The sequence below is a fragment of the Lithobates pipiens genome, unplaced genomic scaffold (assembly GCF_037356315.1).
Source record: "Lithobates pipiens isolate NorthernLeopardFrog02 unplaced genomic scaffold, aLitPip1_a1.2 Scaffold_30, whole genome shotgun sequence".
Classification (NCBI taxonomy): Eukaryota; Metazoa; Chordata; class Amphibia; order Anura; family Ranidae; genus Lithobates; species Lithobates pipiens.
In genome coordinates, this window is record NW_027507791.1 from 49,710,319 (window position 1) to 49,782,407 (window position 72,089).

The window sequence follows — 72,089 nt, forward strand, 5'->3', positions numbered from 1 at the left end:
TTGAAGAACTTATAAGTATATCTCAGGAAAAAATTACTAAATTCTTTGCTACCTGGCATGAATGGATAGAATATAAAAGCACTCAGGAATATAAATCAATTGTAAACCATTAGAAAATTACTTCTATATGAGATAAACTCAGACAGAACTGAAATACATTTTGTAACTACAAGTACTTTTCTTACTGTACTGTTCCCCCCCCCCCCCATTTTTTTTTTCCATTCTCTCCCTACACCCCTCATCCTTCTCCCCCCCCACCCCTATACCTCCCCCCCTACTCTGGGTACAGTTAGCCAAATTACCATTTGTCTTTCAGTATTACGATGGAATATTATACTGATTTGTTCATATATATGTATTGTACTATCTACATGAATATATATTTTTTTTTTTTCTAATTTCCTTTATAACTGTACTCTACTATCATCACATGTACAATATGCGACAGTTTATGTTTGTTTACTATGTTGTATTTTATGCTCTGGTTTACTCAATAAAATTTGTGAAACAAAAAAAAAAAAAAAACCGCAGAGGTGATCACATACCACCAAAAGGAAACCCCTATTTATGGCAAAAAAAAGGATGTCAATTTTGTTTGGGTGCAACTTCGCACGACTGCGCAATTGTCAGGTAAATTGACGCAGTGCCGTATCACAAAACGTGCTTTGGTCAGGAAGGGGGTAAATCCTTTCCGGGGCTGAAGTGGTTAATTAAACTTTCATTTTTAAACTTTCTTTTTCTTTTTCTTTTTTTAACTTAACCAAATTTCTATTACAAGGAGGTGGACAATCCCCCTATGTGTTAGCACACTGCAAATAGACATTATTAAGGAGGCATCAGTTATCTATTAGACCAGTGATTCTCAACCAGGATTCCTCCAGAGGTTGCTAGGGGTTCCTTCGGCATTGGTCCATTTCTGCCTCTTAGAGAAGTTCCCACCAACACCATTGATCTTTTTAGCTATCTGTAAGGAGGTAATTCTTCCCAATGAACACAAGTGTAAGGACCATTCTTCCCACTGACCATCACACTAAGGTATCATGAGTTTTCAAATTTTTAGCAGGGGTTCCCCGAGACTGGAGAACTATTTCAAGGGTTCCTCTGTGTTGAAAAGGTTGGGAAAGGCTTTATTAGACCCATAAAGTTACCCCTGCATTCTTTTAAAGCTTTAGGTCTCACAAAGGACAGAGAATGAGAGCTCTAAACCCATCAGTGATCAGTGCTCACCATGTCTGGGTTCATTCTAGCTAGGGAAAATCAGCAAATGAAAGTGGACATGGTCCGGGGTCCTTGGACATCCCGGACACCCAAGATAGTCTGGCATAGATGGAAGGGTTATGGAAAACATCTTGACAAGAAAGTTGACTGTCGGCTGGGAAAATATAGACAAACTCTCTGCTGGTAAAGCAGCCCAAAATGTATGTACATGCCAGCATTGCTGCCAACATATGGCCAATGGTGGTGAAAAGGGTAAAGGCATATCTGACACTACCAAAAAACAAACAAACATTGCAGCAGGCAGCAAACTCAAACCTCACCCCTAGTCAATATCAAGATAATATTAATTTTAAGATATTCTCTGTCATATAATAAATGTCCAGGTCAACTTTAATGATATGGTGTCAGAAGGAGCCATGTTATGCTTGTACAGTCAAATTATCATCGGAGGTGCTGGAACCAGTCACACCAATAGCAAGTAGTGAGGACACTTTCATTATAGTGCTTTTTCTTAAAATGTTTTTGTTTGCCTCACGGCAGCTGAAAAAAATGCATACCTACACTGGAAAATGACAGATAGTGAGTGAACACTTGAAAAAGATTGGTTGCTTGTTGTCTTTTTCGGTTGTCCCAAAGCAACTAGCATATATAATACAGTTTAAAAAGAGTATAATCAGCTATATCACCCAATGTTTTTTTTTTTTTTTTCAGTTCTATCAGTGATATCTCCTTAGTAGAGTTTTTAGCTCAGCTTCTACTTTGATGTCTCACTCCTCATGCAAAGAGAACATGGGATCCCAATAGTAAAGGCAGTAAAAGTTGGGTAGATCTGGAAATCCACATTATATATATTACAGACAAAGTGACCAAGGCTGGCTACTTCAAGCAAAACTTTCTACATTTTGCAGCTCTGTTGAAAAAAGTTACTAGATACTTGTTCATTGAATAAAGAAACTAGAATAAGCAACAACATTTAAGACATGGAAATAGATGGGTAAATACTTAGATGATAAATTAAATTAAATGTTGGCAAGAAACAAAGCAAATACTTACAGATGAAGACTATCAGAGCCGTGGACTGCACCAACATTGCAGTTGTGTGGTTCAGTATAAGTGAGTGTAGAAAGAGCAAAAACTTTAAGAAGTTTTTGGTTTTCCGGAATGTCTGGGGGCTCATATTAATTTAACCCACAAAAAAGATCAAAGAAAATGATAACATAGCTAAAAATAAAACACAGGAAATAACCACATGAGATGTTCACTCAATGAAGCTAAATTCTGGTAAAAGTTGACACTTACAGTTGGTTTCCTCCAAACTACAAAAGTTTAATGTGAGTTTTTATGTAGGGGGGTGAGAAAAAACTGTTATACTTTCCTTATTCCTTGCTCCTGCAGGCTTCCTCCCAACTACACAATAGAGACCACGAATCAGCGTCTGTTCATTTGCAGACACGTTGATGTCATCATAGAAAATGCAAGACCAGCAGTCCTAGGGACACAGGGAGTCCACCCCCAATCTGGAGTGTCACAGAGAGAAGAATAGGGTCAGCATCTAGAGGAACAAGGAATACGGTAAGTATAATCCTGACAGTGCAAGATCCCCTGCAAAGGTAATTTTTTGTGGTATCTGAAATGTAACTTTAAAGCTGAACTCTGGAGAAAATCCAAAACTTCCCATGCAGTGGGGCTCCTTCAATATTGCAAAGGATAAATGTTTGCATTGTCTAGGGTAGGGGTCTCCAAACTTTCTAAACAAAGGGCCAGTTTACTGTCCTTCATACGTTACGGGGCCAGACTGTGCCCAGTGGGAGAAGAAAATGTCCTGGCATCAGCGGGCGTAAACAATGCCCTATCACTGATATTCAGGGGTAGGTATAGTGCCCTATCCTTGGTGTCAGTGGGAGGAATAGTGCCCCATCATTGGTGTCGGTGGGAGAAGTAGTGCCACATCATTGGTGTCGGTGGGAGGAATAATGCCCCATCATTGGTGTCGGTGGGAGGAGTAGTGCCCCATCATTGGTGTCAGTGGGAGGAATAGTGCCCATCATTGGTATCAATAAGAGGAATATTGTCTCATCATTGGTGTGAGTGGGAGGGATAATGCCCCATCATTGGGAGGAATAGTGCCCATCATTGGTATCAATAAGAGGAATATTGTCTCATCATTGGTGTGAGTGGGAGGAATAGTGTCCCATCACGGGTGTCAGTGGGGGGAATAGTGTCCCATCACTTTTGTCAATGGGAGGAATAGCGCTCCATCACTGATATCAATGGTATCAATTGGTATCAATAAGAGGAATATTGTCTCATCATTGGTGTGAGTGGGAGGAATAGTGTCCCATCACTGGTGTCAATGGGGGGAATAGTGCCTCAAGGGCTAGATAGAAGCAGACAAAGTGCCACATCTGGCCCCCTGGCTGCAATTTGGAGACCACTGGTCTAGGGTATCATTCAAAAGCACCTTTACTTACCTTATATCTCACTACTGCAGGCTTCCACCTCTCCATGCAACTGGTCCTTGACCAAACTTCTGTTGGGCGTCCCATTGGTTGCAAGCTCTCAGAAACCATCGCTTGAAGGACCAGCAGTCATGTATTGTATGTGAGTATGCCGAGGGCCTCGCCCACATCCCTGAGCACCAGACAGTAGAGGAAAGTGACAGTTGCTGGAAAACTAGATTAAAAAGCATTTAACCCTTGCAGCAAGTAGGGTTTCTCCTACCAACTTGTCTTGTAGTGATGTATGTCTTCTACGACGAAACGCATCGGGACTCCACTGCAGCCGTGTTTTATCTTGATAAGCGCTCAATCTATTGTACACATGTGAGTTTGTTACTTTTATCTTTTAATTTTCTATAAAAAACGGAATTACACTATTTTTGGTCCCTGTTTTTCTTTATATGTACTTAACTATTCCTACGGATTTGTCTGGCTGGAGTTAAAATACCTCTCAGCACACGAAAGGACTAGCTATACTCGAGATCCCCCTGGAAAACTGACTGTTGAAAGAATCTGCATATATTTGCATAAGTTTGTGTGATCCTCCAAATGTATATATGTGAGGATCCAATAATTCCGGTAAGCGTTCAATTCGCTTGGTGACGGGAACACCACGTGGTTAATGCATGAGTTTTTATGAAGGAGGTGTAACATATTTCCTGCACACTTGTGGATCATACAGGGATATTATACACAAGAGACTTTGTACTGTCTTACTGGGACTCTCTTTTCTCCTTTTTTTGGATTTTTTCTTTTTTGATTTTTGAAATCTTTCTTTTAGTATCACTTTATAGTCACAACCATATGCCTATATAACAATTAATGTTTATATGAGATTTTATATGTTATGTGCACTACTTCACAGTGTAATCTTTCACTGAATGTATTAGCATAAGTTTACACACATTATGCTTATGTAAGGATGACATAATTATTTCTGGTTCTTGAAGCGCTACACTTTTATATAGCATTGATAACTTTACACTTGATACCCTAGTGATGTGTTAGCAGCTCTTCTGTGTGTTTTATTTTATTTATTTTTTGGTAAGAATAGCGCAGTGTTTGGTTGATAATTAGTGATGTATGAGATAGTGGGAGAAAACAAGTAGGGGTGACAATTATACAATACTCTCATCAGCATCTCAGCAAAATAAGTATAAAATATAGGAATAGAAAAAGTTTTTTTTTATTACATATATTCCTATTTATCCCCTTGGAAACCCTTAGTTAACCCTACTCTGTCCTAATGAATTCTTCCCTTAGCAATTATTGTTTTGCATTTTTTTTTACTTCAATATTTTAAACTGTTGATATGTAAACTTTTTCATTTTTATTTTAATGGTGCATTAAATATATGCAAAATTGGACCTTTTGAATACAGTTTATCTGATTCTCATGAAAGGATGTTTTTTTTCCCACCTACCTTCAACAGAGACTCTAAAATTCTATAAATTCTATAAGACAAAAAAGCTGGCCATACACTAGCATAGTTTAATTAAACATTTTTCATTCAGGGATGTTTTGATTTCTTACAGTGAAAGATATTTTTGTTTAGGAAAGTCCATTCATTACAAAACCGAATGTTAAATGCAAACCTTTTTTTGAAGTGTTTTTCATCGTGTCATCAAATGTACTGTGAGAATTTTCGTACAAATGTTCTTTCCAAAATCTACTATTGTATGGCCAGCAAATCCAAAGAACTTGTTGACTGTAAACTGGGAAGCATGGATTACACTCATCCCTTACCTTTTTTTCCTATTTCCACTTATTTTTTCCATGACTATCTCTACTTAATGCCTTTTCATTTCCCTCACAAATCCTAAACTAATATGGGTATACTTGTTAAGGTGTTCTCTTCATACCCTCAACCCTCAACCTAAACCCATGTTTATTTTTTTCTACCTTTTTCAATCTTTAATATTCTGTAATATGTGTATGTTAGATATTTTATTTCAATAATTTTATTAAACTTTAGAAGCAAAAGAGAAAACAGAAAGACATATGTTAGATATTTTAAATTGAACGCCAAATGACAATTACTCAGTTGTAGAGATGTGTTAATTTCCTTACCAATTGTCATCTTATATTTACTATTTCTTCATTATTTAAATGTAACCCTGTTAAAATTGTAATACAAACTGTATGAAACTATGTGCAAAATTGAAAAATAAAACATAATTTCATTTATAAATGACTGCAATGTTGTGTGCCAGAAAGTAATTTTAATGGTATTATAATAAGACAAATTATACAGTTTAACATTTAACATTTTATCTACAGTAAAATGTTTTTTTTGTTTGTTTTGTTTTTATTTTAAACTATTACTTGTAATAGTAGAAAAATTGCATTTGTTCAGTAATTTTTTGTACTTTAACACCATGAGTGATAAGCCTCTCCAAGCACCGCTCTATCTCCCCCTCCCACTTTCCTTCGGTACCGGTTACTAGAACAGACTAGGGGCGTGTTAGTGGTGAGGGTGTGGCTGGACGCAGTGCATCAGCATGGCACGGCACGCCGCTCGGGTCTATAATTTTCCTTGAACCCGAAAAAAACTGTCGGCACATGAGCACAAGTCAAGAGAACAGCTGGATAGTGACATACACTCACCGGAAGTGACGAGGTTGTGGATTGTTTTAGAACACCGGCTACAGCATCCCTGACAGCTAAATATCACTCCACCACCTGCTATCAGGGATGCTGTAGCCGGTGTTCTATCGGATAGTGCCCGCTATCGAGATGTGCCTGGGACGAAAGGCGCTTGCACTTTAGGGAGAAGCACAGCGCCTGTATACAATAGCCGGCGGAAGAAATTTTTGTGACAGATTGTGCCTGGCGCTGGCGAGGCATGTTCATGACGGTGAGGGGCGGATTTGTACATGTTGGGGGCGGATTTTTAAATGATGGGCAGTGCTGCAAAACAAATTTTATTCTGCTATTTTCCCTGGACGCTTGCGGGGCATGCCCATCTTTTAAAAATACACCCCTCATCGACATGAGGCATCATTTAATAATCCGCCCCCATCTTTGCAGCACTGACCATCATTTTACAATCCACCCCCAACATGTACAAATCCACCCCTCGCCAACATGAACATGCATTGGCAGCCCGGGGCACAATCTGACAGACAAATGTCTTCCGTCTGCTATTGTGAGCAGGCGCCGTCTCGCCGTCACAACAGTTGAATGTAAAATCAGCTGTTGTGCTGTGCATTCGTCTTACATCCCGGGCACTTCTCGATAGCGGGCACTATCCGACAGAACACCGGGACTACAGAGGCAGCATTGGATAATTCCTGACTGCTTACTCCACAGCTAGTGGCTGCAGTACTGACGAGAGTTAATGGTTACCAGAGCCCACCATCCTATGCTTCCTGTTGCCACAAAAACAGCTGACAACCGAAGACTGTCTCTTTCCTCAATATTGGTTTCTCTGGCTGAGTCGGAGCTTTCACAGCTCCAGTACAGCTGGGCAGAGCAGGAAGAGATCATCACATACCCATAGCTCCCAATTGTCCCTGATTTGGAGCAATGTCCCTCAGTCCCTCATTCCTCCTCATTTGTCCCTCATTTTGGTCTGATCTATTTAGTTGTATATAAAATGCACTTTTTATCTATCAAAAAGTGTTTTCCAGTGCTAAACCTTTCATCTGATTTCTAAATTGCTGCATTTGTAAATTCCAAAAGCCAATATAAATGAATAGTAGTGGTATAAAAAGCACTTGTGGTTTAACCAATCTTGTTTTTTGTACAATTCTCCTATAAGGGGGCATGGGAAGGGGTGTGTCCTATGCCTGCATACTTTTGCTGATAGGTGTCCCTCATTCCCATCTCAAAATGTTGGGAGGTGTGCAGTGCACCCCCTGATCCCCACTTCCTGCCCAGCACACAGCACAGCTCTCCCTGAGGCAGACTGAAGATCTGAGTGGAATTATGGCAGTCTGCTTCTTCTGTACTGACCTTCTCTGTCTTTTACACTATGCTGAGCTGTGCTGTAAACCTGTCCTGCACCCTGCAGGGAAGATTTACTGAAAGAAAAGTGACATTCTTGAACAGGTTAGGAATTACTGGGTCTTCTACATAGATGTATTCAACATACACAATATATCCTATTAAAATCATTATTTTTTTAATAAAATATAATGTGTATGTTAAATACATCTATGTAGCACCTCCGAAGTCCCAGTAATTTTCAACCTAGCAAAAAATCTGAGCAATCTCCGGCTCTAAGTCCCGGTATATCTACGCCAGGTGTCCGGGGCTTAGAAATCCTCTTGAGCTGAATATCCAAAACGATGTTTTGGAGGATTCTAATTAATCAGCACCATCACATGGGCAGCGCCGACCAATGAGCAGCTGCATAGCCCGTCCTGTCAGCTATGCAGAAGCCGCAAGAATGGAGAGAGGTGTGAGAGACCTATCCGGGACAGAGGCTGTTGGAGGGGACTGAATTCTGGCCGATTATGGGCATTTGGGGGTATGGTGCTCTTTGTGAGCTGTATGCCTGGGGACCCTTGAGGTGGTATTACTTTGGATTCAGATCCATATCCCCCAAGACACACAGACTCCGAGAACCCTGTATATGCCATATTATAAATAGTGACTTATTCATACTGCTGGGACACATACTGTTAGATGCTAATCTCATCAGCTCCAGTCACCTGTCTGTTGTTTTCTATAATGTAAATGAGTCTAGTGTGGCTTCCCTTTCAACCATTGTTGTCTGGGCTAATTAACCCTGTAACTGAGGAGTCCTGTGTTTAAACTTATGATAATGTATCATCTACTGTGTGAAGCTCGGTGACAAGTCTGACCTGTAGTGAAATCCTGATTTATCATAACAATGACCAGGCCACTTAAATTAGTTAATGAGCTCATGTTAATTAGGTTTCAATAAAAGTTCATTACTATTTGAACCTGTCAGAGAACCATTGGTAAATAACGTTCGTTCCCGCATGCCAGCCGTCAATCTTCGTTCCTCCAATACGTACGTTCGTATGTCATGTAGTAGGCAAGAACAAACGAGTCATGGACCAAGCATGCGCAATGGTGCACCCACAAGAACAGGTGTGCGTGAGCACGCATGCACGCCAACGAATCAGGGCGCGGCGCCCTATTTAATGGAAGAGCTTACTGAGTGTCACTGCTAGATTGTCTTTAGCTCGTTCCTGTGCACCCGTTGCTGTTTTGCCTTGATTGATCTTGATCCTGAACCCCCGGCTTCATTTGACCACTCTCTCGGATTATCCCTGCATCCTTGTCTGCCTCTGCTACCTGCATCGACCCCGCTTGAACTTCTGACTACTGTTCTGTCTCCCGATCTTGTACCCCGCCTGCCAGTCTGTTGACAACCTCTGCCTGTCCCCGACTACGAGCCTGACTTCTGATTGTGTACTTCACTGCCAGCCTGTTGCCAACTCCTGCCTGTTCCTGACTCTGCAAGTGACCCTGTTAGACTTTTCCTGGACTAATCCGGTGATCAGTGTCTCACCACCTCTATGAAGGCTCCGGTGTTCCTGATCTTCATCCAGCTGTCTGCAGGCATCTGCACCCTTCCGTTGCCCTAGCAGTTCCTGGCTCACAGTACAAGAGGCCGCCCTCGTCATTTCGAACTCCGCTGTAAGGTACGTAACAGAACCTCAATACAGAGCCTCGTCTCGTACTTGGGGAGAATTATTCGCATGGGTTTATTGTTCGGCTGATTGGAGTGTTCGGTAGCTGCCTTTGTGTTCGGGTATGGAATGTCCTAAACGGCTTTAACCCCTTTCATATTCGGGGTGTCGTTACAAGAGGATTTCAAAACCTCTGGCTCCTGGCGCGGATATACCAGTGCTTAGAACCGGAGATTGGATTGCAGCGGTCCAGGCCAGTGGGACGGGGGGGGGGGCGAGGAGGGGTACCTGTGCAAGTTCACCTTACAGATTTTTCTCTAAAGAAATAACAGGGGAAGTGAAGTTCATTTTTAACTTTGAACATGTTAAGAAAAAGGACAATATCTATCCCTCCCGTTTATACCACTGGAACACTACCTGTGGGGAATTTCCATATTCTCCCCATGCTTGTTGCCATTTTCCTCTACCAAACCAAAAAACATACTACTAGGTTATTATGGTGATAAAAATCTTCCCAGTGTGATGGGGACAGAAAGCTCTGGTGTGTCCAAGAGCTGATGCTAATTATTTTACATACAGTGCAAAGAACCATGGGATATATCAGCATTACAATATAATTAATATACACATAGCATTGGATTCAATATGAACTCATGTAGTGTCTTCTGGGATCCATGCATTGATTCCCATTGCCAATGGTGCAGTATCCTGGAGAACAAGATGCCCTCCCCCGGTTGGAATGTAACCAGTTAAACCTCTATTGTGACTTTAGATTAGAGGCTCCCATCTATCTATGAGAGCTACTCTGCATGACAATGCTGACTCAATTCTGTCTGTGGGAATCAAAGACAAGCCTAACAGACAGAGGCGGGGCACCGGAGATCGAAACCCAAGATTTGACCCCAGTCGAAGTAGTTGCAATTCATGGACAGACACTGCCCCCCAGAGGCCAATTATGGAAGAACGGTCAGAGATATTTAGCCTGGGGGAGGAGACGCCCCAGAGACACTGATTCGTCCACAAGCAAAGGGGGGGCAGGCAATGGGATGCGGTGAGGGTGAGGTGTGTTTGTAAAAAGGGAATGTTTGAAACAGAGCTTCCTCTCACTCCATCACGAGGCTCAGCTACGAGGACCTGCTAAGTATATTACTTGCATTGTATTATGATTGCATGCTATGTACTCTTGTATTTTCTAATAATACCTATAAGCTTTCTTATTTCCTTGGGAAATAAATGAGATTTGATTGATCTTAAACCGTGTGTTTGGTTTCATAGCTAACTTTGTATTATTGTGATATTAACAGTAACATGCGCTCAGAGTTTTAATAGACTAACTAATCTATAGGGACTAGACGATTAATACATAGATGATAAATAATAGTTTTATTTATCAGTTATTTCACATAGTAACACCATAGAAAGTAAATTTATTTCTCAAACAAGGGTTAGTCTTTAAAAAATGATAATGGGGTGATGTTATGTGGTCATAATAGACAGAGGTCAACGGAGGTCTTCTTTAATATGGCACTTTTCTGCATTTCACAGCTGCGTAGGTAACTTCCTGTTAAAGTACAAGAATTATAGACATTGGTCATTATGTTATACATACTTTATGTATTTTCTGTAGACTTTATTTTGAAACTTTCAATACACGCCCAGGTTAATACTGGTAACTATAGGAAGCGTAAAACGTTAAAAAGTGTCAGTGCCCTGTTACCTTGCCACCGCAAGGATCCTGTCAAGCCCCAAATCTGAAAAATATATTACTTTTCCTTGTAGTTATTTTTGAATGAGTACCTCACCCTATGAGTGCACTGATTTATGCTTACTGCCCTTAGATACCTTGCCGCCCCAAGGCTAGCTCCAGGCACAAAATCTGAAGAATATAATTACTATTCCTAATACAATTTTTTTTTTTTATGAGAGGCTCACCCTGCTTGTACACCAACCTGTGCCTACTGATCTAAGTCTGCCACCCCAAGGCTCTTGCCAGGCCCAAAATCTGGAAAACATATTATTCCTTTTACAAATTTTGAAATGACTTCTGGTTCCTGTTTGTTGCCTTTTGGAAATCTAAACCACTAAAATCTGGCAATCCAAATCTACGGAATTTGTTTTGGCTTTTTGTCTAAATCAGTGGTTCCGAAAGAGGATTTTGTGGAACCCTATGGTGCCTTCAGAGGTCCTGCCACCTGCCAAGGCCAAATTCTGATTTATATCTTAGTATCTATTTTTCAGTTTTGAAGTGGCTTACACAACTTATTATGCTTACACCAATTCCAGACATATTCCTACTGCTGCTGTTTCAGTTAATCAAAGCTGTCACAGCCTCCCCCAAAAGCAATGGAAATAAATATTTTTATTTTTCCAGAGAGGTTAACATATGAGGACTTTCAGGGCTGCTAGGAACTGTTTCTGGTTCTTCTAATTTGCCACCTTTATCTCATCAGGAGAGCTGCCAAGAGCATACCAAACCAATCTTCTCAAATTTTGCATCAATTTGCTCTGTGATACACATTTTCTTTGAGCCTAATACAGATTCTCATTGACTTCAATTGGAGTTTTGGGTTGTAAAATGCGAACGTGGTAAGTTTTCTAATTTTTTTACTTTAGTACTTTAAAGTACTAACTTTACTTTAAGTACTTTAAAACCACAACTGGTTTAACTTCTGAAAAAGTTGCTAATCTCCAGTTGTAAGCAGTACATAGGCATACAGCACAAATTTAATGTATGCAGGCTTTAGGTGCCCTTAACATTAGGGATTGACATTTGGAACGTCTTGGGCAACCATTCTCAAACCAGGGTTCTGTGAAACCTTGGGTTTCCTTCAGAAGTTACTAGGGGTTCCTTGAGCTGTGGGTGATGCACCTCCTATTTGATGGTGTAAGTATATTTCTGGGGCCAGTGCCACTTGGCAGAGTTATTTACAGGACACAATGATCTTTTTAGCTTTATCCAAGGATGACATTCAGGACACCATTGTAAAGGGTTCCTTAAACCTTCAAATTAGTTCAAGGGATCCTCTGGGGTAAAAGATTGAGAAAGGCTGATCTAGGGAATGGATTTTAGGCATTAGATTCACTTGCTTTTAGGCATGCGCATCAACAACTGATGGTTCAGTCCGCTGATATGGCACTGTAGTCTTTATAGTTTTTCAGTAGACATGTGCAATTAGTTTGCGTCCGAATACAAATTCGGACAAATGTTTGGTTGTTTGGACATTTGGATTTATCCGAATCTCTGAATGAAATAGTAATGAATTTTGTTTATTTGTTTTTCAGAATGATTAGAATACGAATCAGTTGAAAATGATCGCTCGATTTGAATTCTGTGTGAAGAATAGCTGTTTATTAAGCAGTGGGATGGGAAGCCAGGCGCCATGTCTTTAATTGATGATTCCTCAGCTGTCAGTGGGCAGACCCTTCAGGTCTGGTATGGATTTTAAGGGGAACTTCATGTCAAAATAAAAAAAAAAAGGTGTGGGAACCCCACTTAAAGTGAAACAATAAAAATCTTTCTAATATAGTGCCTGGGGAGGTCCCCTTAGTCTGCCTGTAAAGTGGCACAGCTGTACCGTGTATAGAACATGCTACAGCAAAAACTAGTCAAATTGCATTTAAATTGACTCGTGGTTGCAATTGCCCAGCTATTTAAAAAAAAATAATGAAAAAAATGGCGTGGCGTCCCCCCAAAAATCCATACCAGACCCTTATCTGAGCACACAGCCTGGAAGGCCAGGAAAAGGGAGGGTTGGGGGATGAGCAAGCCCCCCTCCTGAAACATACCAGGCCACATGCCCTCAACATGGGGAGGGGGTGAGTGCTTTGGAGCAGGGAGGTGCTCTGCACAGGTTTTTTCTTAAACAATGTCCCCCAATGTAGATCCATCGTCAATCACAATGCCCACCGGACTCCAAGAAAAAAAAAAGCTCTGCTCTCGAGTATGTCTGACCGCCGAATGCCTCCTCCGCCCTTTGACAGTTCTTAAATAGGTAAGGGGCAGGGCAGCTGGTGACATCACCTGGTGGCCCCGCTCCCTTGTGACATCACCGACCAGTCCATGCTGGGTCAGTGACATCATAAGGGGTGGTGCCCCTTACCTATATAAGAACTGTCAAATGGCAGAGGAGGCATTCGATGGTCAGTCATCCTTGCGGGCAGAGCTTCTTTTTTTTCCGGGTCTGGCGGTGCAGTAGGTGTTGTGATTGATGATAGATCTACATCGAGGGACATCGTTTTTTTATTTTTTTAAATAAAGGAATTGTCAAAAACCTGTGTTCTGTTTTTATTTATTTTCAACACTTTTTTTGGTGAATGAGTAGGGGTAAATTAAATTTTGGAGTGGGTGCCCCTTAAAATCCATAGCAGACCTGAAAGGCCTGGTATGGATTGGGGGGGGGGAGGGGGGAGGCCTACACTATTTGTTTTTTTTACATTTTTGTATTGCCAGCATTGTTTTTTTTTTTTTATTATTCCAGCTGTCAGTAGGGAAGGCTGCTGACAGCTGATGAGTCATCGGTTGTGAAGGATGCAGCGGCCACCTTAACAATCAGCTATTCTTCACACACAATTAGAATCAGTCGATCACTTTTCAACAGATCCGATTTCTAATCATTCTGAAAATTTGGAATTTGTTAGAAAATAAATAAACAAAATAAAATGAAATTGAATGAAAATGAAATGAAACTAAACAAATTCCAAAACCAAACCAAACGAATTCTGAAACAAAACAAAATTAATAACATAACAAATCTATCCAAAACTAAACAAAACACATTTTTCCGTTCTGCACATGTTTATTTTTCAGTATCTGTCTAAAGTGACTTTGGAAACCATTTGGTTTGGGAAGACAGCCAGCCCAGTGATAAAATGCTGCACATTACCATCACTTCCATACCACCTGGTGGAAACACCAACCACTTTAGGGACTCTACACCGCCCATCAATCCTTATAATTATCTTTCTGAACTTGACATTTAAATTTTAACATTGAGTTATACTCACAGGTACCCTGGTCAATATTGAAGACCCTAGAAAATGAACATACAATAAATGTACACAATAGTCGTGGTTTACTTCTCTTCTTATTCCACTACAAGTGAACAGACAGACCATAGTGAGGCAATGAAAACAATGTCATCTACCTTGTAATTGGCCTAAGGCTATCAAGTGTCCAGCAAGGATGCCAACTGCCTAAGATCAAGTGTAGTATCTGTTCTTATCAGTTACCAGTAGGCAGCGCTTGCTTCCGTCCCTGCTCTACGGCGAGGTGGAGCAGGGGTGGCGGTTGCTATGCAAAGCCTGCTGGTGTAAAGGTGACCTGGAACGGTTCGTAGCCGAAAAGGAAGCCTTCTGATGGGGATGGAGAACCACTGGTCGGCGCCAGGGGAGGGGACCCTGGCCTTCTGGCTTGGATTGTGGCAGCTTTAGCTCCGGTCAGTTTTTTGGGAGGGAACGTTTGTTCTCCTGTTCCAGCAGGGGGGTGGCCTGTACATCTCGAATGTAATTAGGTAGGAGTGATGGGAGTGAGGGTGTGACCTGATGGCAAAGGGTCTCACCAAGCTCCTAGATCTCCATGCCTTTCTGGCTGGGGTGGGGGCTGTCGTGGTCTGGGCTGGGAGGTCGGGGATGCTTCTGTTGAAAAGCCCATGGTGATGTGCCCCTGGAGTGGGAATCCAGGGGTGCCTTATGTTCACTGTGCTTCGACTTTGATATTTGGCACCTAGGTCACGACACCAGATACACGCTTTTTTACACCTGCCTCTAGGGCCCGGCCTTTTGGCTAGGACCAGAGGATTTTTTTATTCCTGGCCGGAGGGCCTGGTCATTGTATTGCACAATGGCCACCTTTTCACTCTCCTCTTCACTATCCCTTTCCTCACTTTTTATTTATTTTATTTGTGTTGTGCGAGTCACGTTTGTCACTTCACGTTTAATGAGTAGGGTGTCGGTCCTCGGACCTATCCTGAAAGTCTTGTGGGAGGGTGGACATAGGCCTTCTGGCTTGGTCCAACCTCTATTGGGGGGCCTACCTTCGGGGAAGGCCCATAGTACCAAGTACCTAGGAGGTTCTGTTTCGGCAGACCTCCCGGGGAAAGGAGGTCATCCGGGTTCGGCTGGATGACCACTAGATGAGTCTGGTACCTCAGTCCCTGTCTGGAGTCTAACGCCCCAGGGGATCAGGGTATGGTCCTTCCTAGGGAGGACATCAGACACCCGTCTGCACTTTTTAGTGTGTCACTCTTTATGTGTGTGCACTTTTTTTATGCACCGGGTGGAAGTTTTTTGGGTGTGTTTTGCACGCCATGGGCTTTTTCAATCGAAAACTGCCCTTTCTGACAAACTGATATCCATTGGTGGGCTATGAATATATAACTTAAACAAAAGTGAAATTGTGAAAATGTACTTTTTGGTACTCTTAAAAACAAAAATAGTTCAAAATGAGAAATGCATAGTTCTTCAAGTGCTGTTGTATGTATATCTCCCACTATAAATACTGTATGAATTAAAATCATGGTGATAAACAAAATACATTTTGATTTTCAGGGACTACTTTCCATGATCAAAAAATAATCCATCCCTTATTGGTCACCGATTCTTTCACCCCATCAGTTCACAACCTTTTTAAACCCAGGCCTCATCTGCCAAATCCTAATGACCTCTTAGCCTCACCTGTTCCTTCCCACAATGAAATATCTTGCAAAATATAATAAAAATGTAATTTTTATTATCGTTTAGCAGCAAACCATATAAAAAAATATTGAATTTGTCTGACACAGGGCATGCAGCCAAAGAGAAACAAAAACATGGGACTTTTAAATGGAATGTATAATAGTTTTGTACATTATTTACTTATTTGTTTAATATGGTCAGGTCTAAAAAATACTCACATTTTAGAAATGTTTTTATTTAGTCAATGAAATATGAATAACTGCATGTATAGTAGTGTAGATCTTCAGATCCCTTTTCATATACTTTCCATATCTTTTTATTCCAGTGTTCAAAAAATGCCTATGTCTACAGGGATCAATAGCTGAAGTTAAGATGTACATACATGGGTAAAGGAGTCAGAACACTGACCTCTACTTCACTAGATGGCTCAGTCTGAGGTTTCAGTCATACAAAGGGAGCTTACAGGCAGAAGATTACCACTATGTGGTCAACAGCTTATGAATTTGTAAACAGAAAACTATAAAATGAACTCCTACACGAGGATTACCTTGTGGCCCACAATGCAGAATAAGGTTGGTGTAAGTGACTTCCGTGTCATTGACTGACTCTTCGACAGCATCTGAGAAAGAGGGAGATTAGATTATAATAACACATTCTTTTGTATTATATTTGCAGAATGCAACATTTATTTAAAGTGGTTGTGAACCCTTACCTATACTCAGTGAAGTGCCTCAGGTGATACACAGAGATTAAACCAATCTTCCTACACACATTTTATCTGTTTATCTACAGCCTTCTTTGCCCTACAGCCAATCAAAGTTCATAATTTACACAGGATCTCTCTCAGCTCTGAAAAGCAGGGGGTGGGGAGCTGAAGTTACACTTATGCCGCGTACACACGTAGCAGACTATCCGGCGGACTTAGTCTGGCGGACTTTCCGAATGAGCTACTTGCCCACACACGGAACTTTTGCAGTCCCCACCCCCTTTCCTGGCTGGCCGGGTAGCGTGCTCGGATAAGTATCTGATATGGACCTAGGGGGGGACCCCCACGCCGATTTTTCGGCATAGGGGTTCCCCTTTAAGTCCATACCAGGTGACGGGGCCAGCGACGCCTCCTTCGCTGGCCCCGGATACCTGGAGACGCGCTCAAAATGAGCGGACTTTTCTCCGCGCGGGAAAAGTCCGCTCATTTCAAAAGTACGGCAGACTAGCACACACACACGGCCGTACTGTCCACCGAAATGCGAGTCTGGAGGACATATTGGAGTGCGAAAATACTTTCTTAGTCCGCCGGACTTTTGGGTAAAAAAAGTCAGCCGGAGCCTACACACGGGCGGATTGTCCGGCGGACTTGAGTTTGCCGGACTTTTCCATCGGATTGTTTGATCGTGTGTAGGAGGCATTAGTGAGGGGAGCTCTGAGAGCTGATTGGAGGGAAAGGACACACCCCCTTCACACAGCACACAGGAACAGAGCCGAGGGCTGTCAATCAGCTGGAGGTTCCTCCCCTGTCACCATTTGCCTCTTGGTGTCAGGAAAGCTTTTTAGAAGTGATTGTTGATGATAGCAGAGGAATGCGGCAGTGAACAGAAATTACACTTATTGCACTTGACTGAGACAAGTCCACACTATAAAAGGATATGCTTGCTTTGTTCATATTTCATGTTTGAGGTTTACAACCACTTTAAAGCAAAATTCCAGCTAAAAAAAAATATTGTAGCTTATAAAAAGTAATAATAAAATAGAACCCCCTCAAAAACAGTCTACATCAGCACTCCTCGGTATCTTTAGCCTCCAGGTTGATTGACATCAAGCATCATTCAACCCGAACCCACTTCCTGTGAACCCAGCTAGTGGGTGCTGTACAGTCCAGCAGAAAGCACACTGGAGGAGAAGAAGAAAAAAAGCACACAAACCCAGTAATGACATCTTTTGGTCTAAAATAAGGCATGTAATAAAAATGAAAAATGAAAAGGTTGTATGTGAAAATCTCCATTAGCATGTTGATGTGGAGGGAAATAAGGAACCAGTCAAAGCAAAACATAAGGAGATTAAGTTTCAACTTTAAGTCACGTATATTAGAGAAACTGCATTTGGGCTCTTACAAGCCTATTTTTTACTACATCCTAGTTTACCATACACCTTTATTACATTGATAAGGGTCATACATGTTGAAGAAATTTGAGGCTTCGGTTGCAGTCCTCTTTGTTGATGTGAACACCCAATGGTTGGCCAGTGCAGCTTGTGTCTGTACTTGAAGAGCAGGAAAATGACAACCAAGAGCAAAACCAGAAGAGCCACAATGATTATTGTTGTTGTGTGTTTGCCACTTTTCTCTGCATAAAGAAAAATAGAACTGATTTTAGTTAATGAGAATGTATACTGCATATTAGTAGATGTGCAAAGGGAAGAGGCAAGAAGAAAACCTGCCTTGGAAGTCATTTTTTATGTGAGGGGATGCTGGGATTTTGTCAGCTGCCTGAATGACAGTAGTGATGCTCAGTGTGGGGGTGGGCTCAGTTTGTCATATTCACCCTGGGCACTGAAAGACCTTGTCCCGGCACCAGATGTACATACCTATGTAGGTTAACTTTTTTTCATAACTTAACAATTTAGAATTTACCTCTTATTTGGACAAAGGCATCCTCGCTCTTCTTAGAAATGTTAGATGAAATGTTAGATGCAGATCTCACTTCACAGGAATAATTCCCAGAATCCTCCAGCTGGGCAGATTGGACTCCATATTGATCAGATAAACTGAATTCCTGAACATTCCGACCATCTCTGTAGAAAGCAAACTGCAGTTCCGTCCTCTGTCTGAGTGGACTGAGACTTGTGTTACATGTGAGGTTCATGGCATCACCTTCTAAGACTTTGATGGCACTTACATTTAGTACTGGGGTGGAAAACAGCTCTAAAAAAAATTTAGATAAAAAAAAAACCTTATTTAGAAAGGATAAGTTTTTAAAATGTTGTGAAATTTTGGTAAAACGAATCTTCATTTAAAGCTGAACTCCAGGTATAGATTTATTGCATTGTACCAATGTAAGTATTCATATCCTGTACATGTGGGAGCGCTACAGATACAATGGTAACTGCTTTTTTCTGGGTCCCGTGCCCTGCTGCATTGTAAACACAGGAGTGTGCTTACTTGGCAAGGGCACCGTCCAAAATGCTGCACTTAAAGTGGTGTTCTGAATGCCATAATTGATGTCCTGCAGCTGGCTCTGTCAAGTGGCAAAAAGACCAGGGGCTTCAGCCCGAAGTCCGAGCCTAGCACCCGGGGGGTTAGGTGAGGTTACCTACCTAGTGTGCACTGACCTACCTGATGCACACTTACCTACCTGACATACACTGACCCACACAGACCTATCCGACATTCACTTACCTACCTGACTAGACTTCAGGTGACGTGACTTCCTCCTGCAGCTCAGCCGTAGTGTGCGGCACGCTCATCACAGTAGAGTAGACAGCAGGCACTCCAGGCAGCCAGAGTCAGAACCATGACAGGACAGGAGAGGAGAGCAGCCCGCCTGAGTGCCCAGTAGGGGTCTTCTCACATTGGCATGGCAGCAGCACTGTAATTCCCGCTTTTTGGAGCCTGAAGCGCCTATGATGGATGTCACATGTCCCTTGGACCAGTGGGACGTCCATCATGGGCGCTGCAGGCTCCAGAAGGTGGGACCTGCTATGTCACTCAGCCGCGCCCGGGGTCAGATCGGTCCCAGCTCGGCGGCGGCGCTCGGGGCTAATAAATAACAGAACTGTGCATGCCTGAGACCCGGGGCTTTTTGGGGATCCACTCGGGGCTCCAGCCCCCCTCCCAACGCCATTGGCTGGCACCATTCAATGGGAGGTCAATCAGTCACAGCTCAAAGAACCCCTAACAACTTCTGGAGGAACCTCAAGGTTCCATGGTAACCCATTTCAGAAAGGTTGCATTAGACACCGGACACCAAACAAAGTGGTAATCCCTGTAGTAGTGCCAATTACGATTAGTAGTGCAGAAGTTCAAAAGGTATGGCACTTGCATGCATACTTTGATCCAAGCTGGACCAATATAACCATGCAATAAAATCCATACCTGGAACCAGTTTTAACATTAATACATTTTGCCAAAAGTCCCAACATTTTAACAATTGCAATATCAATTTTGGAGTCAATTAGGGGGCCCAATTTCATAGAAATGTCATACATTTTTAAATTGCTACTAGCTTAAACAGCATCTGCCTGGCATACTTGTAACTGTTTTACCTTAAAGCTGGAGGTATATTATGTGATCTGTTTGGGAATAAATCATATTCACCTTTTATCATAATATGGATGAAATGACTACTCTTCCTCACTTTCACATTTGAAGCTTTCACATCACAGGAATAATTCCCAGAATCCTCCAGTTGGGCGAATTGGACTCCATATTGATCGGATGAACTGAATTCCTGAACATTCCGTCCATCTCTGTAGAAAGCAAACTCCAATTCTGTCCTCTGTCTGAGCGGACTGTAACTAGTGTAACATCTTAGGACTATCTGATCTCCTTCTACTGCTGGATATGGGATTGCTCTGATTCTTGTATTTCTGAACAGCTCTGCAGAGAAGGAAATCCAAGAGAAAAGAAAAATATATAAATTTCAATGTAAAATACAACAGATGAGCTACCAGCATGCTATGGGACTCCTGACATAAGGTGAGGTGAATATGCATAGCAACAAGGGTTAAATAGAGTTATGGCTAGAGGGTTTTTTGGACTAGTATTAGGTTTGGGGTTAAGCTGTAACTTATATGTGGTAATTGCATTATTTTTTGGGGATTTTTTTTCCTTTATTTTTACCTGCTGATCCTACCAATGACATATTTTTGACGTGGAGCAAGAATGTTAATTTGCCAACAGTATCAGTGTAAAGGATCAGTATTGTCATCTCTACTACTCTCTTAATTTGGACCACAAAATCCTCCTCCGCTCCTTATCTCCTTTACATAGTCACAGAAGATAGCTTTGAAAGCTGATTACAGTGTTTTATATTTCCATTCAGTACTCAAAAAGGAAATGGGATTTCTATCAGAACCATCGGGTATTTTTATGTACTTACAGAAAATTTACTTAAAGATAAATTCTAGGTGTTTCGGTATGCCTGGTGCCTCCAGCTCTCCACACCCTTTCAGCAGACCGAAAGCTAATACCAGCCCTTTTACCCCAAGCTTCGTACACAGACAAGATGTTGGGATAAGAACCAAAGGAATGACTGTTTATTGAACAGAAATACAGGTTTTTATATACTTCAAAAGTAGGGATGCCACCAAATGAACAATAAACCCAAATATTTACCCAAAAGATCACACAATAGTTATATAACTAGGTAAAGCTTACATAAGGCTAATCCCATCATGTAGGAACCTCCAAGAGGATTAGCCAACAGACAGAAACTATAGGTGACTCAATTAACTAAATTACCAATGGGAATTCACACCTAGGAGGCACACACTTGGAGATACACACTTAACAATAAACACATAACACCTTAATAAACAGATTATAGCAGGAGACCTCAGCATCAGGTTGTTTTGGGATGATTAAATTAACATCTGCTCTAGGAGGGAGTTGGGGCAGTCAATGCTGGTTTGGGCATAGAGGCCCCAAATCTGTATCCGGGTCCTCCAGTTCCCAGAGTCTGTGTGTTTCGGGGAGACATGGACTTTAATCCAAAGTAAAACTACACCAAGGGAGTGCCCCCAGGCACACACTTCCCAAAGAACAGAGCCCCCTCAAATGCCAGGGGCCATAGATAGTAGGCAGGAGGCTAGCTCGTAGTTCCTTCCAAAAGCCCCTGTCCTGGTTGGGTCTGTCACACTAGGAATGACAATTTTTACATATATACATTGGTCCAGCTACCACTGTGTAAACACCAACTGCCATAATGTTTAATATCAGTGCTTACAAATATTGTTGCTATTCATTACTGCTTATCTATAATATTACAACTAATTATAACATCAAGGAATGTGTGCGTGGTCTCCCCCAATTGGGTGCCTAGGGTCTAGGCCCTGTTTAAAAGCATCCAGATCCTGTTCAGAGGTGCTACTCTGCTGCTTATTGAACAGAGGCGTTTGCTTACTCAGCATGGGTGCCATTTTTCATTTCCTCAATTAATGCAAAGTGTTCTCTAAATGAAAGATGTGGAGATTGGGACTTCACTGTCTCACCTCTTCAATTCATCCAATCACAGAATGCTTTGCATTTGGTAAGAAAACGTAAAATGTTCTCTAAATGCCACCTGTGCCTGTGTTCACGATGCAGCTGTGCCTACTAGAGTAATTTCCAGCTTCCACGGGAAACCTACTATTGGTCCAAGCTGGAACAGTGTAACTAACATATGTAAAAATTGCAATACCTAAACTTGAGCTTTAACCTGAATGAAGAAGATAGCTGGAGAGTGTTTGGATGTTCTTTAAGTGGTAACGTTAAATGTTAAAGGACAATTTAAGAGAAAAGTGTGTAGAGCGGGGGGGGGGGAGTGTTAAGAATAGATTTTAGCGGTATGCTTAGGTTAATGTATTTGGGTGTATCAGCAATGACTCAAGATATGTTATAACTTGACAGATTGTTAGATGTCAGTTGTTAGTTTATGGCAACTAGATCTCGTCACCTGGCACTGAATCCCGGCAACAGCTGTTGACTCCCAAGGCTGAGAACAACCATATCATCATTTTCTTGTCTTCTACAAATATTGATCTTTAATAACCAATAACTTGAGTTATGAATATTTATATTCCCCTGGCCAACCATTAAGTGGCTTATTACCACTGGTGTGTGCTAGGGAAAGGTATAAACATTTGGGAGTAACCAGCTCTGTTGCCTCCTAGGCTCTGCTGGGGGAGGTTGTGATTCTGTCCTCCTGTACGTGAGGCAGGAAGATGATCACTTAGTTTGGAGCACTAAAACTGCTGTGGAAGAGTGTCCTGGAGAGCCTGGGAGAAGCTACTGCAGGAGGACATTGCAGGAAGCTCTGGTGGCTCATCCAAGGGGTTGGTGGGCTGAACTGTAACTGTTCTACAGTCTGAATAGTAGAGAGCTCCTGTTTCTCTTAAAGTTCCTGTTTCTGTTTAACTATGAGTAGAAATTGGGAGTCTGCATTTTTTGCCCTTTGGGTAGCTTGAACCTCAATCCCTCTGTCCCTAAGTTTACTTGGTCATATATTAAATTCTGTTTAACTATCTTAAAGTGACTGGCACCAAATTTCTTCCATCCCACAAGTCAATGATTCAATCCTGACGTCAATCGCATGGCGCGTACACACGTAGCCGACTATGTGCTAAGTCCGCCGGACTTTCCGAATGGGCTACTTGCCCACACACAGCACTTTTTCAGCGGACTAATACGGCGTACTAAGTCCGCCGGACTATCCGCTGTACTTTTGAAATGAATGGACTCGCCCACACACGCGGAGGAAAGTCCGCTCATTTTGAGCGTGTCTCCAGGTAGACGGGGCCAGCGAAGGAGGCGTCGCTGGCCCCGTCACCTGGTATGGACTTAAAGGGGAACCCCAACACTGAAAAAATCGGCGTGGGGTCCCCCCCAGGTCCACATCAGACCCTTGTCCGAGCATGCTACCCTAGGAAAGGGTGGGATGAGCGAGTGCCCGTACCAGGCCATGTGCCCTCAACATAGGGGGGTGCCTTGGGGAAGGACCCAAAGCACCTTGTCCCCATGTTGATGAGGACAAGGGCCTCTTCCCGACAACCCTGGCCGGTGTCGGTTGGTTGTCGGGGTCTGCGGGTGGGGGGCTTATCGGAATCCGGGAGCCCCCTTTAATAAGGAGGCCCCCGGATACCGGCCCCCCACCCTATGTGAATGAGTATCGGGTACAATGTACCTCTACCCATTCACCTGTAAAATAAAGTACAAAAAAAAAACACAACACACAAGCTAAAATAGTTTATTGCACAGCTCCGGGGGTCTTCCGTCTTCGGGGGTCTTCTCGCCAGACTCCTCCGCTATCTTCTGCTAGCTCTTTTGCTAGCGGAGGAGCCTGGCTTTCTTCTTCGCTGCCGCCCTCTTCTTCTGACTTCAGGGGTCTTGTCCCCCTCTTCGGTTCTTCTGCCGGGCCACTGCGCCTTCTTATAGCTCTTTTACAGGTGGTGGCCGGGTCTTCTGTCGTCGCCGCCACCTTCCGCTCTTCTTTTTCTTCTCCTTCTTCTCCTGGAGATGTTGACTCAACGCTCTCTCCGGCCGCAATGCCAGGGACACGCTGTGCGGCGACATATATAGGGACAAGGGGCGGGGTCATTGGTTGATGTCACATGGACTGATGTCACATGGTGACAGTCCCAGCATCCTCCGGGACTGTGACATCGTAAGGGGTGGGGGTCACCATGTGACATCAACCCATGTGACATCAATCGATGACCCCGCCCCTTGTCCCTATATAAGTCGCCGCGCAGCTCGTCCCTGGTATTGCGGCCGGAGAGAGCGTTGAGTCAACATCTCCAGGAGAAGAAGAAGAAGAGCGTAAGGCGGCGGCGGCGACAGAAGACCGGGCCACCGCCTGTAAAAGAGCTATAAGAAGGTGCGGTGGCCCGGCAGAAGAAACGAAGAGGGGTAAAAGACCACCGAAGTCGGAAGAAGAGGCCGCGGCAAGGAAGAAAGCCGGGCTCCTCCGCTAGCAAAAGAGCTAGAAGAAGATTGCAGAGTCTGGCGAGAAGACCCCGAAAACAGAAAGCCGGGCTCCTCTGCTAGCAAAAGAGCTAGAAGAAGATTGCGGAGTCTGGCGAGAAGACCCCCGAAAACGGAAGACCCCCGGAGCTGTGCAATAAACTATTTTATCTTGTGTGTTGTGTTTTTTTTTGTACTTTATTTTACAGGTGAATGGGTAGGGGTACATTGTACCCCATACTCATTCACATAGGGTGGGGGGCCGTTATCCGGGGGCCCCCTTATTAAAGGGGGCTCCCGGATTCCGATAAGCCTCCCGCCTGCAGACCCTGACAACCAACGGCCAGGGTTGTCGGGAAGAGGCCCTTGTCCTCATCAACATGGGGACAAGGTGCTTTGGGGTGGGGGGGCCACGCGCCCCCCCTCCCCCAAGGCACCCCCCATGTTGCGGCCTGGTACGGCATGGAGGGGGGGCGCTCGCTCGTCCCTCCCTTTCCTGGCCGGCTGGGTATCGTGCTTGGACAAGGGTCTGATGTGGACCTGGGGGGACCCCCACGCCAATTTTTTTCGGCGTTGGGGTTCCCTTTTAAGTCCATACCAGGTGGCGGGGCCAGTGACATCTCCTTTGCGGGCCCCGCCTACCTGGAGACCCACTGGAAATGAGCGGACTTTCCTCCGCTTGTGTGGGGGAGTCCGTTCATTTAAAAAATAGGGCGTATAGTACGGCATACTTAGTACGCCGTATTAGTCCGCTGAGAAAGTGCCGTGTGTGGGCAAGTAGCCCGTTCGGAAAGTCCGCCAGACTAAGTCCGTCGGATAGTCGGCTACGTGTGTACGCGGCATAAGCCCGCCGTACTTTTGGGTAAAAAAAGTCTGCCGGAGGCTACACACGGGCGGATTGTCCGGCGGACTTGAGATTGCTGGACTTTTCCACCGGATTGTTTGATCGTGTGTACGCGGCATTAAAGTGACTGGCACCAAATTTCTTCCATCCCACCAGTCAATGATTCAATCCTGAGGTCAAATCCCACAAAGACACTTCGGGGTCCCAACTCACCCCCAAGGGGAGAGGGGTTGCTACACATCAAGAGGTTTGTTCATCTCTTGGTTTTTAAAGACTATTATTGCTCATATTGGACATTATTGTTAAGTAAGTTTGGAGATAGATGATGGCTCATTAATTCATTAATAAATACCGATCCTCACAAATCTGAGTTCTCTGGTTTGTGTTATAAAATATTACTCAATGAATTGTTTGGTCTGATGACAGACTCACCATTTATCTCTACCAATTTCTCCGGACTCCTCTTCCTTACACTGTAGGTTGCAGTTGTCACTTCACAAGAATATTTCCCAGAGTCCTTCACCTGAGCGGACTGAACTCCATATTGGTTATATGAATTGAATCCTTGCACATTCCGTCCATCTTTATGAAAAGCAAATTTCAGTTGTGTCCTCGGTCTGAGAGGGCTGAGACTAGTGTCACATGTCAGGGTCATCTCATCACCTTCTACCACTGGATACGAGGTCACTTTTATCTTTGGAATTTCAAATAGCTCTAAAAAATAATTACATACACATTTACTAAAGGCAAATAGACCATACACTTCGCAAGTGTAGTTGCACTCATTTTCCCCCAGGCTTAGTGAATGTGGCGAAGCTCTGTTGATTTCCATCATCCAGTCACGTGCATGCAAAAATAGAAAGTGTAACAATAATGTATCTTTATTGATTATTACTGAGTGCAGAATTCACGTCACAGCTGTACAAAATTCTGCAGGCGTATTGTTTTGTACTTAGTACCTTTGTTTAATCCTATCACTTCTATTGGTGTAACTACTACATCTGTGGCAGCACAGCCTTGTAAATTGACTATAGCAGCAGGCAGTCTTTTTACATCTGTTCAGCTGAATGTAATGCCGCGTACACACGATCTTAAATGCCGCCAGCAAAAGAGAGATGTGAGCTTTTGGTCAGAAAATGTGACCGTGTCTATGCTCCATCTGACTTTTTCTGGCAGCATTTTCACCAGCAAAAGATTGAGAGCAGGTTCTCAATGCTTTGCAGGGAGAAGAAAGAGCCAGATCGCTCTGCGTACAGAGCCCTGTGTGTTTGTAAACACAGGACTCTGTGCTGTGATTGGCTACATCCAATCAGCGGGTCTCAGCCATAAATCATTGATCAGGACCTGCTGACAAAATCGTGCTGTTGATAGTGCGGGTTAGCAAGAGGCACGTGCATGCACGCCCCAAACCCGGAAGAGGCTAGATAATGCAGTAAATGTTTTGTGGGACGGGTGGCAAGCAGTTAAAATACAATGATTGTATTGAGAGCAATATTTCTAGGGCTATCATTGGTGATTACCTCTAAACTGAAAACCTGTGAAGGCTTTTAAAGGGTTGCTTATGGACAATTTTGGATAGAAAAATCTGTCACCTTTTCATAGGTCTAGGCTTAGGGCTTGACATGTTTGGTATCTATTTATTCGTCACAACCCCATTTTTTTTATATCTTTCCAAAAAATGGGTAATATATTGTTTGTGTGTAAAATTAACTTAGTATTTTCAAAAATATAGGTTTTATAAACTGTAGCACTAATATCGTGTGACACAAAAAATTTCAACTACCACCATTTTATTCTACAGGGTCTTTGCTTTCTGAAAATTGATATTTGGGAATTTAATTAATCTTCAGGCCTTTGTGCAAAAAAATATAAACCTTTAAAGTGGATGTAAACCCACCACTCACCCAGTATAAACGAATGGCACAGTATTAATATATATATATATATATATATATATATATATATATATATACATGCACGCCTCCTGCATGTATCCCTACCTTGCAAATGTCACTCACTTCAGCAGTAGGAGCCCAACAAAAATTCTGGAATCGGTGGGAGGGTCTCTTTGCCGGGGGGGGCTTAGTGGGCGGAGTTGTGATGTCATGGGACTCCACGCCCACCTCTACACTCTCCTATTCCTGAGTTGTGAGTAACATCCAGTCAAAACTCAAGAAAATCCACTGCATGACTTCAGCGTGCCCAATCATGCTGAGGTGTGGAGCAGCCAATCCTGGGAGAGCTGAAGAAGAAAGGAGGAGGGATGTGAAGCTGGAATCGTAACTCTCTCTCTCTCTCTCTCTATCTCTCTATCTCAGCATGAGATAAAGAAATGAGATGTCAGTCGCAGCAGTGGGGGATGTTGCGACAACAAACTGATCTGTGTGTCGTTTTTTATCTTACTACAAAAAGACAAGAGGATTGCTCAGAGCTGGATTAACTCTTCATGGCAAGACTGGGCACGGGTGACTTGACATCCTCTACTTTACCAGGTAGAAGTCTTCATTAAAAATGTTTTGTTTTTTTCAGGTTTACATCCACTTCAAGCTATATTAACCACTTACAGCCCGGACCATTTTGCTGGTCAAAGACCAGACCACTTTTTGTGATTCGGCACTGCGTCGCTTTAACTGACAATTGCGCGATCGTGCGACGTGGCTCCCAAACAAAATTGACTTCCTTTTTTCCCCACAAATAGAGCTTTCTTTTGGTGGTATTTGGTCACCTCTGCGGTTTTTATTTTTTAGGCTATAAACAAAAATAGAGCAACAATTTTGAAAAAAACACATTATTTTTTACTTTTTGTTATAATAAATATCCCCCAAAAATATGAAAAAAAACATTTTTTTCCCTCAGTTTAGGCCGATACGTATTCTTCTACATATTTTTGGTAAAAAAATCGCAATAAGCAATTATTGAATGGTTTGCGCAAAAGTTATAGTGTTTACAAAATAGGGGATAGTTTTATGGCATTTTTATTAATAATTTTTTTTTTTACTAGTAATGGTGGCGATCAGCAATTTTTATTGTGACTGCGACATTATGGCGGACACATCGGACATTTTTGACACATTTTTGGGACCATTGTCATTTACACCGCAATCACTGCTATATAAATGCAGTGATTCCTGTGTAAATGACACTGGCAGTGAAGGGGTTAACCAGTGGGTGGCAGTGTAGGGGTTAAGTGTTCCTAGGGGTGTGTTACTAACTGTTGGGGGCTGGGCTTTCCTTTAGTGAACACCGATCTCTGCTCCAATCACATGGAGCAGAGATCAGCATCACTAGTTGCTAGGCAGAATGGGGAAATGCTGTTTACATCGGCATTTCTTCATTCGGCCGCCCGCGAGACGATCGCGGGTATGCCCGCGGCGATCGAGTCCATGGGACCCGCGACCGGACTCACGGGGGTCCCGACCAGCACAGGAGCATGGGGGGTCCCTTTTCCCCCACAAATAGAGCTTTCTTTTGGTGGTATCTGATCACCTCTGCGGTTTTTATTTTCGTTGCACTATAAACAAGAAAAAAGCGACCAATCTGAAGAAAAAAAACTATATTTTTTACTTTCTGCTACAAAACATGTCCAATAAAAAAATTCTTCATTCATTTAGGCCAATATTTATTCTGCTGCATATTTTTGGTAAAAAAAAATTCCCAATAAGCGTATATTGATTGGTTTGCACAAAAGTTATAGCGTCTACAAACAATGGGATATTTTTATGGCATTTTTCTCTCTTTTTTTACTAGTAATTGTGGCGATCAGCGATTTTATAGCATGACTGCGACATTGCAGCAGCAAATCGGATACCTAACTGACAATTTTGACACTTTTTTTGGGAACCAGTGACATTATTACAGTGCTAAAAATATGCATTGTTATTGTACTAATGACACTGACAGGGAAGGCGTTAACATCAGGGGGTGATCAAAGGGTTAAATGTGTGCCTAGCTGGTGCTTGCTAACTGTGTGGGGATTACTTTGACTGGATGAAGACAGAGATGCAAAGCAGGAACACTGATCTCTATCTTCTCTGTTAGAATGTCGATCTGCCTCGTTTACATAGGCAGATTGCCATTCTGCCTCTCTGGGGAACGATCGCGGGTAGCCAGTGGACATCGGGTCCACTGGACCTGCTGATTAGCATCCCCTGTGTTCAATCAGTGGTCATGCCTCCGGTGGCACATTCGCTCCTCCCAGTGGCTGTTGCATGAACTGACAACACAGGTATGTCATTTTGCACAATAGAGCCAACCTTCTGCAGTACATCTGCGGTAGGTGATCGGCAAGTGGTTAAAGGGGTTGTAAAGGTTCGTTTTTTTATTTTCTAAATAGGTTCCTTTAAGCTAGTGCATTGCTGGTTCACTTACCTTTTCTTTCGATTTTCCTTCTAAATGTTTTTCCTTTGTCTGAATATCTCACTTCCTGTTTCTCCTCAGTAAACTTCTCACCATCATCCGAGCGGTGTTTAGTCAGCCAGAACAGCTTACTGAGGAGGAACAGGAAGTGAGAAATTCAGACAAAGAAAACAAAGAAAAAAAAACATTTAGAAGGGAAATCGAAGGAAAAGGTAAGTGAACCAACAATGCACTAGCTTAAAGGAACCTATTTAGAAAATAAAAAACAAACCTTTACAACCCCTTTAAAGAGTAAATATGCAAATATCTTCTAACCTACCTTGTATGGAGATAAAAGCTTCATCTGTGAAAGTGGCATCTTTATATAAAGTTATTTCCTTTGTACATTTGTATCTCCCGGAGTCCCCCATGTTTACAATTCCTATAGGTAATACAAATGTGTATTTTCGGCTTGAAAAAACAGAATCATCCTTGTAGAATATAGTATAGATTTCCTTGTAGCCAGAATGATGGTTACATATCAGAGTCAGATCATCTCCTTCATGAACATTGAGAGGAACCCTCAGGATCACCGGGCCTGGAACACAGAGAAGATCACATGAGAAGATAAAGGTTACAAGACAGACATAGCATTGCCTCCACAACCAGGTAGATTTGTAGTATAGGTATATAGTGAATGCCTTTGTGCTGAACCCCCATGACTTCTATAATATATGCCTCATTTTGGGGAACCCTAGAGTGCAGCAAGGCGCACTACCTTGCTTGCATGGGGCAATTGCATGCCATTGATTTTTTATAATTACTTTCACCAAGTGTTGGCATGATGGAATTGTTCTTAGGTGTGAGTTAGCACCCCTTGTGGCCAGAGGCCAAAGCACTATACCACGCCCCCCACTGGAAGGATAATGTCTTTTCACCTGCCAGTGACATCTATGCTGGTACTGACTATAGTCATTTTGAGAGAGATAGCATGAAACACTGCTTTTCTTCCACCAGTTCTTTACACACGTTACTCTTTACACTTGCTCTTCAATCTGAGGGCATGGAGAGAAGCTGCTGTATACTTTGGGAGGCCTCACACACTCGTGGTCTAGCCTATGAGGGTTCTGCTATGCAGTGGGCCCTAATTTAGGTCCCTGTCTCTTAGCCCTTGTACACACGATCAGACATTCCGACGGAAAAATGTCCGATCGGATCGTGTTGTCGGATAATCCGACCGTGTGTGGGCTCCATCAGACTGTTTCCGTTGGAATATCCAACCGACAAAGTTTTAGAGCTGGGCTATAAAATTTTCCGACAACATGATCCGATTGGACTTTGTCCGATCATTTGTAGAGAATTCCGATCGGACAAAGTGCCACGCATGCTCAGATCAAATTCCTAGACCAAAGCTATTGGCTACTAGCCTGATCGTAGTCCCGTCGTAACGAAATAACGTCATCACGTTCGGAACGATCGGATTTTCGGACAACTTTGTCCGACCGTGTGTATGCAACACCAGTTTTGGACAAAATCTGTCGGACAAAATCCGCCGGACAAAATCCGACAGATTTGGTTGTTGGAATGTCCGACCGTGTGTACAAAGGCTTAGAATGGTAGACCATACTATACCTCCACCTATCCACCCCTCCACCCCTCCAACAGAACCTCCATCACCAGTCACCACTACCTCCTCTTTTACTTGTCACTCTCCAGTACCTAAGAGGTTAATATGAAGGTTTACACTTCATCCCCCATTCCCATACACGGTAGGATTTAATTCTCACTCTGTATTCCCATTAAATCAGACCAGACAACTCACTTAACCAGCAACTCAGTTTACTGAATAAAGTTGTCAAAATTGTATAGCTCCTCTTCAGCAGTTTTTCATTAATCAAATGGCAATGCAAAACATTTCAAGGTGATAGCATTCCTTTTTTACATTGGGCAGGATTTTGAGCTTTGCTGTGGTGTCTCATACATTTAGCATTACAATGTAATGTGGCAAGCTGACAGTCCCGTTCCAGGGTTCTGCCAAGGGTTACCCCACTAAGTTGTAACACTACATGTCCCAGTGTATGGTCCTTATCGGCCTCATGACCAAACTCCAACCACTCTACACTAAGGCCACGTACACACGGGCAGATTGTTTGTCCAACTTAGTTCAACAATCCGCTCGTGTGTGGGCTTCAGCGGACTTTTTCAGCGGACTGCCTGACGAACAAAGTCTTACGGAATTTCCATAATTTTGTCCGTTCAAACTTGGTTTTGTCCGCCCAAACTTGGTTTCAGCGGACAGTCCGCTCGTGTGTAGGCAAGTTGGACGGACTAAGTATAGCGCATGCTCAGAAAGGATTTACACGGCCGAAGGTTGCATTGCAGTGTATAGGACGTCGTTTTTCTAGTCCCGTCGTACGTGCTGTACACGTCATCACGCATGCTTTCAGCGGACTGTCTGCTCATCGTGTGTGGTCAAGTCCGTTCATTCAAATTTTGAACGGACTGTCTGTTGGATTGTCTGACGAACTTAGTTGGGCAGACAATCCGCCCGTGTGTACGTGGCTTAAGTATTCAACATCTTCTTTTATAAGAGGTTTTTCTGCCTCAAATGTTTTATCCTACTAGTTGCAGAGTCAATTTGGGGGCTGCTTCCATCTTGATGCAGAGCAATAAGTGCAATTTTCCAAAAATGGTGTCATAGGCAGATATAAAAGGAACAAATGAATGCAACTTTCTTTTCAGAAATGCATAGTTAAAATGATTCTATTTAGTGTAAGTACCTGAATTTGACTTTGTGTCCACCTATTGACTTTGTATGCACCTGATGTACAACTGTGCTCAGACTGGGGGAGGGAAAACGCAGCAAAAAGAGCTAATCAGTTATGCTGCAGTGATCATATGCTAAAAAGGATCTTGTTGATAGGAGAAGAGAGAGATGAGCTCCTCAGGGGTCTCTCAGATGATGCTATTGACTGAATGGATGTAGCTCCCTCCTCAGTAGGTGTTAGGATAGTCAAATAGAATTAGTGTGTATTTTGATGGGTACATTTAGTTGCCATTCTGTAGTCAGTGTTGTTAGGTAAAAGCATAGCTAGCTCATGGTACTTGTGAGCTATGGTCATTTAATTATGTCTGCTCTGTGTGCTCAGCTGATGCCAGTCTAGTTTATAGCTTCCTCTGTATCCAGCATGGATGTTTCTGGATGATAGGTGTGGAGTTATGCAGATGGCAGCATGAATATGATACAGACCTGGCCTATCCCAGAAAGGCAGGCTCTGATGGCATCCTGGAGAGGATTAGTCTAGCCTGTGAAGGCACGCTGCCTCTCAGACAGTGTTTGTTGCCTTGAGGCCTCAGGTGGGCAAACTGAGGACCTGGATGCTGAGAGCCTGGAGCTAAGGAAAGCTTACTAAGGGGGGGGGCTCTGCCTGCTGAAGATTTAGTCTGGTATCACTGGAGGGTATCGCTTGGAAGTTGGGAGGAGGCTACCAGCTGTCCTTGGGCCTTGTGAGTACAGACACTTTGTAGAGATCTTGGGGACCTGTGTTCTATTGCCACCTCTCTGCTGCTACATAGCCATCTGTGGGTCTATTCAAAGGGGATGCTAGCTGGTGTCCTGAAGAGCTTTGTCCAGAACATCTCCTACTTTAAGGGACTCTGCTCAGTCTGCTACTGCTACATAAACAAAGTTAGTCTACTGTTTGTTTCAAGCACAGACTTTAACATAGCTTGTCTTGAAGAATACCTAAGTCCTCCAGTGTACATAGTTCTTGTTTTTTGGAGCATCTCACTCATTCCCTCAACCCTATCCAAGTTCTCCAAAAAGAAAAACAACACCCTAGACGAGTGAATGAGCCTGTGTGTCTGGCTGTGGTGCAAACTATCTGGGGAAGACCTAGGCAACATTCCTGCGGCTCCTACGGGTTGAGCGCTACATAAAAACACACCCAAATTTGGTTGGTGACATCTAGAAGATCAGACCAAATGAGCAGCTTATTTGGTCTTAAACTAGCAAAGAACGCACTAAATGTTACATTTACAAAGGTAGCACAATGAACTGACCAACAACAACATCCAGTCTGGCAATGTAGCTACTTTCTGAACCGGCCTGGCATCTGTAGTTTCCGCTATCCCAAGTGTTTGCATAGGTAATGGTATAGATTTTTCCTGTATGTACCCATGTACCATCTTTGTACCAGATGTAGGTCAGATCTTCTCCTCCAGAGGACCCCACATCACACGTCATTGCTATAGACTCTCCTGTGAAGATCTTCCTCCAGTTTGGGTTGAAGGTGACCACAGGACTCACTGCCCATCCTGAAGAAGATTAAAGTGAAATTCTAACTCCTGCCATGGTATTTTCACACAATACAACAGGGTTATAATTCAACTGATTCAGTTTATTTCTGGTAAATACATTCCAGGTGCATCAAAACATAAAGTGTGCAAAGTTATAAAGTTCTTTGAAATGCCTATCCCCTGCCAACATGCTGCAGAGAAGGACCCTTGCTCTGTATGTGGAAGCAGTGGTCTCTCAGCAAAAGATCTGACATACCCCCTGTTGAGTCAGAGCTATAGCCTTCCAATCTTCAGGAAGCCTGAGGTTTTGTGTTTGCAGAGCCATAGACGTGGCTCAGCACAAGGCATGTCAGACTTCCACAGAGAGACCCCTACTTCCACACAGAGAGCAAGGGTCCCTCTCTTCAGCATGCTGGCAGGGAGCAGGATCTTTTACTTAGCCTGTGGCAGATTTTTAAAGAAAATTATCTGATTTCCTGTGTTTTGTATATTAAACTCTTCATATCAATCTTCCCATTATATGTAGCCTGTGCAATAACCCCTTCTCCTCCCTCCTCTGCATTTTCATTAAAGCTTATGTGCAACCAAAACATAAAACACAAAAATCAGGAGAAGGGACAAAACGTACTGTGGGGAGGGATGGGGGTGGCAGACATCAACACAAGGGACATTTGCTACTGGCTGTAAGTTATATCCCCTGAGTTGATTTTTGTGGGTTTTTTAAAAAAAAAAACATTTTTGGCTGTTCTTAAGCTCTAATTCCCCAAACAATTGTAGCAAATAATTAGATCACCTCGGGATATCTACTTTCCAAAAACTGATTATTTTGGGGGTGTTAGTTGTGACCTGGCATTTTTATTTGATATGATTTACTACGCAATTAAGGAGATTGTCCTGGCCTTGGAGAATTCCTTTAAAGTTATGTCTCAATGGTATTACACTCATGCCAGTATAGCACATTGTCTACCTACTTATTCTTCCTCTTATTTCTGAGGTTACCTGGAATTGGGAGATATGAAGCCCATCTGGTGGACGTGTCCTAAAGTTTGGAGATCGTGGACACAAGTATACGCTATGGTCAATATGATACTTTTTATTAACCTCTGAAAGAACCCCTGGGAAGCGCCCTTTCATCAACCGATCGAACACGTTACTCGTAGAGCATGTACGTTAATTACCCATATTTGCATGGCGACAAAACAGACTATAGCGAAAACGTGGAAATCACAGATTCTCAGGTTCGACAAGATAAAACATTAAGTACATTATTGAAAAGCTTATGGCGCTTCTTAATGATACCCATGATAAATTTTTACCTACCTGGCAGCCTTGGCTCCATCACTTCCCATCCTCTCAATTGGCTGTGCGCTTTCTGGAGCTTTGATTATATATGTAATTTCTTCTGCCGCGGTCAGCACGGGCCTCTGCGGTCTCTCCTTCCCCTTCCCTTTTATCTCTTCTTTCATCTTTTATTACTCTTCCCTGTCCCCCTCTTGCCCCATTTTTCTCTCTCTCTTTCTCTGTCCTTTCCTTTTTTTGTCTTCTTCCTTTTCCATTCTTGATGGATAACGCCAGGCTCCCTCAACTAGGTTGGAGGGGGGCGTTCATTTTATTTTATTTTTTAAACCTTTTTAATATCTTTCCATACCCTCACTTACTTATGGGTGACCACAGGCAAGTGTTTACATTTCCCAATCGATCACACATTGCCAATTAGATATGTGCCTTACTGTAGCTTTGCTTCCTAATATGTCCATGGCCTTTCTTGCGATATTTTCCTAGCTGTTCCTCTTGGTTCCAAAGCATTGGGACTAATGCGTTTCTGTTAATTTTTACTAACTGATGTGTTATTTATTTAACTTCACCTTTTTCAACAGCCCTTGCTAACTCTGTCGGTGTGTAGAGCATATAAAATTTTAGCACTTACCGTATGTTACTTTGTACAATGGTCATCTACATTTGTATCTTATACAAACATTCCACGTATACTGGTTGTGTGTTTATTTAGCTTTTTGAATAAAAACTAAGTGAAAGAAAAAAATTATCCAAAAAGTCAGGAGTATGCAGTATTTTCAGTGTAGATAGGATGAATTGGAACATGTACTGTACCTACTGGAATTCCCTCTGTGATGCTGCTATTTCTATAATTCTAATATAGTGATAGATTAATTGAATGAATGACAGATCTAAGACTCACCTGTGTGTCCCAGGATTGTGGCTGTAGAATAAGACACAAAATTGTTACATGTCTGAAATACAAACGTCAGTCTATGCAAAAATACTGTATTGTTTCTAGAAAAGGAACTATTCAATATCATAAATACTGTATATGATGTGTAGCACACCCCACGTAGGAGCTGCAGATGAAAGGGATCCCCTACTCCCCCAGTCTGGCAATACATATAACTCTGTCTTCCTGTTTCACCCCCTTAGTGGTCCCAGCAACAAAGTGTAGTCCTCTGGCTTGATGAATCTTGGTTGCTAGGGGCAAAGTCTGTGCAGGTTATCTTGGGCAATATCCCGGACGAGCCCCCAAATGTAGCATGCCCCACGTAGGAGCTTCAGATGAAAAGGATCCCCCTGTCCTGCACAATCGGACACACCAAATCTTCACAGGGTCAGAAAACAGTCTGTAGCTTTGTTTTTGTTGTTTATTGGACTATATACCTTGGATAGAGATGGGAAGTTATGGGATGCCCACTTGACTGCAACAAACTTCAGGGACAACTTCTTATATACAGGTATATACAGTCTTCTCTTCACTTTCCTCACACACTTGGCTTCTCTCTTGCTCGCCCTCTGCTGGTACACTCCTGGGGAAACTTGACAGTCTCCTTGTCAGTTCACTAGCAGCCCATTACAGGCAGGAGCTCGCAGTCCCTTAACAGTAGCACACGTGGAGTGACACAGCATATAACTTTTCCTTCTGCTTCCTTTGTGGTCACTGATCCCAGCACCACCTCTTCAGGCCCTGCAGGCCACCTGGCTGCAGCTGCCTCACCAGCCCTCCTGGCTACCTCTTCACACCAGTCCACCTGACTGACTCTCAGAAGATCTCTCAGGAGAAGGACTGAAGACTTAAGCCCACAGTTGAACTACTCACTCTGTTCTCTGCTTGCTCCTGTGCCTCCAGGAAAGATTCCTTCTTGTGTCTTTGGCAGGATATGTCCAGCACCCAAGCCCCAGGCCAAGGCAGATCACCCCCCCCCCCCCAAACAAGTGGGTACACCTCAGGGCCACTGACAGCCTCCTAAACACTACATCTCCATCTTCTACCGACTGCCCCACTGTTATGGCCCAAGTCTATTAATGAGCTCAACTCAGTCCCCTGCCAGGCTAATACTGGGGATTGGCAGAGGCCTCATAAATACATATGGCAGCTCCTCCTAACCCCCACTCACTAATTATAGAAGGTTCTCCAACCTTTCAGACACCAGGGGGAGGCACTAGAGGGCTTCCAGGATGAGTCATCCAGCCCTAACCTCTAATAACCCTGACCCAAGACTCACAATTGTACAATATGAGTCAAGGAATGGTTTTATTATTCTACTCACCACATCTAGCACACACTAGAGGGTGCTCCTGATGTATTAATTATAGTGCTCACCCCCGAAAGAGCCTGCTGTTTAGATCCCTCGACTCTTTCCCAGTAGATGCACTAGCAGCCAGGCACAGAGTCAATGTCACTTTTTGGCTCAGTAATCAGTTTAGGAATATACTAATAATATTTGACGCTTTATTGCAGAACTTGAATTTGTATGGGTGCTGGGTAACTGTGCCAGCCACATTAAGAAGTGACTTGAGCACACAAATCTTCCTTCTAAGAATCTGAGCACAGTAATTTCAGCAGCAAAAAATGTGCTGAGCTTCACCAGGAATCCAAGTACAATGTCCACTTCCATACTGGGCTTATTCTGGCACTCCTCTCCTACATGTAAAAATAATTTTTTGCTAGAAAATTACCCAAACATATATATTTTTTTAGCAGAGACCCTAGGGAATAAAATGGTTTTCTAACGCATTTTTTTTTGGAAAAAAAAACCTTTCATGATTTAAAAAAAAGAAAAATTAAAGTTAGCCTGATTTTTTATATTTTTTTTATATTTTTTTTATATAATGTGAAAGACGATGTTAATGCCGAGTACATAGATACCTAACATGTCATGCTCTAAAATTGCGCACAGTCATTTACATATGCGGGCGCGACGTATGTATGTGTTTGCTTCTGCGTGCGAGCACGTGGGGATGGGGGTGCTTTAAAAAAAAAATTATTGTTTATTTCACTTTTGATTTTTTATATTGACACTTTCTCTTAAAAAAAAAGGCTTTGATCACTTTTAGCCCTATTACAAGGAATGTAAACATCCCTTGGAATTGGGAATGACAGGTCCACTTTATGGGGAGATGTGGGGTCTATAAATCTCCACATCTCTCCTCTAGGCTGGAAAGTCTGAAATAAAAAAAAAATGAATTAAGGGCTCTCCAGCTGAATACACGGCAGTTGAAAGTGCTGGAAAGCCTGAAATAAAAAAATAAAAAAAAATGATTTAAGGGCTCTCCAGCCAAATACACGGCAGCGCTTTCAACTGCCGTGGGCCGGACGTGACGTCATAAAGATGACCTGGGATCATCTGGCCCTCGGTGAGCTCTATGGTAAACTTCTGCCACCGGTGGTTTCCTTCTCTGAATCTCCGATCTCATGCTACGAGTCGGTAGAAGCACCGGAGGGGCGGCGCAGGGGGGGGGTGTCCCCTCCTGCCGCCTGTAAAAACAATCAAGTTAACAGCCGCTATGATTGGTTTTACATGACAGAGATCATTCAGATTTAACTCCAGGACATCATATGACGTCCACCTAAGGAGAAGTGGTTAGGAAACATGGACATTAGCACAAGAAGGATAGCAACAGCACACTGTCACTGGGATCACACCAATCGGTACTCACTAATGTCCTTGGGTAATTGGATGCCTCCTTCAAATATCTTCCAGACACCTCTCCTGTGAAGTCTTCAAACCAAATCCCCAGAAACAAGTCCCTCAGTCAGCTCCAGCAAAATTCAGCAGAAAAGGTAGGTCCCCAGCTGGGGCCTTGATGAGTAGCAGACACATGGCAGGTCTTCCCAGAAGGGATCTCCTCCTCTAGGACAATTACGCCTCTGTTCCAGGCCTTAGGCTAACTACAGTGCCTTGAAAAAGTATTCATACCCCTTAAAATATTCCACATTGTCATGTTACAACCAAAAACGTAAATGTATTTTATTTGGATTTTATGTGATAGACCAACACAAAGTGGCACATGCTTGTGAAGTGGAAGGAAAATTATAAATAATTTTCAATTTTTTTTACAAATAAATATGTGAAAAGCGTGGTGTACATTTGTATTCAATACTTTTTAGAATCACCTTCTGCTGCAAGTCTTTTTAGGGATGTCTCTACCAGCTTTGCACATCTAGAGAGGGACGTTTTTGCCCATTCTCCTTGGCATCAAAGCTACTAGAATTCCGTTTTAAAGAATCGGGTCAACTGTATCGCCCCAGATTTCTTCTTGGAGCCTCCAGCAGTGACCTCTCCCCACTAAAGTTGTTTGCTTTTTTCACTTTGATGTCTCACTCCTAATCCTACAACAGAGCTGTTCCTACTTCTACATTAGGTGGAGTGGGGCAAGGGCAGTCCAACCCAAGAGGGAGCTTGTGGAAGTGCAGATGTAGGCTCTGCTTTTTCCCTACTCTTACAGAACATCTCCCTACCACTAGTGCTGTCCATAGCATACGGGTGTACTCTCCCTACACTACCCACTTTGCAAATGCACAAAGAGAGAGGGACCCCATAATAAAGTCAGCAGTAGATGGGCAGATCTGGGAACTCAAGGGTATTATGTTACCGACAAACTGACAATGACTGGGGACCTCAAATAAAACTTTCTATTTTTGCAGCTCTATTGAAAAAAGTTACTAGATACATGTTCATTGAATAAGTAACTAGAATAAGTAACATTTAAAATAGATATAGAAATAGATAGGTACACAGGTAGATAATTAAATATTGACGATGGTCAAAGCAGATACTTACAGATGAAGACTATCAGAGCTGTGGACAGGACCATCATTGCAATTTTGTGAGTGTAGAAGGTACGAGGATTTTAAGACGTTTTTGGTTTTCCGTGACGTGCAAAGGGCTCATGGTATTAGCAAAAAAGATCAAAGAAACGAAGAGCATAACTAAAAGTATAACACAGGAAATAAGCAAATGAAATGTAGTGATGTTCTTTCTCTAAAGCTGAAGTATGGTTAAAAAAATAAAAAATAAAATCGACCTTTGCATTGGCTTTACCCCAAATGACAAGGGATAAATGCTATTTTCTGTCTAGGTGGATGCCAACAAGCAGTTATACTTGCCTTCTTCCTTGCTCCCACAGGCTTCTCAACTCCACAAGTCCCCCAACTGTGACATCACCATGGAAATTTCAAGGCCAGCAGTCCTAAGGACAATGAGGACCTACCAACAACCCAAAGTTTTTTTTTGTTTATTTTAATTAAATCTATCATCCTCCTAGCTAACCCTACTCTATCCTAATTAATCCTATCCTCCTTCCCTCCTTAGCTATTATTTTTCTGCTATTTTTAACATTTTTATTAATTTGTTAGCTATTTTTGTTACTGTTGTATTAAAAATTTGCAAAATTGGATACTATCAATAAATTTGAGGCTATCTGTACCCGTTAACTGACCTTTTTTTTTTTTTCACCTACCTTCAACAGAGACCCTCTGATTCTATAAAACAAGCTTGAAAAGGATGGGATACCCACTTACCTCACCTTACCTTTTTCCTGTTCCCACTTATCTCTTTGTTCTATGGAAAATATTTACTTAGTGTTATAGAGCATTTCATATCTCTCCCAGATATAGCACCCTCTTAGATAGGTTGCAAGGGTGATTTTGTAAATGTAGTTCTTTTTGGGTCCTTTGTAATCAGTGGAGCAGTTTGTGATTGCTTTGGGCTGTTCTGGGCTGCACTGGCTACAGGATTGATTATTTCCCCCTAACTTATGGAGGATTCTATAATGTAGTGGGTTGGAAATGGCACATCAGCGGACTGAATATTTATACAGTCTCAGCTGATCCCAGGGGTGAGAGTGTCCAGTAGGTGGCTGGGGAGTACATAAATTGTTTGGGGCCTGGGAAAACCCTGTTCCTGTCCAGGAGGAGAAGTTCCCAGCCTACACAAATTATAAACTAAAATGAGTTATACTCCTTTACTTAAAGTAAAGGAAGCTATTTGAGAAACTAGGAAGGAGACTGAGGGTCAGCTTCACCACCCCCCCATGTTTAGTTTTGATGCTAGGGTGGGAATATCCCAATCCACATGATTTGGTTGATAGAAGATGGGATAGGACGGTGATAGAAGGTGAGAAAGAGGACATCCAGATTGTAAAAGGAAGGGGGGGGGGGGGGGTTAGTAGGTTAGTGGTACAGGGAATCAACAATCGAGAGATATAAGTTAGAGGTGTGCAAAGGGGTCAAGGGTGAGCTTGCAGGCATGTGCAGTGTGTTTTCTTCACTGTAGGTGGTGCTTGACCTGAGTGGTACTGCAGCTGGGGAGGAAGTCAAAAGAAACTTGTTTTCTCTATGATTTCCTTGGTCCCCTGGCGCAGTGGTCCAGTTGGCTACGCTGCATGCAGGTGACTTTGGCAGCCATCTTGGGTCAAGCAGAAACTTTTTCAGTCCCTGCCCCCAGGTTCTGGTGCGCATTTGCAAAGTGGGTAGTGTAGGGAGAGTATACCCGTATGCTAGGGACAGCACTAGTTGTAGGGAGCTGTTCTGGAGGAGTAGGGAAAGAGCAGAGCCTACAGCTGCCCTTCCACAAACTCCCTCTTGGGTTGGACCCATGCCCCACTCCATGCCCCAGTCCACTTCCCTTGGCAAGTACGTCCTACAATTTGGGCCTACTTCCACTGATTCTTTGCTGCATGGACTGTGAGCCGGTTGGCCTCCCCGCCAGGCTGTTGCACTGTTTTGCAAATTCTTTAGTGCATTGGTTTCTGCTAATTGGGCCTCAATGTGATTACTGCCACTGCACCAGGCTGCACCTAGCCCACAAGTTGGCAATAGAAAATGTGAGCAGTCAGGTTTAAGCTAAGCTTAATAAGAAGTAGGTCGTTTATTTGGTAAGGTATAAAGGATTATTTGGATTTGTACCCTTGTAAGTCTGTCTCCCCTTATGTGTCATGTCATGTGTTTTATGTTTGTGTATAAAAGGATTTAGTAAGAGTTATATTATATGTAGCACCCTCTGGTGTGCTAGGAGTGCAGATAGTTTTTTTTTATTTAGAGCAGGTAAATTTGTACATGCTTGGCTGGCAGCCTAGCCTGTCTGTGTTTTTCCTGGGTTGGGCAGAGATCCTGGGAAAGCTGGATGACTCACAAGCAGCATCACTGAGACCTCCCCCTTACTTCCAGAATGTACTGGAACCTTCTAGAAGAATGGGAGGGGAAGTAAAGTGGAGCTGTTTGGAATATTCTGAGGGTCCTGACCAATCCCCAACAGAAGGCCCCCTCAAATACTCTGGATCAGCCCAGCTGGGGGGAAGTGTGGAGTTCGGGTGGAATCTTGAGATGGAGTGTTAAGTTGTCGTGGCCTTGAAGGGGGGGAGGGGTGCTAAATAGAACAAATTAACGCAAAATTCTTAATGAATTGAACAGTTGCACAATTGTTACCGCAGGCAGGATTTTAGTGCATTTTATGAGCCGTTATTTAACTCTTATGCCGTGTACACATGACCAGACTAGGTCCGACGGTCCTCCCGATGGACTTTCGGTGGAGTTCCGATGGACTTTCCAAACGAACGGACTTGGCCAAATACAAGCACACCAAAGTCCAACGGATTTGAACGTGATGACGTACGACTGGAATAGAATAAGGAAGTTCGTAGCCAATAGCTGCCCTAGCGTCGGTTTTCGTCCGTCGGACTAGCATACAGACGAACTGATTTTTCGTCCGGACTCGAGTTCGTCGGAAAGATTTGAAACATGTTTTAAATCTAAAGTCCGTCTGATTTTTAGACAGCAAAGGTCCGATGAAGCCCACACACGATCAAATTGTCCGGTGGATTTGTTCCGTCGGACCTAGTCCATCTGGTCGTCTAGTCCATCTGGGCGGCATTAGTGAATTGATCCCATAGTTGCTTTCCATTTCAAAGACTACCACAGATTTACCCGAACTATTTTTATCATAATCATGAATATTTACACAGGATGCTTTATATACAGTATATTATGAGAATCGGTGTTCTATTTAAAAGAGGTGGGCACAAGTTTTTAATGAGTGTTTGGTGTCATTTTAAGCTTGGTAAAAAATAATAATATAAGTTTTTGCATACAGTCAAGTGGGTTTTAAATGAGTGTTTTTATACTTTCTTTGTATACAAGAGAAGGGGTTGAGTCTAAAATCAGATTAAAATTTTTGGGGTTTTTAATCTTTTACGTATTATGTTTTTATGCTGATGTATATTGAACCCTAATTGACAATTATGCTCATTCTCAATGCATCTCTTTTCTAGAGACATGTTAATTTTTCTTACAAATTGTAATCCTAAATGTACTGATAAGGTTATGAGCTTCAGTCGAGCTCAAGGTTATCTGCTGCTGTTTCTAATTAAAAAGCGTTAATGTGCATGCACATTAGAAGTAAACACACTCTGAGACACGTTCAGCTCGGTTACTTTTAAACTTCTGGTTTACTCCTGGGCGGTGTTAATGTTTATACGTAAAGATACATCATTGCTATATCAGTCTAATAGGTACATCTCATTGGTTGAAATACAAGAGAAATGGAGTGACTTGATGCTTGAAGTTTGGTTGAAGCTGGTTCTGTCATCACGTCGGCATTCTTCTAATGTGTGGGAGCCAGGGGGTACCCGCTATCTTTAGTTACAAACAGAACCAATCTGTATACTATATAATAAGTAAGGAGTTGCATAGAAACATGTATACACATAAGCAAATAGACATTTTCTGATTATCAGTATGTACATTACATTCCTTCACAGTCCCCCCTATAATGTCTATTTTCTTCTGTCCCTCATCTAAAGGTCCTACTCACCTCGCCAATTCTCCTCAGCAACTCTTTTAGACTGTATATAGAGTTGGGCAGCAACTAGTTTACTACCCCGCTCGATACAGCTGGAGAAGTGTCCAAGGAAAATGACAGATGTTGAGCACCACTGCAATTTGGGCTTTGAGGTTTTGCAACCCTTGTTGGCAAGATAACACAACAGGCTTTCTGAGATGACTTCAACAGTGGGTAAGTCATCTGCACAGAGGAGAAGGTCATCAACATATTGGAGGAGAATCACTTCTGGGTGATCCTCTTGTCATGTGTCAAGGATGATAGCCATAGCTTTTGCAAACTGGCTTGGAGAGTTCTGTGCCCCTTGTGGCATAACTGTCTAGGTATGTTGCTGTTTTTTTCGTGGATGAATGCAAAAGGTGCCAGCAGGAGGGGTGAGGGTGGACATTGAAAAAAGTGTTTGCAAGGTCCACCACTGTGAGGTACTTTGCGGTCAGGGACACCCCCGCAAGTAGCTGGTTCTCTTTTAGGGGTTCTCTTCTTCCTGGAGAACAGAGGTGTGTTGCATGGAGATGCACAGGGTATTAGGGCTCCATTTGACATGAGGGCCTTGACATGCTTCGAAATAGCTGCAGATTGGGCTAACTTTAGGGGGTATTGTGGTTTCCGGGGGCAATGATGCGCCCTCTTTGAACTTGACTGAAACTGGTGGCACCTTTAAGTTACAATTGTCTTCCGGTCCTGTGGATCATAGGCACGCAGGGATTCTGTCACGTACTTCCTGGGGTATTGAACTTGGAGTTATTGCTTCATGAAGTGTCATCAGGAGAGGCAGAGAACACAAAGCAGATGAGTCTTCTAAGGATAGGGGAGCAAGCCTTTTCTGATGTTCTCTTTGAGCCCTGAGACAAAAGCAGTTGATAATGTGTGTGTGTGTGTGTGTGTGTGCCTTTCCATAATGGGAGAAGCCCAGATCATCAAAGGCCTTTATGAGTCTAGCATGATACTTCTTCACAGACTCCCCTTTATCTTGGGCAATATCTTGGGTTGTGATAGTCGGATCTGCCAAATTTTGCCCAGTCGCAGAGTTGTGCACAGAACTCCACGCCTGAGGTTGAGGAAGTGGCACTTGTCAGGCAGACATCATAGAAGGCCACCTGCATGACCGGCCAAAAGACAAGTCCTACTTTGATTTGGCATAGGCTGATCAAGTCTCTTGTATCTGCACTATCCTGCGGTAGAAGGGCATTGGCTGTTTCTCTGGGTCAGGCAGACTTGTCACTAAGGCAACTGCTTGTGATGGGGTAAAAGCGACATACATCACCAGTGCCCCTTCTGGTAACCAAGACTGGTGTTGGGGCGGGGGCAGGGAAGGGGCACTGTTCCTTATGGTTGCCAGCATATGTTTGAGATCCTCTCTTAACTGTGAGTCCGGAGCCAGATTGGGGGTTAAATCAGCGGGTGGCCTTGCTGCCTGTTGTTGGTCTTCCCACTCGGATGCTTCTTCATCATTAACATATCTGGCCTGTGAAGGTAGTGCTTTCGTATTGGGGAAGAAAGGTATGTGGTAAGAACCATCCTGGTTTAAAACAGGGAGGACTGGGTATAGGTTGGGCCTACTGGGTGTACCAAGATGGCCACCGGCAGGAAGTGCACTGGGCTGGGCAGAAAGTGAAGGCCTGGGTGCACTAAGGTGGCGGAGTTGTCACAGTGGGTTGTGCTTGGGCTGGAGTGGTGAGAAGGGAGCAGGGCTGGACTGGGACAGAGATTTGGCCCTGGACTTCATCCAGACCGGCCCACTTACATTTTGAGTGTCCCATTGGCACTCCCTTACATCAGAGTGTCCTATCACCAGCCCCCTTACAACAGTTTATCCCATCAGCAGCCCTTACATCAGAGTGTCCCATCAGCAGCCCCCTTACATCAGAGTGTCCCATCAGCAGCCCCCTTACATCAGAGTGGCCCACTGAGCCATCGGCCCACCGAGAAACTCCCGGTAGTCTCGATGGCCAGGACATGCCTGGAAGGGAGTGGGTGTTAGGGTTGCCCCTTCCCTCCTCTGTTTCAGATTTTTGTATAGTGCAGTGGTTCCAGCATATCATTAATTCTGTGATACAATTGCCAGCTTTCTTAACTTCCTTATCCAATTTTCTTTATCACACAGGATTCCTCCCTGTTTCTTTAGCAATGTAACCTTTGCAACTTTGTTAACTATTTCAACATCTTCTCTCCTCTTCACAATATCACATGCTAGCATTCCCCTCTCTCTCTCTCTGTTTCAGCAAACGGCTTCAGAGGAGAATACAGACAACTAATGGGTTAATATTCCTCTTCCACTACTTTTTTTATCAAAGAATTCCTAGGGTGGGGGCTCACAACGCTGCGAGGAAAAAAAAACAGGCTCCTATCCCTGTCTCCTTGCACACTCCTGGCTGTTTGACTTTTATCAAACCCCAGCTACCCACATTGATGTCAAACATTAATCCACATACACATTTAGGACAGGACATTACAACACTACACCTGTCATCCTTTGAACTGCAAAGCTTCAGTAGCTGAGATAACCCTCAGGGGCAGACAGCTCACCCGAGAAAGCCGTTTATAGACGTTTGTTGCAGGACACACACCTGAAACTCTTCTTTCAGACTGCGAAGCTCCAGCAGCTGAGATAACACTCAGAGGTCCTACACTGTCAACCTTGTGTAACCCGTCTATAAACATTTGCTGCAGGATTCCATCTCCCCCGGAGGCAGACAGCTCATCTGGAGGTGAGGACACACACACACCTGCAGCTGCACTTTCAGTCTGCTGGTTGGCAAGTCCAAGGAGGCAAGGAGTTGCAGTCCTTCAGGGCCTCACTACAGGCAGACATTACACACTCTGCGCGCCAATTTCATGATGATATTCTGGACTTGGGTGACAGAGTAGACCAGGGGTGCCCAACCAGTGGCCCAGAGGCCACATGTGGCCCGCGGAGCTCTCTGATGTGGCCCGCGACCTCTTTCTGTGTGATGGCAGATTGGCAAGCCCAGATCATGGGTTGCAGACCTGCCATCCCAGAGCATCTGTGTTGTTAATGAAGCCGCCAAAGCAAGTGGAGCAGATCTGTAAAAGCTGATGCTTACTGTATAGCGCCATCTCTTGCCACAGGCGGAGTGATACCAAATGCACTCTGCCGGGGACAGCAGCAGCAGGCGATACCTGAATGGAAGAATTATTAAAGGTCAGTTTATTACTAAAATTGCAGTGTATATATGGGCATATCTGCGCAGTGGTTACTGGGCTGCTTTCAAACTGACCCGCAGGTGCAGTGCACCTTCAAGTTACCTGCACTGAGGCATAGACTTCTGTTATTACCTGCGGGTTTGGTGAGCTTTCAGAAAGAATATATATAAGTCTATGGCAAAGTGTAGCTAACCCACAGGAATGTCACACTAATGCAGTGCAGTGCACTTGTGTAAGGCCCCTTTCACACAATCGGACCCTCCATCACCTCTATGAAACGGCAGATGTAAACAGATTTGTGTCCTTTTACACCTGCCTATCTCCAATCTGATTCACAAAAAACCCCCCAAAAAACTGAAGGGGATCAATCCCCTTCCGTCAGGGTGGATCAGAGGACCCATAGAGTAGAGTGGGCTGTGTCCACTCTGTATGGACCTGTCATCCACCTGCTCGGCTCATTGTGGCCCACGACCGGTTATCAAGTCGCTTAAGTGGCCCTCACTCTTCAAAAGTTTGGGCACCCCTTGAGTAGACCATGTAGAGTCTAAAATGGAAGAATGTGCTTTGTCATAGATTCCCATAACGATAGGGAGGAAGACATAGCCTGGCTGAAATAGCGTATCTTGAACACAGATCATGTCGGAACGACTTGAAAATCAGAGGGATCCCCAAAATGGTACTTCCAGACCAACTGCCCACATACGTCCAGAACTTATGGACAGGGTCCACTGTCTTCATAAGCCACCACACCTGCTAGATACTGTCCTGAGAGACTTCATATTACGTATTCACTTCTATCACATAAAGGAGCAAGTGTTGGCCCCCTTCCGGCACCCTGAAACCATTCCTACCCAATACTCAGCCTTAAAAGTGTTCCCAGATCTCTCACACCAAATGTGAAAAAGGGAAAAAAAATTTTTTTCTAAATAAGTACCTGGAAAAAGTAACATTTCATATAGATAGGGAGATAGGTAGTTAAAGAGATAATTCAAGTCCCACTCCAGGCAGATAAAACAAAATTACCCTTGTAGTGAGCCCCCCCCACAAGGGTATTTGACCATTATGTCAATGGGTAGAAGAATACGATGAAATACTTCCTTTTTTCCTCACCCTTTCAAGTTTCCTCTATACTGTGCTAATAATCCCCTAAAGTCTCTTTTCTAATGCCCCGTACACACGAGAGGACTTATGTCCGACAGACCTCCAAAGGAGTTCCGCCGGAGTCCCGACGGAGTTCCGACGGAGTTCCGACGGAGTTCTGGCGGACTTTTCGACCGAACGGACTTGGACACACACCATCACACCAAACTCCGACGGAGTCGAACGTGATGACGTACGACTGGATTTGAATAAGGAAGTTCATAGCCAGTAGCCAATAGCTGCCCTAGCGTCGGTTTTAGTCCGTCGGAGTAGCATACACACGAGCGGATTTTTCGAAGGGGACCGGGTCCGGCGGAGTTCCGTCGGGAAAATTTGAAGCATGCTTCATTTCTAAAGTCCGTCAGACTTTAGCGAAGCTAAAGTCCGTTGCAGCCCACACACGATCGAATAGTCTGACGGACTCAGTCCGTCGGACTTTGGATGTCGAAAAGTCCGCTCGTGTGTACGCGGCCTAAGGCTAATGCAGTTGCACACATACAGCATCAAGTACAATGCAGGACTAAGGCAAGGGCGCTCCAACAACCCAGAGCATTGGAGAGCAAAAATAAAAGAAAAATAAAAAAAAGCATTTTTTTTTTTTTTTTATTATTATTATTATTGCATCTAATCCTATTTATCTCCTTGTAAATTCTTAGTTAACCCTACTCTATCCTGGTGAATTCCCTCCCATCTCCCCTTAGTGATTCGTTTTCTGCACATTTTTTTATATCGTTATTTTTTAAATTATTTATATGTAAATGTTTTATCATTTTTGTTTACTTTGTTATTTTTAGTGTTCCATTAAAAAATATGCAAAATTGGATACTGTGAATACATTTGAGGCTATCTGGTCCACATGAATGGATAATTTTTTTCCAGCTACTTTCAGCAGAGACTTTATGATTCTTTAAAACAACTGAGTAAGCCATACGCTGGTAGAATTTAATTTAACAGTTTTCATTTAGGAATTTTTGTTTTTTCAATTCTGATTTTGTACTGTGAGAAATTTCGTACAGATATTTACTGGTGAATGGCCAGAAAATCCTAAGAACTCTTTAACTGCAAACTGGGAAGGGTGGATTACACCCCTCCCAGGGTTGGACTGGGACAAAAATTTGGCCCTGGACTTCATCCAGACCGGCCCACTTTAATTTTGAGTGTACTCATCAGCAGTCCTCATCACCAGCAGCCCCCTTACATCAGTGTCCCCATCACCAGCAGCCCCCTTACATCAGAGTGTCCCCATCACCAGCAGTCCCCTTACATCAGAGTGTCCCCATCACCAGAAGCACCCTTACATCAGAGTGTCCCCGTCACCAACAGCCCCCTTACATCAGAGTGTCCCCATCACCAGCAGCCCCCTTATATCAGAGTGTCCCCACCACCAGCAGTCCCCTTACATCAGAGTGTCCCCATCACCAACAGCCCCCTAACATCAGAGTGTCCCCATCACCAGCAGTCCCCTAACATCAGAGTGTCCCCATCACCAGCAGTCCCCTTACATCAGAGTGTCCCCATCACCAGCAGTCCCCTTACATCAGAGTGTCCCCATCACCAGCAGCCCCCTTACATCAGAGTGTACCCATCACCAGAGTGTACCCATCACCAGAGTGTACCCATCACCAGCAGTGACCTTGTTATGCTTTACCTTCAACAAAACATTTTACTGTATATTAAATGCCAAATGACCAATTACTACCCACAATCTCAGTTGTAGAGATGTGTTAATTTCCTGACCAAGTGTAATTCTAAATTTAGTATTTCTTTATTATTTAAAAAGCAGCCCTGTTATAATTGTATTAAAACATGTACTAAACAAAGCAAAACAAAGTGCAAAATTGAAAAAAGTCATAATTTAATTTTATAAATAACTGTAATGCTTTATAATTTTAGTGTCATTAAAATAATTTAAATTTAAATCATAAAAAATTGCATTTCTTTAGGATTTTTTTGAACATATTTTTGTCTATGGATTGACAAGGAGAATTAAAACAACACTAGGCAATAATATACAAATATCACCAAAAGAAGCCTTGTTTTTTCCCTAAATGTGCATTATATATACAGTATATATATACCTGTGTGTGTGTGTGTGTGTGTGTGTGTATGTGTATATATATATATATATATATATATATATATATATATATATCAAAGTGAGTACACCCCTCACATTTTTGTAAATATTTTATTATATCTTTTCATGTGAGAACACTGAAGAATTTATACTTTGCTGCAATGTAAAGTAGTGAGTGTACAGCTTGTATAACAGTGTAAATTTGCTGCCCCCTCACAATTACTCAACACACAGCAATTCATGTCTAAACCACTGGCAACAAAAGTGAGTACACCCCTAAGTGAAAATGTCCAAATTGGGCCCAATTAGCCATTTTTCCTCACTGGTGTCATTAGACTCGGTAATGTTACAAGGTCTCCGGTGGGAATGGGGAGCAGGTGTGTTAAATTTGGTGTTATCGCTCTCACTCTCTCATACTGGTCACTGGAAGTTCAACATGGCACCTCATGGCAAAGAACTCTCTGAGGATCTGAAAAAAAGAATTGTTGCTCTACATAAAGATGGCCTAGGCTATAAGAAGATTGCCAAGACCCTGAAACTGAGCTGCAGCACGGTGGCCAAGACCATACAGCAGTATAACAGGACAGGTTCCACTCAGAACAGGCCTCGCCATGGTCCACCAAAGAAGTTGAGGTCACGTGCTCAGCGTCATATCCAGAGGTTGTCTTTGGGAAATAGACGTATGAGTGCTGCCAGCATTGCTGCAGAGGCTGTAGGTGTGGGGGGGGGGGGTCAGCCTGTCAGTGCTCAGACCATACGCCACACACTGCATCAAATTGGTCTGCATGGCTGTCATCCCAGAAGGAAGCCTTTTCTAAAGATGATGCACAAGAAAGCCCGCAAACAGTTTGCTGAAGACAAGCAGACTAAGGACATGGATTACTGGAACCATGTCCTGTGGTCTGATGAGACCAAGATAAATGTATTTGGTTCAGATGGTGACAAGCGTGTGTGGGGGCAACCAGGTGAGGATGACAAAGACAAGTGTGTCTTGTCTACAGTCAAGCATGGTTTGTGGGAGTGTCATAATCTGGGGCTGCATGAGTGCTGCCGGCACTGGGGAGCTACAGATCATTGAGGGAACCATGAATGCTAACATGTATTGTGATTATACTGAAGCAGAGCAGATCCCCTCCCTTCAGAGACTGGGCTGCAGGGCAATATTCCAACATGATATCAACCCCAAACACACCTCGAAGATGACCACTGCCTTGCTAAAGAAGCTGAGGGTAAAGGTGATGGACTGGCCAAGCATGTCTCCAGACCTAAACCCTATTGAGCATCTGTGGGGCATCCTCAAATGGAAGGTGGAGGAGCGCAAGGTCTCCAACATCCACCAGCTCCATTATGTCCTCATGGAGGAGGGGAAGAGGATTCCACTGGCAACCTGTGAAGCTCTGGTGACCTCCATGCCCAAGAGGGTTAAAGTGGAGGGCCACCCTGAAAAAAATATAAAATTAAAAACTACAAAAAAATCTAAAAAAAAAAAATGAAATTGTGTTTTTTTTTTTACTTACCAGAAGTGCCTGTTGCTAGGCACATAATCCTAATTTTCCTCTTCCTCCTCCGCGGAGATCTTCTTTCTTCTCTCCTCCTTGCGGCGTCTTCTGGGCAATGGGTCGCGCTGTGTTCTGGGAACAGTGTGTTCCAGAACACAGCGCGTCCCATTCACAAAGCGCTGCGTGACTCGCGCATGCGCAGTAGGAAACGGACAGTGAAGCCATAAGGCTCCACTGCCTGTTTCCCTTACAAGGAATGGCGGTGCCGGGACCCGAGAGCCGAGGGACGGGTCGGCCTCGGGCGGCCAACATCGCGGGCTCCCTGGACAGGTAAGTGGGCTGATTAAGTCAGCAGCTGCAGTGTTTGCAGCTGCTGACTTTTTTTTTTTTTTTTTTAAACGGCCCTCCGCTTTAAGGCAGTGCTGGAAAATAATGGTGGCCACACAAAATATTGACACTTTGGGACTAATATGGACATTTTCACTTAGGGGTGTACTCACTTTTGTTGTCAGAGGTTTAGACATTAATGGCTGTTGTGTTGAGTTATTTTGAGGGGACGGCAAATTGACACTGTTATACAAGCTGTACACTCACTACTTTACATTGTAGACAAGTGTCATTTCTTCAGTGTTGTCACATGAAAAGATAGAATAAAATATTTACAAAAATGTGTAGGGTGTACTCACTTTTGTGAGAGTATGTATGTGTATATATATATATATATATATATATATATATATATATATATATATATATATACACACACACACACACACACTATATCATTTTGTTATCTTGTGTTAGGCTGTAGCAATAATGGATAGAATGGTCTGGTCCATAGGGTGTGTAGAGGTGCTACAGCTGAAGTGGTTAAAATCTTCAGTTTTTGCCCACCAAACACCCGACTGCTATATTTGTATATGTGTCTACAGGAAATGGCTGTTTCTGTCTCGCTCTTTGCTATGTTTGTTCACTTTAGCTCAGCCTTTCTCAATTTTTTTACCTTAACCACTTATGGACTGTAAGTCATCATATGATATTGGTTGGCAGTGGTTATACCAGGATGATGCCTGCTGCAGTTACAGGCATCATCCTGGTATTAAAATTTTCAGCCGGCGGTTACCTTTAATGCAGGAGTGGACAGAATTTTATGAGTGGGGGTAAGCCATTGTAGAATTCCTACCCTTCGGTGGGATATTTAAATGATATTTATATTTAAATGTACCGTCTTGGGTGTAATATAAGCAAAGACAAATTGGTTATATATAAAAACATAGCATTTTTATTGAAAGTATAACAAATATTAAAAAGAAGTTTAAAAACATATCTACAGGTTAGCCACCCAAGATAGTTTCCTTCCTGGCTTTAGGGTCCGTTTATTGAGCCAATGCATTTCACGGGCAGACCTGCTTCATCAGGGCCTTGTTTTTTTATTAAAAAAATAAGAGGGGGAAAGGGGGGGGGGTGAGGGAAAGTCTCCCCTCTCCCCCCCCCACTTCCCCTTTCTCCCCTCACTTTTCACCCCTCCCCCTTTTCTTCCTCCTCCTCCTCCCCCCCCCCTCCATTCCCCTATCGGACTTATGCTTAAATCTGGAATTTTAACATTCAGATTAAAGGGGTTGTAAACCCTAATTTTTTTTTTAAATAACAAACATATCATACTTATCTCCACTGTGTAGTTCATTTTGTACAGTGTGGGCCCCAATCCTCCTCTTCTGGGGTCCCCCAACGGCACTCGCAGCTCCTCCTAACATCAGTAAACCCCCTAGGAGAAGTGCTCTCCTGGGGGGTTACCTTGCGTGTGCGCTCCTGAGTCCAGCATTTACATCCATAGACACAGAATGCCGGACTCAGCCCCGTGTCGCACTTTTGGGAGATAGCCTCTCTCCATAGCACTGATCTTTTGAAAGGGCTATTTAGGCCCTTCACATTGAGGATAATGATTTTTGAGTGACATCCTCAAGCTGTAGGTGATCTGAGAAGTGTGGAATGATTTTTAGGTGAGTAGAGGTGTATCAGACCAGTATTATGAGAGGGCTGAAGAAGTGTGCAAGGTCCGAATGATGTACCACAGTTCATAATCAATACGTTTATATTCCGAGACAATCAATAATAATTAACATTTGAAGTAAAGTGGTGTACAATTAAAAGACCAATATGCAACAAGTTTAAAAAGAAAATACAATAAGATAAAAAAATTGAGACTCAAAAAAAACAACATAAAACAGTGTACTAATTACTAGTGTGGAAGGTTATGTGATATGAGAGTCTAAACCAGGGGACTTTGGTAGTTACTGGTTGCGTTTTAACATTTTAACAATAAATGTGCACAACAGAGGCTCTTGTGAGCCCCGTGAGAATCAATTTGGACATGGAGTTGGTTCTGGGCATTTGTTGAGGAATGAGGAGGATTGGAGCAGACATTTGCATTTGCTGAGGGTACAGGTATATTCCATTGCTGGGGAATTTTTTTCTCCTCCATCAGTCAGTGGAGGATGTATTTTTGCCCCTGGTAGGTGACCTGAAGAGTGGCTGGTAATAGCTAGTTGTAGACTATTTTCCTTTCCCTTAGCACTTCTGAGATCGGAGCAAACTGTCTGGGCCTTGCAATAGTGAGGTCTGCATAAATTGAGATATGGGGAAAGGGATTCAGTAACTTTCCAGCCTTATGGGCTGCAGTCATGGCTCTTTACTTGATATGAAAAAAAGGAATTCTTGCTAGGACATCCCTTGGTATTGTATCAGGAAGTGTGTTTGGTTTGGCTATGCAATGGGCTCTGTCTATGACGAGATCACGTGTATTTTCCATAGGCAGTAGGGTTTTCATCAGTTGCAGTAGATAAGGGGTGAGCTCTGGAGGAGAGATTGATTTAGGAATTCCTCTGAATTTCAAATTATTCCTCTTGGATCTATCCTCTAGGTCTTTAACTTTGTTTTTTAGCCACTGGGTGTTAGCATCGCGTTCCTGATAGCTGCCCACTATAACATTGTGGGCAGCTATGCAGTCTTCCATTTTGAGTTCAACTCTGTCTATTCTGTTCTCTAGCTTTTCCACATGAATTTTTAAATCTGAGACAGTTTTACAATATTCAGCCTGTAAATCTTTCTTTAGGGACATAAGCATATATTTTAGTTTATGCTCAAAGGCTGGATGATCAGAGGTAGGGAAGGAAGATAGTGTCCTGAGCTGCTAATGCAGGTTCAGATTCCACCATTGCAGACCTAAGTTTTTTACTTATGGGACCTTTTGAAGCTGGGGAAACTGTTGGAGAATCAGCAGATCATTTGTAGGAGAGCTTGTCATCCTGCCTGTAAAAAAAAAAAAGAAAAATAAAAAATTTCCCCAAAGTGGGGTTTTTAGGCAGCAAAGTAGAATAATTGATGCCATGTTAAATGAAAAAAGTAATTATTTATTTATAGTATCAAAAAGCATGACATGATCGTTAAAACAACATGAGCTCCAGTAGGAAATAAAAACTAAACCGAAAGTACACTTGCAGACAAAGAATTTTTCATAGCAACATTAGTAATAAAAATGTTGACAATTTTTGGAAAATAAGACTGACGGGTTTCAACCCAGAATGCAAGGGTCTTCTTCAGAGGTTTAATCTGCTAAAAAAGATATAGTATGGGTACACATGTCAAAATTATATGCACACAGTAACAGAAACATGTGGTATAGTTACCCAATCGTGTATATTTCACCAGAAGAGTACTTCCTACATGGAGATCCTTTAAAAACCTTTTCTCTCCTCGGGTAGCTCCAAGACACTCCACATCCGCACGAACCAGACCGTTATAGTAATCAGGCAATATGACTTACAAAGTCACACTCAAGTCACACTTCTCGTAAGTCATATTGCCTGATTACTATCCCAGTCTGGTTCGTGCGGATGTGGAGTGTCTTGGAGCTACCCGAGGAGAGAAAAGGTTTTTAAAGGATCTCCATGTAGGAAGTATACACGATTGGGTAACTATACCACATGTTTGCACTGTACGGCATCTATTTTTTCTGTTACTGCGTGCATATAATTTTGACATGTGTACCCATACTATATATATTTTTTTATCAGGTTAAACCTCTGAAGAAGACCCTTGCATTCTGGGTTGAAACGTGTCAGCCTTATTTTTCAAAAATTGTCAACATTTTTATTACTAATGTTGCTTTGAAAAAAAAATTCTCTGCAAGTGTACTTTCGGTTTAGTTTTTATTTCCTACTGGAGCTCATGTTGTTTTAACGATCATGTCATGCTTTTTGATACTATAAATAATTACTTTTTTCATTTAACATTGCATCAATTATTCTACTTTGCTGCCTAAAAACCTCACTTTGGGGAAATTTTTCTTTTTTTTTTGTACTTTTGGGGTGAGCAGCACCTTTCCACCTCTCTGTGTGTCCCTTCTTTGTCATCCTGCCTGTATATGAGTGTCTCCTGGTTACCTCCTGTAGGGACATCTGGCGCCGCTGCTGAAGAGGTGGAGAGATCCATGTGCTCTCCGTCACCATCTTGTGTCTCCTCTCTTCCCGTGCCCGGGAAGAAGTCTGTCAGTTTCTTGGGTTGTGAAAACTCTGTGTTGCGGTGGGTTAATAAGCCCTGTGACATCCTGACTCCCTGTGGGTGTGAGACGCTGTGTTGGCTGTGCAGTATGCCCTGGTAAGCCACCAAGAAAGCTTGACCCCGCCGGAGCTCTCTGTCTAAGCGGCGATTCACGCGAGCAGCCAAACCACACCCCCCAATTTGTCTTTGTTGATATTACACACAAGGAGGTACATTTAAAGTTCTACACAATTTTTGTATGTTTTATGCAGAAGTGTCTGCTTTTCAGTCTTTGCAGATGACACCAAGCTATGCGGTGGAATAACGTACTTACAGGATGTCTCCAACTTACAAGCTGACCGCAATGCTCTGTTTAATTGGGCAACTATGTGGCAAATGAGGTTTAATGTTGATAAATGGAAAATTTTGCACTTGGGGGCTAAGGATATGCATGCATCATACATACTAGGGGGAGTACAACTGGAGAAATCCATAGTGGAGAAGGATCTGGGGGTTTTGGTGGATCATAAGCACAATAACAGCATGCAATGCCAAGATGTGGTTTCCAAAGCGAGCAAAGTCCTTTCTTGTATTAAGAGAGGTAGGGACTCCAGAGAGAGAGAGATTATTTTGCCCCCCTGTACAAATCATTAGTAAGACCTCATCTGGAATATACAGTTCAGTTTTGGGCACTAGTTCTCAAAAAGGATATCGGGGAACTGGAGAAAGTGCAGAGAAGGGCAACCAAACTGATAAGAGGCATGGAGGAGCTTATCTATGCGGAAAAATTAGGGGGGGGGGTTACCTTCCTCTGGATCAACTTTGGGTGAAGAATTGTGTATATGGGATTGTATATATATATTTTTTTTATTTTATTGATTGAACTAGGTGCTGTCACAAGGGTTGTTAGTTTTAAATTTTGATAGCAGTAAAGTAAATTAAATACAAAAAAATAAAGAAATAGTGTAAAAAACATTTTTCCACGCTAGTCTGTGGTCTACACTGCCAGATACGGGGTAAGCAATGACTGATGAGAAACTACAGTTTTGCCTTTTTAAAATGTATTTATGTTTATATAGACCCTACATTGTGCCATGAAAAAGTTCCATGAAAAAGTATTCATACCCCTTAAAATTTCCAACATTTTGTCATGTTACAACCAAAAATCGTAAATGGATTTTATTCGGGATTTTATGTGGTAGACCAACACAAAGTGGCACATAATTGTGAAGTGGAAGGAAAATGATAAAGGGCTTTCAACATTTTTTACAAATAAATATGTGAAAAGTGTGGTGTGCATTTGTATAGCGCCCCCCCCCCCCCCCCCGAGTCGAAACTTTGTAGAACCCCCTTTCTCTGCAATTACAGCTGCAAGTCTTTTTGGGGATGTCTCTATCAGCTTTGCAGACCTAGAGAGGGACATTTTTGCCCATTCTTCTTGGCCAAATAGCTCAAGATTGGATGGAGAGCGTCTGTGAACAGCAATTTTCAAGTCTTGCCACAGATTCTCAATTGGATTTAGGTCTGGACCATTTTTTTTGTTCAATATCTTTTTATTAAACAGAAGAGAAACATACAACAAAAAGATGACTTAACATGCCAGGTTATTGTCTTATTACATCACAAGGACAACAAATTGTGGCACTCACGCTCCTGCTTAATGTCACAAGAAAGTGACGTAAACCATTTCTCGTAAGAAATGAAGAGAAAAATAAGTGCATACATTATGAGTCAAATCCATTGGCTCAGGTGAGAGCAAGGGGGCGCACAAGTGTTTATCAGTCTAAGCGGTTTAGGAGATATTTCCAAAACGACAGGCACTGCTGTCTATGGCGCATGCCGTTAGTGGCGGCTCCCGTGCACATGCGCGGGAGTGACATCATTGCTGCTCCGGCGCTGTGAGTGGCCAGAGCAGCTATACCTGGAAGAAGATGGACGCTCTGTGCTACACGGGACAGCGGTGACATCGCTGGCTCCTGTGTCAGGTAAGGGCTTTACCTTTGGAGGGAGACTAAGAGGGATTAAGAGGGATTAAACCCATCAGGGTTTACTTCCTCTTTAAAATGCACTAATTACTTCATAAATGTCACTGGCAGGGAAGGGGTTAACACTAGGGGTGATCAAGGGGTTAACCGTGTTCCCTCAGTGTGTGTTCTAACTGTGGGGGGGGGTGGGACTGTCTAGGAGGAGAGAGAGATTGGTGTTCATACTTACTATGAACACATAATCTGTCTCCTCTCCCCTGAGGGAATCGAGGTCTGTGTGTTTACACAGGTCAGGTTTTTTGCTCTGTCACGAGTGATCGCGGGTGCCCGACGGTCATCGCGTCAGCTCCGGCGGCATGCGCACACTCCCTAGTGGTTAAAAGGCGAAGCAAAGTAAGGTAACATTGTTTCGCCCAGGGGAGCCAACCTGCCGCAGTACAACTGCAGCGGTTGGTCGGGAAGGGGTTAAGGATGCTAAAGCATCATGGCTTCTATCTCCATCTTCTTTCCCATAACCTCCTGTTACTGACAACATATGGTTGGTGTCTGTCAAAGAGTCATTGAGATGACAATTGGTCCTCTTCCACTCTGTCCTCGGCATCTTTGTCATCCTTAGTCTTGGCCGACCTTCCAGTCTTTATGTTAAAGTAGAAAATAAACACCCCTATAAGTAATAAGATCCCAGATGCCAACAGTCGAATTATGTTCTGTAACGTGTAATCCGTATCCTTCACACCTGAAAAAATTAAAAAGGAACATGTGAAATATCTATCACAATCAGCAAAAAAATAGTGGTAAGGAAAACCTTAACAGTCATTTTTATATTGCAGCATGGTATATCAGTGGTCACTGGTCAGCACTATTAGATTTTAGCTTTAAAGTAAGACTATAGGCAAATTTTTTATTTTTTTTTGAATAGAGCAAGGGATGAATATAACCCGTGTTAAAAAAAAATATTCTGCCGTCGGTGTCTTATTGTGGAAATTTCCCTTCACTTCCTATCACATAGCCAAACAGAAAGTGAGAGGAAATCCCTGTAAATCAAGGGAATTTCTAGGGGACCCCCAAGTCACAAGAACTAGTATACTTATTGTCAGATTTTCCCTCTATTTTTCAGGAGACAACCCAAAATTTGGGTAATTTATTTTACTTTCATTCTCAATAATAACAGTACCAATAGAGAGGGTGAGTCTCCCTAATGGGGGCACAAACCACAATAAAAACTGGCAGGTGCTCTAATCCCCTCTCCACTGCAGCCAAAAAAAATAAAGAGTCTTGCCTTTAGTTATACTTTAAAGTGCAATGTGCCAAGTCTAACAATGCCTATATATTACTTACATTACTTCCCTTTTCCTTCATGTATAAATGGGTAACATAGGGGTATGGTGGCTTCTGTTCATTCTTTAGCATGATTCTACCTAGGTTTGCATAGAGCAGATAAAAGGAATAGAACTATTCTCAGGTTTTACTGCCATCGGTCAATTGTCAATATGGCACGATGGGTGAGACAAACTACGTTGATTGAAAATACAGTACAGTCTAGATCCTTCAGGATAAAACCTATGGCTTTAGGAACCCGCTAAAGAATCCAATCCAGCACACTTAACACAGCCCTTCTGAGAGACCGAAGAGCTCTCTAAACAGTAATGTAATAAAATGCATGGGCGCAGGGAAGGCATGACAAAAGTGGACAGCAAGGACAGGCAATGGGTGGTGTAAGTAGGGCCCCTTTAAGAAAAGGGTGGTGGTCTAGAGCCGGGAGGATCCTAGGGGAAGTGTTCAGGTTAAACAGGAAGTGACGTCAGTCGAGAGCAGAGAGGATGAAGATTCTCGCCGACCCTCCCAATGTTTGGTCAGTGTTACAGTTGGGGTGTCTGGCAAGCCCGGCAGTGGTGGGTCTTTGGAGGAAGAGAAGAAGGCTGGTATACAAGGTGGTTGGGACCCATCTGTGGTATGGGTTTCACAGGTACCTTCCGGTTAATGAGGGGTTTAAACAGGAAGGGGTTAAAAAATGGTAGGTCACTGCATATATCAAGTTCCGTCTCCGAGTCGGTGACTTGCGACTGGAGGCCTAAGTTTTAAAAGAAGTTGGTTGCATTGACCAAGTTGGTGTCGTTGCCCTCAAGGACCACCAAAGTATAAAGAAGTTTTGGTTGATGGTTATTTTAAATGTTATCTATTTAAGTTATGTTAATTCTTTTAATAAAAGGCCGTAAGGCCATTTTACTCCAAAACCTTGTCATGTCATTTATTGGGTAAATGGTTGGTTTGGATGTTATGGGATAAGAGGTTTGGTAGGAAAACTGGAGGTATATGTCCTTCGTATGTCATGCACAGACTAAGTGTAGTGGGTGTGTAGACATTTATTAAATGAAGACAATTTGCAACTCACACAAAGTAAAATGAACTATGCTTATCATGGTTCTCAAAAGGATTCCCAACTGGGAATGACACCAAGAAAACTGTTGGCTCTCTTTGTTGCTCCTAGCTGCTGTTGCATGCTCACCACTAGGGATGAGCTTAGAGTTCGACTCGAACTTTATGGGCCGCTCGCGCCAAATTCGAGTGGCGCGTCACAACCCACAATGCACTTCGTCATCGCAGTGGTTTTCTGGCTGATGATTGGCCAAGCATGCACTATGACCCACATGCTTTGACCAATCACAGCACCGTAAGCAAACAGAGCCATAATTGGGCAAAGGCAGGGTGCCTTCGGCCACTTATGGCTCAGGGGATTAAGTACACACCCCACACTATATAAGGCTGCCTGCATGTCGGCCATGTGTAGTGTGTTCTGGCGTTGAGAGAGAGAGAGAGAGTGTCATTTAATTTCATTTAGATAGATTGAGCAGACAGTTGATTCAGTTAGCTCCAGTATATTTAGTGTATATATATATATATATATATATATATATATATATATATATATATATATTTACATACATACATTCCAGGCTTTGTATATATATATATATATATATATATATATATATATATATATATATATATATATATATATATAGTTTAGCTAGATCTCACTGCAGAGTGTTCCTGATGTACTATTCATAATATACTACAGGCAGGCAGTTCATTAAGTTAACTGCAGTATATTCAGTACTGTATCCTGTGCAGCTAGATCTCACTGCAGACCATTCCCATTGTTCTCTTCCTAATATATTACAGGCAGGTGATTCAGTTAGCGGCCATATATATTGAGTTCTGTATCTTGTACAGCTAGATCTCACTGCAGACCATTGATTCAGTTAGCTGCAGTATATTCAGTGTATATATATATATATATATATATATATACACACATCCCAGCTTTGTGCAGCTACATCTCACTGCAGGCCATTCCTTGTGTACCTATTCAAATACATTACAAATACATCAAATACAGTATGTTTTGAAGGCCAACAAGGAGAGGCAGACGCTCACAGGCCACTAAAAGATGGCAGTGCAGGCTCTGTGTCTACAGCCAACATTGCTGGTCGTGGACACGGTGCATCCTCAGCCCGTGGTTGTGGAGCACGCTTGTCATTGCCTGCCAATGCAGGTGCCAAAGTGGCCTCTTCCATCGGCTCAATGTCATCAGTCACTCCTTCCCTAGCCCCACCATCATGCCCTGAGGAGTCCCCCAAACCGTTCGACCACAGTGTTGGGTACATTCTGCAGGAGAATACGTAGCATGAAGGCTCCGATGATGGTACCCAGATTGAGGAAGGCAGTAACATGAGCCCAGAGAGAGGGGGTGCCCAAGAAGGACAACAAATTGGCAGTCATGTTCCCCCAGCTGCAGCATACTGCCAGGTTTGCTCCTGTGACGAGGAGGGAGGGGATGATGAGGTCACTGACTCTACGTGGGTGCCTGATAGGAGGGGGAGGAGGAGGAGGAGGAGGCACACCTCCAATGAGACGGGATGCCCTCCAGGGGCCAACTTAAGGGTAGCCACCCTACTGCATCACACTGCAGAGCTCCGCATGTGCAGGGCGCTGCTGATGTGTGTCTTTCCAAAAGTTCTTTGGTGTGGGCCTTTTTTGAGATGCGTGCAGCAGATTGCACCGTTGCTGTTTGAAACATATGTCTGAAACGTATCAAGCGTGGCCAAAACACATGTTGACCAGACATATGTCGAACTCCCATGCAGTCCGTCGTACTTAAAAGACCAACACCAAAGAACAAGGTGGACCTCTCCTTGCAAGGATGCAGGACAGGGTGCAGTATTGTTGGAGCTTGTTCTGCCACCATGCCTTCAAAATGCTACTAGTGGTGATTCTGAAACACCTCTCTCCTCCACCCACTCCTCCTCTTCCTCCATGGCCTCTTCCTCTATAGATTTGTCCTCGGAACCAGCGGTGCTCCATAGGCATTCAAGGGGCCACGCAAGCACGCAAAAAGATGCCATGCGGAGCTTGAGCTGGTGTGCTTAGGGGACACGAGCCACACTAGGACAGAGATTCTGTCAGCTCTGGAGGGGCAGGCTCAGAGGTGGTTGACGCCACGCCAGCTTCAGGCAGGAATGGTGGTTTGCGACAATGGCACCAACCTCCTCTCTGCCCTCTGACAGGGACACTTCACCCATGTTCCCTGTTTGGCTCATGCCCTTAGTTGGGTGGTGCAGCAGTTTTTGTGCAAGTACCCAGGCTTACAGGATCTCCTGAGGCAGGCCAGGAAAGTCTGTGTGCATTTCCGCTGGTCATATAATGCCAGTGCTTGGCTGGCTGACCTCCAAAATAAATACAACCTGCCCAAGAAACGCCTAATCTGTGACATGCACACCATATGGAACTCAATGTTGGCCAATGGCCATGCTGCAGCGGCTGCACAAGCAGCAGAGGCCATCAATGAGTACCTGTGTGACTATGGCACCAGGACAAGGTCAGGGGAGTTTGGCTTTTTTTTTGCCCCGTCAGTGGCTCATGATCAAGGATGCATGCACTGTCTTGTCATCATTTGAGGAGGCCACGAGGATGGTGAGCAGTGACAGTGCATGCATCCATGATACTGTCCCTCTTGTCTACCTGTTGGAGCACACGTTGCATGAAATAATGGACAGGGCACTTGAGGCAGAACAGAGGTTGGAAGAGGAGGACTTCCTTACTTCTCAAAGCCCCCTTTATCCAGACAATGTTCCTGCGGGCCCACCGATCACACAGGAAGAGAAGGAGGATTATGTCAGCATGGAGGTGGAGCCTAGCACTCAGCATCAGCAGCAGTCTTCAAGGGATCGTTTACAGTCCTCAGAAACCCATGGACTTGTACGTGGCTGGGAGGAGGTGGCTGCTGGTCAGGTTGTCCTTAGTGACCCAGAGGCCCAATGCCTCAGCAAACCTATGCTGCATGGCCACCCTGATCCTACAAAGCCTGCAAAAGGACCCTTGGATTCGTAGTATCAAGGAGAGGGATCATTACTGGCTGGCAACCCTCCTTGATCCACGTTACAAGGGTAAGGTTGCGGAACTTATCCAGCTGTCGCAGAGGGAGCAGAGTATGAAACATCTGCGAGAGGCTTTGCAGAAAGGTTTGTGCAATGCATTTCCAGAGCCTGGGAGGGTATAAATTTCTGGTCCTTGACAATGTGTTGCTGAGGCTTCAGCCAATCACTGAAGGAGCGGTGGAGAAGGTGGCCATCTGACTGATGCATTCAGACAATTTTTTAGTCCGCAGCCCCAAGGTCTGATCGGTTCCAGCAACCATCGTCAGCGTCTGATTTACATGGTGCAGGAATACCTAGGGGTAAGATCAGACTTGAAGACCTTTCCAACTGAAAATCCTCTGGGTTACTGGGTCTTGAGGATGGATCACTGGCCACAGCTTGCATAGTATGCAATTGACCTACTGGCCTTTCCTGCATCCAGCGTTCTTTCAGAATGCACATTCAGTACTGCTGGAGGCTTTGGAACCGATCACAGATTGCGCCTGTCCACCGACTCGGTTGATCGGCTCACCTTCATAAAAATGGATCAGTCTTGGATCACCAGCTACCAACCACCTTACACTGATGTAACCGAATAATTTTTTTATGAATGTGAGACCCCTTCAAGACTGCCTATGCTGATGCTGAGTGACTATACTGTTATGCTGAGTGACTATCCTATCCCTCCTCAATGTTCATGTTGATAGCGTGCAAGAAATTTTTTGGTTCTGGGCACCACCACCAGTGGCTAAGGCCAAATTTTTCTGCCGCTGTTTAACAGGGGCGTGTAATTAAAATTTTTGCTGTAATATTTTGCAGCAGGGCTTATTCCTGCGCTCAACTAGAGTATCTGGGAGGGGCTGCAGTGTTGTGGCACAAGCACCATTGCCTAAAGCCCAATTTTTCTGCCCCTGTTCAACAGGGGGCTGTAATTACAATATTTCACAGCAGGGCTCATTCCACCAAGAGTAACTGTGAGGGCTTACAGTATTCTGGTACCACCAACCCCTGAGGCCCAAATTTCTGTAGAGTATATAGGGCAGGCCCCTACTTTCAAACATCCGACTTCCAAGCGACTCCTACTTACAAACAGAGGGAGACAACAGGAAGTGAGAGGAAATCTACCCCTAGGAAGGGATATTCTCTCCTGTAAGAGTTAATATGGGATGCTTTATCACCAATCCTTCTTTCCCTAAAAACCCAAAATTTTCAAAATCCAATTGTCATTGGGACAGATAGTAAGGTGAAATCTGAATAGGGGCACAGACAGAAAAACAAATGTTACAGGGTTGATAACCCTTCCCTATGTTTTCCAAAAAACTTAAACATGTATTTTTTGGCTGGAGCTACACTTACAAAATGTACCTGTTCCAAATTACAAACAGATTCTGGGGGGTGTTTGGCTCATCCCTACTCAACACCACTATGTACAATATGGGATTAATTGCTTTGCACTGTACAAGAAAACAACCAGAGAATGGAGCTTTGGATAGAAGAGGCAACATTGGAGCCAACCGTGGAGGATCATAGGGTAAGTAAACCTGCCTGTTTCTGTACCCCTAAACATAGGGAGCAGTTAGCCCATGTAGTGCAGGGGGACCTCACTGCTAGGGTAGATTTTTTTTTAATTACTGGAGTAGGGTCTTAAATTAAGTTGTGAAATGCTAGAAGCTTTACACAAAATGTAAAAAAAAATAGATAATCTTTAAACCTATGAGGTCCTAGGTTCCATTTTGGTTCTGAGACTGAAGACAACTGATGAAGGAGCATGCATGCTCCGAACATGAGCTCGACCATGCCTCCTGTCCTTTAGCGCTGATGTGCTTGTTGTGTGACCGTCTTCAGCCTTGGAAACCACCAGAGACGACGGGAACTGCTGACCACCATCACTGCCCAGCTGGACTACAGGAGCCCAAGCTACTTATGCCATGCACATTATACCTCCCTATAGCTCCTAAACTCTGCTAAAAGCCAAGGCATTTAAGAGCTTTGGCAAAAAAAAACACCAAAGCTCCTAAACTGCTCATGTACATGAAGCCTTAATATTCAAAGCAAACTTTCCCACCCATCCATGTCTCTTTGATTTATTTTGTTGAGAAATCACATTAAACAACCCCTAGCATTTCTGGCCGAGGCCATCTTGAGTAAGGGCTAATGATTCCTGTAGCATTTACTCCCTGAAATCCATCTGCCCTTAGCGCAGGCATGCATGCATGCAGGAGAATGTGCTAAACTGAGAAATCCCCTCCTCCCCTTCTGAAGACTCCTGGGTTACTTAAAAAGTCTTAAACTTAACTTAGCATTGACCCTCCTGAAGACTGACATACTGGGATGTATGACATAATTTGCCTAGGCAAATAAACCAGAAAGTAACTGAAGAAATGTAAAAAAAAAAAAAAAAAAAAAAAGTTTAAAACAAGTAAATATGATATAGTTTCTATATACTTACTAAGGCTAGCAGCATGAGGATTCAAAATAATCAATGTTGATTGGGCGAAGTTCCATTTTAACCTCTACTGAACTGTCCTAAAGTGGCTGGCACCCAATTTCTTTACACCCCAAAATAAGTCAATGATCCAACCCTGAGGTGAAATGTCAGCACACCAAGCCATTTGGGGGTCCAAACTGCCTCAGTAGGATGAGGGGATGCTACATCCCAAGAAGTTTATCCACCTGTTATTTTTTAGGAACTATAACAGCCCAGACTGGGCATCATTTACTACGTAAATTTGAAGTTAGATGATTACTCATTAACCACTTAAAGAACCAGCCGCCGCAATTGTACTACAGCAGGTTGGATATCCTGGGCAAATCGCCATCATGATACATCAGCCGCTTTAAGACCACTAGGGGGCATGATGCCGCGGGCCACCTGCGATCGCTCCTGAGAGAGAAACAACGGGGATCTGTCAATGTAAACAGAAAGATCCCCACTCTTTCAGGGGGGATAGACAGATCTTCTGTTCACTACACTGCCCCAACAGTTAGAAACACCTCCCTAGGGAACACTTAACCCCTTGATCGCCCCCTAGTGTTAACACCTTCCCTGCCAGTGACATTTAAACAGTAATCAGTGACTATTTTTAGCTCTGATCGCTGTATATATGTCAATGGTCCTAAAAAAGTATCAAAAGTGACCGATGCGTCCTCCACAATGTAGGAGTCATGCTAAAAATTGCTGATCACCATCATTACTAGTAAAAAAAAAAAATAAGAATAATGCCATAAACCTATCCCCTATTTTGTAGACACTATAACTTTTATTATAGCTAAAAATGTAAAAATTTTGTTTTTATTTAAAATATTTTTATATTTATAGCGCAAAAAATAAAAACCGCAGAAGTGATCAAATACCACCAAAATAAATCTCTATTTGTTGGTTAAAAATAAGGACGTAAATTTTGTTTGGGTACAGAGTCGCGCGAACGCGCAATTGTCAGTTAAAGCGATGTAGTGCCGTATAGCAAAAAAAAGTGTCGTGGTCATTAAGGGAGCAAATCCTTTCCGGTCCTTAAGTGGTTAATTTACTATTAAATGCCGAGTCCTCTGATTTGGGTTTATGAAATATAACTCATTCCTTTGGTTGGTCCTGAGGTTGACTCACCGTTTATCTCGACCAATATCTCCGGACTCCTCTTCTTCACACTGTTGGTTGTAGTTGTCACGTCACAGGAATAATTCCCAGAGTCCTTCACCTGAGCGGACTGAACTCCATATTGATTATATGATGTGAATTCTCTGACATTCCGTCCATCTTTGTGAAAAGCAAATTTCAGTTGTGTCCTCGGTCTGAGCGGGCTGAGACTAGTGTCACATGTCAGGGTCATCTCATCACCTTCTACCACTGGATACGAGGTCACTTTTATCTCTGGAATTTCAAGTAGTTCTGAAAAAAAATCACATATTTAAACTGTAATGTATCTATTACAATATCTTGAAAAAGTATTCATACCGCTTGAAATTTTTCACATTTTGTCATGTTACAACCAAAAACATAAATGCATTTTATTGGGATTTTATGTGAGAGACCAACACAAAGTGGCACATAATTGTGAAGTGTAAGAAAAAAAGGTTTCCAAATTATTTTACAAATAAATATTGTTGTGATTAAAATGGTATTTCTATATACCTGACAAAGACCAGCTAGAGGTATAACTAACACAATTACAATGCTCACGAAACCCTTTACTTAACACTGCAGTATTAAGGAGACAACAAGAAGGGATGAGTCAAGATTACAGTTCAGCAGTTGTCTAGTGTATTGTGGGAGGGGCTGCATTTTATATGCACCTTTATCAGCCAATTATTGTATAGAACATGGGTGTGGTTAATACAGAGGCGTACATTACATATCATCATTACATATCATTACATATCATTAATTATGTCACCTGCTTCTGAATCACAGTCATGGGATATGTGGCCCAGACATATTGTGACACAATTTCTTTATTCAGACAGTACAGAATAAAACTGGCTATGCAAGCTATATTTTCTTATATGCATGTCCACAGAAAACCTGCCATAGTCTGCAGATACAGAGTCTAAGCTAACTAATAGGTTAACCCCAGTTAATCTTATGTGAACTTATAAAGATGGAGTCACTCTGGTTCAGCCATATCACAACAAATATGTGAAAAGTGTGGTGTGCATTTGTATTCAGCCCCTTTTACTTTGATACCCCTAACTAAGACAGACAGGTCAGGGATAAAGTTGTGGAGAAGTTTAAAGCAGGGTTAGGTTATAAAAAAAAAAAAAAAAATTCCCAAGCTTTGAACATGTCACGGAGCTCTGTTCAATTCTTAATGGGAAAATGGAAAGAGTATGGCACAACTGCAAACCTACCAAGACATGGCCGTCCACCTAAAATGACAGGCCGGGCAAGGAGAGCATTTATCAGAGAAGAGCCAAAAGGCCCATGGTAACTCTGGAGGAGCTGCAGAGATCCACAGCTCAGGGGGAGAATCTGTCCACAGGAAAACTATTAGTCGTCTCTCCACAAATCTGCCCTTTATGGAAGAGTGACAAGAAGAAAGACATTGATGAAAGAAATCCATAATAAGTCCAGTTTTCAGTTTGTGAGAAGCCATGTGGGGGACACAGCAAACATGTGGAAGAAGGTGTTCTGGTCAGATGAGACCAAAATTTTACTTTTTGGCCCAAAAACAAAATGCTATGTGTGGCAGAAAACTAACACTGCACATCACCCTGAACACACCATCCCCACCATAAAGTATGGTGGTGGCAGCATCATGTGGTGGGGATGCTTTTCTTCAGCAGGGACAGGGAAGCTGGTCAGAGTTGATGGTAAGATGGATGGAACCAAATATAGGGCAATCTTAAAAGAAAATCTGTTATAGCCTGCAAAAGACTTGAGATGGAGGTTCACCTTCCAACAGGGCAATGACCCAAAACATACAGCCAGAGCTACAATGGAGTGGCTTAGATCAAAGCATATCCATGTGTTAGAATGGTTCAGTCAAAGTCCAGACCTAAATTCAACTGAGAATATGCATTAAGACCTAAAAGTTGCTGTTCATAGACGCTCTCCATTCAATCTGACAGAGCTTGAGCTATTTTGCAAAGAAGAATGGACAAAAAGGTCACTCTCTAGATGTTCAAAGCTGGTAGAGACATCCCCAAAAAGACTTACATAGTTACATAGTAGGTGAGGTTTCGAAAAGTCATCAAGTCCAACTTACAGCTCTAATTGCAGCAAAAGGTGGTTCTACAAAGTATTGACTCCGGCGGGCTGAATACAAATGTACCCCACACTTTTCACATATTTTTCTGTAAACCATTTATCATTTTCCTTCCACTTCACAATTATGTGCCACTTTGTGTTGGTCTATCATAAAAAATCTGAATAAAGTACATTTACATTTTTGGCTGTAACGTGACCAAATGTGGAAAATGTCAAGGGTATGAATGTATGTTTATACGGTATCTCACAAAAATGAGTACACCCCTCAAATTTTTGTAACTATTTTATTCTATCTTTTCATGTGACAACACTGAAGAATGACACTTTGCTACAATGTAAAGTAGCGAGTGTACAACTTGTATAACAGTGTAAATTTGTGTCCTCTCAAAATAACTGAACACACCAAATTGCGCCCAATTAGCCATTTTCCCTCCCTGGTGTCATGTGACTCGTTAGTTTTACAAGGTTTCAGGTGTGAATGGGGAGCAGGTGTGTTAAATTTGGTGTTATCGCTCTCACACTCTCATACTGGTCACTGGAAGTTCAACATGGCACCTCATGGCAAAGAACTCTCTGAGGATCTGAAAAAAATAATTGTTGCTCTGGCCTAGGCTATAAGAAGATTGCCAACACCCTGAAACTGAGCTGCAGCACGATGGCCAAGACCATACAGCGGTTTAACAGGACAGGTTCCACTCAGAACAGACCTCCCCATGGTCGACCAAAGAAGTTGAGGTCACGTGCTCAGCGTCATATTTAGAGGTTGTCTTTGGGAAATAGACATATGGGTCCCACCAGCATTGCTGCAGAGATTGAAGTGGTTGGGGGTCAGTCTGTCAGTGCTCAGACCATACGCTGCACGCTACATCAAATTAGTCTGCATTGCTGTCGTCCTCTCCTAAAGATGATGCACAAGAAAGCCTGCTGCAAACAGTTTGCTGAAGACAAGCAGACTAAGGACATGGATTACTGGAACAACGTCCTGTGGTCTGATGAGACCAAGATAAACTTACTTGGTTCAGATGGTGACAAGCGTGTGTGGTGGCAACCAGGTGAGGAGTACAAAGACAAGTGTGTCTTGTCTACAGTCAAGCATGGTGGTGGGAGTGTCATGGTCTGGGTCTGCATGAGTGCTGCCGGCACTGGGGAGCTACAGATCATTGAGGGAACCATGAATGCCAACATGTAGACACAATGCCTTCAGAAACTGGGCCTCAGTTCAGTATTCCAACATGATAAACACACCTCCAAGATGACCACTGCCTTGCAAAAAAGTTGAGGGTAAAAGTGATGGACTGGCCAAGCATTTCTACAGACCTAAACCCTATTGAGGATCTGTGGGGCATCCTCAAATGGAAGGTGGAGGAGCGCAAGGTCTCCAACATCCACCAGCCCCGCAATGTTGCCATGGAGGAGTGGAAGAGGACTCCAGTGGCAACCTGTGAAGCTCTGGTGACCTCCATGCCCAAGAGCCCAAGAGGGTTAAGGCAGTGCTGGAAAATAATAGTGGCCACACAAAATATTGACAAAATATTGGGCCCAGTTTGGACATTTTCACTTAGGGATGTACTCACTTTTGTTGCCAGCGGTTTAGACATCAATGGTTGTGTGTTGAGTTATTTTGAGGGGACAGAAAATGTACACTGTTATACAAGCTGTACACTCACTACTTTACATTGTAGACAAGTGTCATTTCTTCAGTGTTGTCACATGAAAAGTTATAATATAATATATTTACAAAAATGTACGGGGTGTACTCACCTGTGTGAGATACTGTAAAATATTATATATATATATATATATATATATATATATATATATATATATATATATATATATATATATTATGTAAACATCCTATGACTTACTTTGTATGTCGATGATAACTTCATCTTGTAAAGTTACAAACATTGTATACAAAGGATATTCATCTGTACATTTGTATCTTCCAGAGTCCGTCATGTTTACAATTCCTACATGTAATATGGATGTGTATCTGTGGTCATGAATGACAGAATTGTCCTTATAAAAAGTTATAAATTTTGACATGAAGCCAGAACGATGGTGACATCTCAGAGTCAGATCATCTCCTTCATGAACATCGAGAGGAACCCTCAGGATCACCGGGTCTGGAACACAAAGCCACATCAAATGAGAAGATGAAGGTTACAGGACAAATATAGTAATAGTTCCACAATCAGGCACTGGGAAACCAACAAGAGAACCAGATGTCACATCTGGTGTGCAGCGTGGAGCAGCAGGAAGGAGAGCGGGGTCCTGACCATAGAGGGGGAACTAGCAGATGACACAC

The 72,089-nt window shown here is 43.0% G+C and overlaps 1 protein-coding gene across 1 annotated transcript; it reads right to left on the minus strand.

Annotated features, from left to right (window-relative positions):
* Positions 1 to 10,737: 10,737 nt before the first annotated feature.
* Positions 10,738 to 34,140, minus strand: LOC143942059 (Fc receptor-like protein 5). Its single transcript, XM_077463368.1, has 9 exons — positions 33,892 to 34,140; positions 30,170 to 30,427; positions 25,927 to 26,208; positions 20,307 to 20,588; positions 18,624 to 18,914; positions 18,169 to 18,336; positions 16,545 to 16,616; positions 14,330 to 14,355; positions 10,738 to 10,886 (listed from the first exon to the last, which is right to left on the minus strand). Exons 1-9 carry the CDS (start codon positions 34,073 to 34,075, stop codon positions 10,842 to 10,844), a joined length of 1,608 nt encoding a protein of 535 aa, XP_077319494.1. The 5' UTR covers positions 34,076 to 34,140; the 3' UTR covers positions 10,738 to 10,841.
* Positions 34,141 to 72,089: the final 37,949 nt, after the last annotated feature.

What these genes read in the sequence shown, in the direction of transcription:
- LOC143942059 (XM_077463368.1), bottom strand. Translation starts at nt 34,075, where the DNA reads ATGACGTGTGATGTGGGGTCCTCTGGAGGAGAAGATCTGACCTACATC. An exon ending in GAAATTGGTAGAGATAAATG is followed by an intron (nt 20,589 to 25,926) that starts GTGAGTCTGTCA and finishes CCTTCTCTGCAG; the next exon opens with AGCTGTTCAGAAATACAAGA. An exon ending in CATCCATATTATGATAAAAG is followed by an intron (nt 18,915 to 20,306) that starts GTGAATATGATT and finishes AATTTTTTTTAG; the next exon opens with AGCTGTTTTCCACCCCAGTA.